This window comes from Nothoprocta perdicaria, unplaced genomic scaffold (assembly GCF_003342845.1).
Source record: "Nothoprocta perdicaria isolate Ctin4 unplaced genomic scaffold, notPer1 scaffold_388, whole genome shotgun sequence".
NCBI lineage: Eukaryota > Metazoa > Chordata > Aves > Tinamiformes > Tinamidae > Nothoprocta > Nothoprocta perdicaria.
In genome coordinates this window covers 387,339-455,595 of record NW_020455630.1, presented here as the reverse complement: position 1 = coordinate 455,595, position 68,257 = coordinate 387,339, and the positions used below count along the sequence as shown (strand labels likewise).

At 37.7% G+C, this 68,257-nt stretch overlaps 2 protein-coding genes across 2 annotated transcripts in view; one reads left to right on the top strand and one right to left on the bottom strand.

Annotated features, from left to right (window-relative positions):
• Window positions 1–11,729: 11,729 nt before the first annotated feature.
• On the top strand, window positions 11,730–40,162 carry CD226 (CD226 molecule; the record flags this gene model as incomplete). Its single annotated transcript, XM_026044839.1, has 5 exons — window positions 11,730–12,066; window positions 29,265–29,597; window positions 37,522–37,633; window positions 38,383–38,443; window positions 39,953–40,162. Coding segments are annotated over 5 exons (981 nt in total), but the record flags the coding sequence as incomplete, so codon positions are not given.
• A 10,861-nt stretch (window positions 40,163–51,023) lies between these two features.
• The window catches only part of DOK6 (docking protein 6), a 157,205-nt gene continuing 139,971 nt past the window's right edge, over window positions 51,024–68,257 (bottom strand). The window contains exons 8-9 of the mRNA XM_026044837.1: window positions 53,113–53,158; window positions 51,024–51,198 (exon numbers count right to left, since the gene is read on the bottom strand). Of these exons, the coding sequence (XP_025900622.1) occupies window positions 51,024–51,198; window positions 53,113–53,158 (221 nt within the window). The remainder of the gene's footprint in view (window positions 51,199–53,112; window positions 53,159–68,257) is intronic.

Genomic DNA, 68,257 nt, shown 5'->3' with positions numbered 1-68,257 from the left:
ATTCTATGATTCTATGATTCTATGATAAAAATGTGAAAAAGCATAACAAGTAAAATAGAATGGTGTTGTACGAAACACATTCAGAGGAAAAGAGCTGTTGTTCTGCAAACCACAACTATCTGGGCCACCACAGTCCGTTTGAATTTCATTTCTTTGATCTTTATTTTCTTAGTTTTTGTGTGCTTGGTAATGACCTACCTTTTTTTTTTTTTTTATAGCAACTTAAATATTGTAATACAACAATTGTATTTTACATGTATGTTTACTTTCTCATGTGTGAACGAAACCATAAATCATTAATAAACCTTTCTTATTGGTGAAACTGCATGTGTCCAAAGACGATGACATTTATCTGACTTTAGCAGCATAGGAGTGTAAGGTCAGTGCAGAGCAAAGCCCTCTTTTTCATGGACAACATTGTTCTTTTCCATGGACAATAAGGGGAATGTAAAAAGATCTTGTTTGGCATTTTCATACTCCTTATACTGAAAATGTCCTCATTCTGCCATTCCCCTTAGCTTTTTTTTAGTCTCAGTTTGAAATTTTGTATCTTGACTTCCCAGAAACTATTAGTCTCCTTTAGAATTAGAGGTACTCTGCAGATGCTCAGCACCAAGGGGAAAGGGGTGCAAAGCAGCCTTTCCAGAGCCTGGCCCTGGAAAGCTGCCACAAAGCACATTTTGAAGGTCCATTTATTTGTTTTTTTTTTTTTTTTTTTTTTTTTTTAAATTTTGAAGAAAATAAGAGATAGAGCTGTGCTTTATTTTTGTCATGCTGTCAATGCGTTTATTGCTGCTGTATTCAGAAGGAATTAGTCTTTTAGAAGTCTCTCTCAGAAGTCCCCTCACAGAGGAAAATGCATGTTTTGGTGAAGATGCTGGAGATTCCTTATTTAAGTAGCTAACAATATTAACTGTATTTTTTCCCAGGATTTTCATTGCAGTGCAACAAACCTGACAATCTTTTTCAAATGCAGTAGAAGAAATAGGAAGAAAATAATTCGGAGGGTCAGAAATTTCTCTTTTCAGATGTAATTAACATTGTAAAGARTAAAATCAGGTCATTTAAGACACTTTAGATTACCTTATATAAAGTATGGCTTATATGATATAATGACATGAAATTTGTATCTTTCTTCCCAGAAGACTCTATTCTCCTTTTGACGAATTAATTCAGCTGCCGCATTCTATATGTTATATATACATTTTCTGAAGCAATAGAACCTCTTCTCAAATAGAGGAGTGGCAAATACGTTTGTCTCAGATTTAGTTGACAGTGCAATTGATTCAGTTGAGAAAAAAGTGTCCATTGAGACGCAAACATGATATCAGGAAATACCATTTTTCATCATCTACAACAAAAAAAAMMCCAACAGCAAAAAACCAGAATACAAAGTTCTCAATCACACCAGGAATCCAGGAACAAAATATAGAGATAATAATAGAATATATATTTTATTTTTTGCTCTGAAAACAATCAATAAAATACTTCTGTTGTGTATTCACGTTTCTAGTTGAAAAATGAAKATAGCTTGACAGAGCCACTATATGGAATTTAAGAGATAAGTACAATTTTGACCTTGCCTATCTTGATCTAGGCTATTGGCTTGAATGACCTGAAAAGTAAAGCTACCTGTGTGAGAGTCTGGTGTGYGGGGGAAGAGTGCGCTCCTGCGAGGACTTTAACCTCTGAAGCCAACGTCTCTCTTATTTCTGGTCACTCTTTAAGTTCATTCAAACAACTGTTTGAAGATAACACAGCAAATGTAGCCTCCCACACTGCTTAAATTCTTGCTCATGCCAAGCTGCAGATTATGCTCACAAGCATTTCATACGCTTCCATGTAAGACTTCCATACATTCAAATCACTACTTCATCTCTTTTGCTTTTTTTTTTTCTGAAAAATATCTATTAAGAATAGAAAAACAGGATTGTAGTGAAAAGACCATCTACAACTTCTATTTTTTAATGGTTTAGAATGGAATATATTTGGTATATATTGGTATATACTGGTAGAGGCTTGGTATATGATTTCTACTAAATATCAAGCCAAGCCATAAAAATAAAAGCAAAATTTTTCATTGATAGCATATCAATAAAATATGTCAGCACAGTTGATAAGAGTTCCTCAGACAGGTGTGCTACTTCACAGAAATTTTGTGCTTCACATATACAAATTTTTAAAAGCCCGTCAGAGATCAACGCTCGTTTTATAAACACACTAATGAAACAAAATGCAATTAAAACAATTTAATTCAAAAGATAAATCCTCAAACTGCTCTGAAGCAGAGGGATGTAATATAATTAAACTTTCAGGTTTCTAGAAATCAGTGAGCAAGGTTGCAAGCTAAAGTTTTWAAAAAAAATCTATATTCCTTCTCAAACTGAAGACAGTAATTGAGACCGTGACTCACTGTTGCTTTATGTCAGGATAAATATTATTGATTTCTTTGGAACGCGTTAGCGTAAGACAGATGTAATATAATTGTAGTGAATCAGACAAGAGGTTATGGTGCAATTACACTATTTCTACTAAAGCAAATGATTGCAGCGAATACTCCTTCGTTCAGTTAATTTAGAGTTGGCTGTGACACCTTTGGCTAAGTGAACTTCTGTAAAACAGTGTCGTGCTCAGAAACATCTATTCTTAATTTTAATAGAGAGGGGATTTTCACTTCCAGAACTGCATATCTGTGCATAGAGGTGGAAAGGTGAAAGAAAAAAAGGAAAAAAAGAACAACTWCCTTTCCTGCTAATACACTCCTAGTTCTTCCAACTTCTTTTAGGAGGACTGTAAAAGACTGAAGGAATCAGGTAAAGTCTCAATACTGCTCAGACTCTCACTTTTTGGGTGCAGGATGAAACCCTGAGTACGACAGATTAGACTTTTGGATTTCCCATTAGGTTTGCCTTTGTTCATTCTTCAATTTCATTACCTATATAAAGCTTTGATGTAAGGTAGTTGATTCTGTATATTTTTTTATCGTTTTCTACCCAACCCTCCCTCCTCAGCTTATTTCTTCCCCTAAGGTGGGGAGTTTAGTCCCTTATCTCTTCAAGAATTTGCTAGGCTTTTTTTTCGCTTTCCATTTTGAATAAGCAATATTATAAGCAGTATATGTATATACAGTATACTTGTAAGGGAAGAGGTTGCTAGCTTATTATGAAGAATACTTCTTCTGAAGGACATGAATTGCTGGAATGATACCTTCTTGAATATTTTAAACCAGTCAAAACTTAAAAACTACTTGAGGATGTTTGGGCTATGTGTGTAGGAGGGGAGCTTTTTGATAGCATTGGCACCTGGACTTGCTCTTCTTGTATGGACAGAGATGCCTCTTGTCAGAAAAGAGTAAAGCGGTACTTTGCAGTTTACTAAACTCCTTTTTTTATTTCTTTTCTTTTTTTACTTCTTTTCTTTTTTCTTTTTTAAATAGTGGGGCACAAAAAGGAAACTTTATTTGAGGAAAGAATGTACAAAAGATCTTTGCTGTTAACTTTGCTGGGTCCTGGTGGTGTCAACACAAAAGGCTAGAGATGCCATATAAAAAAGATACATTCTTTTCTTTCTTGAGGGTTTTTCTGATTTTTGGATGCTGTTTTTAAGGCCACAAACTTATTTACCATGTAAAAGTTACAGATCTTTCTTGGAGACATGCTTGTGCTGACAATATCGTAATTCAGGTGGCCCCCACCTTAGCTGACTTGCCTCTGCAGGAAGGTTTCACAGGGACCCTGGCTCCATCTGCCATCATGGCTCAGGAAACAGCTCCCCAGTCTGCCAACAAGAGACAAACCCAGCAATACTCATCTCCTGAAAGGAGATGGAATCTTGGATGTCTTTCTACTTCATTTTTTCTTTTATTAGCATTAAACTTTTAGGAGTCTGCAAATCATATCACTTCTTGGAAACAATAAAACAAGAAACTTACAAAGAAAAATTTGGCAAATGCTGTCTTCTGCATTATTATTAGATGAAAATGCAAGGTCAAAAGAAATAATAAACAAAATGGAGATGGAAATCCAATAGCTACTTACTATTCTTCCAGTAGAGGAGGAGCTCTGAAAATATTTTTAAAGAATATTCTTCATACCTTGTTGTGCTAATCACTGGTATATATTTTACAGGCAAGCTCACTGAACAGAAGAGATTTAGACAAGTGGAAAATGCCTCGTTATAGCATCTACCACTAAGTAATCGCTTAGTTAAATAYAGAGAAAGTTCTTATCAAAAATAAATTATCTGCTTATTTGCTGGGGATTTATTGTTGAAATTTTTCTCTCTTTTTAAAGCAGACCAGCTTTTCTTTTTGTATATCCTAAGAATTGTCTTAAGGTCACTTTCTTGTCCTACTTTYCACTTTTGTTTTCTTTAAGTGAACAAAAGTATTTGACTGTTTTAGGAATTTCCCCTTCACACACACAGACATGCAGACTTCACTGAAGTTCAGTAAATTGTCACAGCAGACTCTCTTGCTACAAAAACATCAAAGGAACAGTAGTTACACAGTGAATTTAAGAAATACCACAGACCTTCTTATCTCTAAGCAACACCCTTTTCACTTGACAGTCTGCGAGACGAATGTTTTAGGATGTCTAGTTTAACATTTGTTCAGCAGTGCTGTTTCTCCCACTTCCTTAATCACAAACTTATGTAATTAGTATATCTCATCATTAGCTCACTATAGTTTAAATGTCATCAATTACTCATTATGAATCTCCTTGGAAAAAAAAGTGAAGTTACCCTATTTTCAATGCTTAGTGTTATCTAGCTTTCATATGATATGGTTGTTGTTTTAATACCAACAGTCTTCAGTTTCCTGATCCATTTAGGTGTTCTATGTTATGGCAGAAAGATACTCTAGTTTGTAGTCTAGTTCCAAAAATGTAAATTAATAAATTTCCAGTGCCACAAAAGTAAAAATATAGCCCTTTGTGTAGATGTTCTCTTGAAAAGGTAGACTGCTTGACCCTGAAGCATTTCATTACAAACACTATTTATAGTATCACCTTTCTGTGGTCTCTAGGTTTTAGTAATAATAAAAAAATGAATACTTAACTACATAGATTGTATTTTCTTTCCTTTTCTATATTTGGGAAAACCTTCTACATTCAAATCTCTGGACCGTTTTTACCAACATATCTCTAAAATATGTTTGTTTTCAATTCACAATTTTACGCTTTCTATTTCTCTTCGGAATAATATCTGGCATTAGCTAAACTTCTCTTCTGTGGTTAATGAATAGATACTAAAGATACCTATCTATTTTGCTACTGAATCAGGCATGCTTGTGCATTAATCCTGTGCTGGCCTTTATTAATTGAATTAGATTAGACGCAGARTAGGAAAAAGAAAATTGAATTATTATATCTTTATCCTTCTGTACTACTCAGTCATCCTGTTTAAGGAAATACAGAATGGTGAGCAGAAAAGGAGTAATTTCTTTAATGGTTGTACACTAGTGACAGGAGAATAGGGAACTATATGGTTTGTATTTGAACTGTCTTTCTAGTTTGGTTAACCTGCCTTCTGGGGGAAGACATAAGCTCAGGGGAGGCTCTGCTTAAAGACAGCAAGTAGTCAGCAAGGCTACAGAATCCTCCCTCTGCTCAACATATTTACTCCCTTATCTTCACTTAATCATGACTGAAACCAAACAAATTACCTGGATCCTTTGCAGAGCTGAAGGCATAGAAGTTGCACCTGAAGTGGTCTCCCTTTTTAGCTAGCACCTTCTTCATTACCCTGCCACAGTGTAGGGTTTTTTATGGCAGTAGCAGTCTGCCAGTATATCTGCCTCTTTCTCTAATATTGCTGCAGGCTTATTTATATACGTTAAACCTAAAATACTTAGAAATCATTAGAAAGGGTATTAACATATGGCACTGGCCCTATAGATACTCTTCACGCTTGTTTAGCAATTTCCATTAAAAAGCCTCATTACTGAGATCATTTTGGCATACGTTGAAACAGCTGCGCTCATTATATATTATCTATGTATTGGAGTTTGGGAAATTAATGCACTAGGAAGTGAAATGACTCATTCAGAAGAAATATGTTTAAGTCAAGATTAAAATCCAAGTTGTATATCTCTACTATGTTCATGGCACACTCCTCTTCCTCTTTCTTTCTATCTTTTACTTTAACATGCTGCAGTTCAGCTGGAGAATTCAATCATGATATTTTTATGTTCAAAATTCAACTGGCATATAGGTAAGAGTTAAACATAGTTTGAATGTCTTTCGGATCAACTCCTTCCTTTGCTTTGAGCCTCAAAGAATGGAGAGAAGGTGGGATTATTAGAATCATAGAATCATAGAATGGTTAAGGTTGGAAGGGACCTCCAGAAGATTTCTAATCCAATCCCACTGCACACACAGGGTTACCTAGAGTATGTGGCACAGGGTTGCATTCAAGTGGATTTTGAAGACCTCCAGAGAAGGAGACTCTACAACCTCTCTGGACAGCCTGTTCCGGGGCTCTGTCACCCTCACTGTTAAGAAATTTCTCCTTAAGTTCCTGTAGAACTTTTGGTACCACAGCTTGTGGCTGTTTCCTCTAGTCCTGTTGCTGTTCACCACTGAAAAGAGGCCAGCCCCCTCCTCCTCACTGCCTCCCTTGAGGTATTTATACACACTGATCAGGTCCCCCCTCAGCCTTCTCTTCTCCAGGCTGAACATGCCCAGCTCTCTCAGTCTTTGCTCATAGGGCAGATGTTCCAGGCCCCTGATCATCCTCATAGCCCTGCGYTGGACTCCCTCCAGCAGCTCCACATCCCTCTTGTACTGGGGAGCCCAGAACTCCAGTACTCCAGATGTGGCCTTACCAGGGCTGTGTATAGGGAGACGATCACCTCTCTTGACCTACTGGAGACGCTCTTCTTAATGCACCCCAGGATCCCATTGGCCTTCTTGGCCACCAGGGCACACTGCTGCCTCATGGTCAACTTGTCGTCCACCATGATGCCTCTCTGCGGGACTACTCTCCAGCAGGTCAACCCCAAATCTGTACTGGTGTCCGGGGTTATTCCTCCCCAAGTGCAGGACCCTGCACTTGCCCCTGTTGAACCTCATGAGATTTCTAACCGCCCACTTGTCCAGTCTGTCCAGGTCCCTCTGGATGGCAACACAGCCCTCAGGGCTATCAGCTGCTCCTCCCGGTTTGGTATCGTCGGCAAACTTGCTGAGGGAGCACTCCAGCCCTTCATCCAGGTCGTTAATGAATAAGTTGAACCGCTAACTACAGGCTTCCAGCTGGACTCAGTGCCACTGATTACCACTCTCTGCACCCTGCCAYYGAGCCAATTCCTAATCCATCTCATCGTCCACACATCTATCCCACACTTTCGGAGCTTGCCCAGGAGGATGCTGTGAGGGACGGTGTCAAAAGCCTTGCTCAAGTCCAGATAGATKACATCCACTTCTCTGCCCTCATCTATCCAGCTAGTCACTCCTTCTTAGCAGGCGATCAGGTTAGTCAAGCATGATTTCCCCTTGGTGAATCCATGCTGRCTACTCCTGAGCACTTTCTTCTCCTCCACATGTCCAGATACAGCAGCCAGGATGAGCTGTTCCATCACTTTTCCAGGGATGGAGGTGAGGCTCACCGGCCTGTCGTGTCCCGGGTCTTCCTTCTTGCCCTTTTGTGAAGACTGGAGTGATGTTGGCTTTCTTCCAGTCCTCCAGCACCTCCCCCATTCTCCGGGACCTTCCAAAGATGATGACAAGTGGCTTGGCTAGGACATCTGCCAGTTCCCGCAACACTCTGGGGTGCATCCCATCAGGGCACATGGATTTGTGGGTGTTGAGTTTCCTTAGGTGCTCTCTGACCCCCTCTTCTTCTAACCAGGGCAAGCCTTCCTCTCTCCAGCTCTCTTCTTGTGTCCCTAGGGCCTGGGATTCTAGAGAGCTGTCCCTGACAAACACAGAAGCAAAGGCAGCATTCAGCAGCTCTGCTTTGTCCGTGTTTTCCGTAACCAGGGTACCCACCCCATTCACCAGCAGACTCATGTTCTCCCTGACCTTCTTTTTGTTGTTAATATATTTGAAGAAGTTTTTCTTGTTATTTTTTATCAACCCTTGCCAGATTTAATTCCAAATCTGCCTTAGCTTCCCTTGTTGCATTCCTGCATTCCCTTACAAAGTTTCTGTATTTTTCCCAAGGGGTCTGTCCTTCCTTCCACATTCTGTATACTGCTTTCTTCTGCTTGAGCATTACCACAAGGTCCTTGCTCATCCACGCAGGTCGCCTGCCCCCTCTGCCTGACTTCTTACACACAGGAATGCCSTGTTGCTGGAAGTGGAGGAAGTGCCACCTGAGAACTAACCAGAAAGAAGGGCAGGCAGGGAACAGGAGAGTGAGTGTCTTAAAGCCAATGGGGTGAGCACAAAATGTGTACCTGCTATAGCAGTTTCTGCCACTGCAGATCAATGTCAATTTTTGGTCCTGAAGAGGATCAGAGGAAAGGGAGGCCATGGTGGGAGGCCTGAATGGAGCAGGCTGCCAGAGGGACCTGACTTTTTGCCACCTGCTCTGGTACTGCTATCCTGGAATAACAGGGTGGATACACTCTATGTTTCTACTTTTCTAGCTATACTGTTCTAAGCTGCATTTTCTACATGTGAAAACATGGTACTGAAAGTGTGTGCCTACTCCCAGGCCACCTCTGTAGAGTCAGATTTTACAGAGCCTGCAATTTGTGCTGGCCATGTTGCCCAAGCACCAGGAAGGAATTTTATTCCAGCCTTTTCAAGGTGACCCCATAACATTTCTGTCATAGGCTGCTTCTTTTAGCAGATGTGGCAAGGGACCATGTTTTGGGAATTAGATGACCAGGAAACCCTGGCATGACTTTTATAGRAGCTGTACCTGTTCCACTATAAATAAATGTGCTTAGACAACATATTATATCAATGGTACTTAGTCATCATGCAGGGCTGGAAGTTAATGTTCTTCTGTTTTTGTTTTAATGCCAAATGGAGAGAAATGAACATGAAATTCAGACTAATAAAATAGTAATTTATATATAAACAGATGAGTGAGGAATAGTTTTCATTCAAAGGAATTTGTCTTAATTTAGAAGACTTCCTGAATACTTCATGTCAGTTTCAATTAAGAAAAACACATGTGTAGGAAGTCTAATTTGTAATAATAATAATAATAATAATAATAAAGTTATTAACATACATTTATCTTTTACTTTCCACTTTATATTTTGTGAAATACCACCAATCTGTACACTGCAATATACATGTATGCATGAATTTATATAAAGAATATTCCAAGGTTTAGAGATACTTTTTCTCCTCACTTACAACCATAGTTTGAGAACAGCTAGCCACTGAAATCATTAAAGATTTAAATGTAGAACATATTGACCCTTTCCTGAAAAGCCACAGGGCATCTCACAAGGCTGTGCAGCATCTAGGGACCAGATCTATGCCTCCCAAAATCCTTTCTTTCCAATACAAAAACCGTAGTTTCATTTCTGGAGCTTCCCATTTCCTGTGTTTCTTATCAGTAATGCCTCTGTTTCCTGAGGCAAGCTAAATATATGTTAATCTTTTGATCTATTTGAAAAAGTTTGCTCTGTAAGACAAATAAAACAACACAGTCTTCAACTCAATTCTTTTCTATTTAAATCATTACACCTACCATCAGATATGCCACTGGATTTCTAGAAATATTTTGAAAACCCAGATTTCAGTCTGGCCTAGGAAAACTTCAATTGCTGAATTATTAGTAGGGCCTATTCTTAGAAAATATGAAGTTGATTAAATGAAGTAGGCTGAGTTGTAAGTTTTTGTTAGTCCCCAAAGTTTCCACTGCTGTGAAGTTCCAGAATTTAAGGAAATGCTCAGTATATTGAAGTAATTGAAATGGAAACAATATACAAGTGGTAAGACTGTGAAGACACAGTCATTGGAAAATTTTATGAGTCATTTTGGTTAAGCATGCATCATTTGGAAGATGGAGTTCAATTTTCTCAGAAAAGATTTCTAACCCTAACTAACTAACCCTATTTTTCTGTTTCTAAGGAGATCTCTAGCCTACCTATTGAATCAAAGACTAGAGCTTTGTCCCCTCAAAAAAAAAAAACCTTAAGTATTTCCTATTTTGAGGGAGAATAGTTTGCTCTAGAACAACTGCCTTTACTTAATGAGTCTACACCTTTCAGAGAGAGAGAGGGAGGAAAAAAAAAAAAGGAAATTACCCTTAAAAAAACATGACAAATAAAAAAACCCTCAAATTTKACTGCCTTCTCACACTGATTCCCAGGTCTCCTTCATTCTTAAGATAGACCATCCAGAAGAAGAAAAATAAATGACTTAAGATGAATCTCAAGTGAAGCTTTTTATAAATAAAAACAGTACAAAAATATGAGCTAAAAAGATCAAGCAAGTAACCTTTACAATTTTATTTTGACAAAATCGTAATAAATACATCTGTTCATTTATTTCATAATTTTACCATATTGATTCAAGCTTAATTTTGATTTCAAATCAATTTCAAATCACTACATTTTTTCAGCTCTTATAGCCACTGAAGTGCAAAAAACTATGCCCAGTTCTGAGAAAAAAAAATCACAGAATTGTGAGAATGTATTTTATGCTGACAAACTTCAACATGGGTCACAAATACTTGAGAACTCTTAAACAAGTTGCATAATTACGATCCTAAAATATTATTTCATACCCTATAAAAACTCTAAATTTAAGATTTTACTTTTTATAACTAGTCATAAAATTATAATTTCTAGCAGATATATAACAGACATCACATAATCACAGAATTACAGATGGTTAATGTTGGAAGGGACCTCTAGGGATCATCTAGACCAACTCCCCTGCTCCAGCAGGGACACCCAGAGCACATGGCACAGAGCGGCATCCAGGTGGGTTTGGAAGACCTCCAGAGAAGGAGAGTCCACAACCTCCCTGGACCGATAGATAACTATCTCATCTTCTTTTCCAAATCTTGTGCTCCATGAATAAGATATAAACACTGAATTGCAATTGCAGAAGTATGGAGAAATTCTATTCATTTTTGTATACATGATATGGAAGGATTTTATTTGCTTGTGCTGAGAAAACCAAAATCCCAAACCAAAGTTGTTATGATATTCATACATATTCCTAGAGTTACTTTGATAATGGAAATTTTTCTATCAAGTAGATTTTGATTGGCAGTTAGTGCCTTTGATGCAGCTGCACCAAGATCTCAAATTTCATGTTTACAGAATGTGAAAGTAAAAATACACGATGTCTTTCATGCTTCAAAAGCATGAAAACTTCCGGTGAGCACAGCTCATGCTGCACAGAGACTGAGTAAAATCATATCACACAACAATCGAGTCCAGCATTCATGGAGATGGAACATGTAACTTTCCTTATTGTTGCTCTTCAGCTTTATAGATGTAAGATTTATTCTTCCTACCTTATACTTGGCCTTACTCCAACTAACGTACTTTCTTTTCTTTTTTTTTTTTTTTTTTTTTTCTTACATCATGAAAGATACTATTGCAATTCACAAGGGTTTACTGTATGGTTTAAGTAGATTTTATGTGTTCGATCATATGGTCAGAATTTAAAAGTATGACAAAAATGACAACATGTTCTTTTAGTGCACCTTTTCCTCAGACTTTTCAGATTTCCAAAGTTATTTCTGAATTTTGCTATTATTTCAAAGTTTAATTACATGAATTCTGAGACTAATTTTATGTATATGTTTTAGCCAATGTGGAAGGAAAGCTTGTGGATTCAACTGTAAAGCTTACAGAGAAGATGAAACTGGACTGTGTATATCCAAAGAAAGCCACAATAATCCAGACATCCTGGATGAAAAATAATCTAACTCATAAAGAATATATAGCTGTCTTGCATCCAGTTTATGGCATATATATTACTGATAATTACAAAGGGAGAATTCATTTTCAAAATGATTCCAGTGAAGACAGCTCCTTATACTTCATCAAGAGCACTTTGAAAGATGTTGGTGTTTACTGTTGCTCCATCCAAACTTTCCCAGATGGAACCTGGGAAAAGGTAATAAAAATTGTTCAGCCAGGTAAGTCAAACTTTCATTCTTCTACAAGTTTATGGTAAAGGTAAAACAGAAATGTATGCTAGTTTAGGGAGAATTTGACAATGTAATTTTTCTTTTCAGTTATATAGCATATGGAAATGTAATAATTTGGAGGTAAGTATTAGCATGACAGAGAAGAATTATAGTACTCTGATAGAAGGTCATTTTAAGAGAATTAGCAAGTAAGGCAGTGAACTGGAGGAATCAGACATCCACCACAGCAGCAGGGTGATACAAGGAAATCTCCGTGTACGGATGGTCAGTGATATTTCTGTTGGAACAAGCTTCTTGTAGCATTTCAACCTGTTTCAGGATCTCCACAGAGAATGGATAAAGCTTGTATCTACCCTTGAGGGTATCATATTTTTTCATTACAGTCAATAGGGAGGATATTCCCAGCTCATTCTTAAGGTCCAAACTAGGCTTGCTTTTCCCATAAATTTTCTCGTTTTTTTCTGCAACAGCATGACCATTGAGGATTGATATAGCATCAAAAGGCAGTTAGGGAATTTTAAAGGAAGGAAAAGACCTTTTCTGTAAAGTGCACTATTAAACAATTGAAAGGAGAAGAAGCAAAAAAAAAAAAAGAAAAACAAAAAAAACCCCCACCAAACAACAACAACAAAAGATTCCATTATTGCCTTGTACTTTTGGTGCAGCTGCCATTGTTTTGTTTTCTTCCCAGTACCTCTGTAATTACCAGACTACTTCTAGTATTTTTTCTTGCCTTTGGCCAATTGACTTGTGCAAAAGACTAGGCTACCCTGGTGGGAGGTAGTTATAATCACTAAGTCCTTAAGAGATATTTACGTTATATGATTGAATAGTCTTCAAAAGTTAACTGGTTTTGATTAGCAATTGACTGGTTCAATATGCTGAATGCAGAAAAGCTCCAGACCTTTCTTCATCCTGCAGAGTGAAAATAGACTTTCTTTTTCTTTTTTTTTTTTTTTTTTTTGTAAGCATAAGAAATTTGAAAGCATAAGAAATTCAGTTTCTAAAATTTGAAAGAGGGAAGGTAAGAAGTAAGAAGAGTAAGTGGAGAAGGATATCCCACTGAAAAACTTTCTCCTTGCATCATTTCCAATTAAACCTAGACAATACATTCAGAAACAAACTGTTATGAACAGTGCTGCCATGACCAAGAAAATGAGTTTGCACATCACTACAGCATTTAACTTTTAAGGTCTTTTTTTTTTAATAGAAAATCAACCTAACATCAAGAAAGTTTCAACACTGCCAGAGCTCAGTAATATTTTGTCTATTCTTCTTGGCAAATAGCAATCTAGATTTCCAGGTCTTGCAACCAAAAATACATTTCTGATGCATACAGTTGTATTATCATTGTGAAATAAATGGACTGACAGGCAGTTGAGGAGCTCTGACATAGACTGCCAAGCTGCCGAAGGGTCCCTTCGGCAAGATAGCACAGTGTAAACCAAACACAAAGTGGATCTGTTATCAGAAGTATTTTTGAATGATACTGTGTGATTCAATATTTTCAGTATATAGGGCTTTTCTCTTTGTTGGAGCATTTAAAACACAAATCTAAAATAACAAATCTCCAGTATTTCAATATCTCTTTAACTATGCCATAGAAGGTATATAGAAATTAATCCTTTTCTTCTTCATTTAAATAATTGCAATTTTTGAGTGTAGGAACTATCTTGTTCATCATCTCTATATTGTATATAAGCATGATCATTATACCCACTGCTCTCAAGAGAATAAAGTTTATTACCAGCGAAGATAAAACATTACAACTTCATTCTGTAAYTCAAATTAAATATGTTATTAAAAACAGAGCTTAGCGAAGATATTTATTAATGCAATGGTTATACTAGCGCAACATCAGGCAGTCTTTATCTAATTTTACTGATGCATTCATCACTATCAAATATTTTAAACTCCCTGGATGTAATCTTGTCTTGATTAAATCAACAGTAAACTTAAATTCACTTCCATGCAAGCAGTATTTCAGCTTGCTGTCATCAATGGATATGTAATTTTTCTTCTTTATCTTTCCATCTGTACAATTAGGACACTGATGTTTAATTTTAAAGATTTTGTATTTGGCACCAAGAGCCAAGTACTGGTCAAATGCTGGGACATATAGTTCTGTATATATCCACTAATATCCACTATTTAGAACTTGAGCTCCTGGAAAATGAAGTGATTTTTAAGGATTTCATATTCTCTAGTGTACAGAAATCTGAACAACATAATTTTTGAATTCCATTTTTTTCAATTAAGATATTAAATGTGTATTGTTTCTTAATACACATTACTTTTCCAAAAGCATTAGCAGCTAGCCGCCAAAACCCAGACCCCAAAAGGATCTACACAGTCCCAGATAAACAAACAACTGACTGCAAAATCAGCTTCTTCTATTTGCAACCGCTGATCAAGAAACTTTTAAGAGATGCAAATCTATATTTTTAAGGAATTCCAAAATGCTTAATGCTTTACAGACTCACACTTATAAGCAAGCTTAGGTGATGAATCCACAGTCGTTACTGCTCTGTTGCAGTGGTGGTATGGTGAAAAATAGTCTTTGAACTGCAGATGTTCTACTTCAAAGAGATATTATTTACCATTTCCTTAGATTTGGTTTTTAAAGTTTCCATGTGTGCTCTGGGTGGCATAGAGTTTTAAAATTGTGTGTTTTCAGGCATCAAACTTTCCCGATTAACTCCCTACTTCTGTGACAAACGCACTTCTACCCTGTCTAAACTCTCCTTGTTTTTTTTGGATAAGGAAATAAATAGTCAGAAGAAGATAGAGCATTGGAGGTCCCTGAACAGCACTGCCTTTAAATTGATACAACTGTTTTTGTGGACACTTAAAACATTTAAGCTTGCTCCAGTAAACTAGTACAAATGATAGATTGCTAGCCTTACATGTTTTTTTGTTAATCAGAATTGATTAAATCAGTTCAAAGGCTGGTTTATAAATTATCTAGCGTGTCCTGTACATTGAGTTGTTTCAGGAGTTATCTGCAAAGCTGGGATCAGTAATTATGAGACTTACAGAAGTTTTTGCCCTAATGAAGGCAGGCAGGTACAAATCAAATTTGCAGCACAGACCTCAGTGAAATCCAGCAACAAAAAACAGACTGAGAATATCTGACTGACTTTCAGAATTTGCATGGATACCATGAGACTATCAGTCATAACAGTGATCATTACCTAAATTAAAGTGTAAGGTGATATGCATCTCATATGGCAGTCACATCTGCTGGCAATTACATAAATTTGGATGAAGTGTGTAGGGTTGGCTCTTGCTGGTTTGCAAATTAATGAATGCATCTGCACTCAAAAAGTTCAAAGAACATCACTACTGGTAATCAACAGAGGTCATGGGACTAATCCTCTTTGCCCACTTGCTTTGTGTAAATTTGAATACCTTCAGCTAAGTGTATATAAAGTGAGTAAAATTGATATGATTCTGATTCAGGAACTTTTTCATCTATGTAATAGAAAGCATCAAGTGTTAACGCTTAACRAGTAAATATGACAAGTAGTGTCTAATAAATTAATGCCAATGGACTTAGTAATTCAGAAGTGCTAATTCAGAGACCCTGATGCTGTACAATATTAAGCACTTCAAAAGGGTTTTAAAGAAACCATGGAAAAAGACAAAGTAGAATATTTAAAAGAAATAAGCATACCTTTTTATTATTATTTCAATTACACTCCAATATCTTTCTCTTAGGTGAAGGTGCTTTTATAACAGAGAGTCCTCTATTCTTACAGTCTTTTGTATGTGACTAAGCATGTTATTAAGTGAATAAAAGATCCCCAGAGACTGCCACTGTTGGAGAGCTGCAAAATAATACTGGAGAGCACTGCTCTTGGCCACAGAACGCTGGGTCACCCCACTGTGGTCTGTGTGGGAGAATTGCATTCATTTTTAATCAGGGATTTTTTTTTTTTAATTTGAAAACATTAATATTAATCTTGTCAATGACCAATTGTGTGGTCATAGAGTTCGAGGATCCCAGGAGAAAGAGGATATTGCAGCTGTCACCATCGAGATCTCTTTTTGGTGTGCTATTATTTTTGCATTTTTGGCAGATGAAGGACACTAGAAGTGGTGATAAAGCATCACTTACTTACATTAATTTTTTTGACATAGTTATTGTATTGACTGACTTTTTTTACTAGATGTGATCTCAGTTTAGTCCTAGGGCTGTGTCAAGAGCTACAATAAAAAGGTTTTGTTCTTATTGTTTTAAATTTTTATGTTTTCTTGAGAAATCTATGAAACATGAGAAAGAAATCTCCCAGACCGCACAATATTATCCATGCTTTCTTTATTGGCAGTTATTGAGACATAGGCAGAAAAGTAATAATTTTATTGAAAATTTCACACATTTAGCTACAGGATATTTTTACAAGTGGGTTCAGTACTGAAATTCTGAAACATAATTGCAAAGAAATTGAGTATGTTCTTCTATCATTTCCCAGGAATATACAGAATATTCTAGTTATCCCACAGGAAGGTGTTTGCCAGCTGTGTTTATCTACTGCTTTTTTCTATTGGAGTGTGCATTCATCCAACAGTTTCCAGAATTGCTCATGTTCTTTTTTCCCTTAATCTTCCTCCATTTCTGAGGCACAAATACTACATTCGCTAAATAAACAGAACCCTTACCTACAGAGAAAACTCCTTTTATATTTTTGGATAAGATATTTTAATGATTTTCTAGGAATGGTTAGTAGTTGTATTTTCCCACTTGTCTTAAGGAAGCATTTAGGGACAATCTGGAATTCATTATTTGCAGTGCTTCAGATGTATTTCTGAAGTAAAGTCACTACTAATGGAGTAAGCATTAGGGTAGGAAATGTCATTCAGGAACCTTTGAACATCAAAAAGATGTTCATTCCTACACTTGTTGCCCAGAAGGGAAAGCATTTGAAGGTGCAGGTTGTTGTAATTGTACTTTTAGATAAAAGAACGTTGAAGAAACGGCGTGCCTGGTTAGCTGGGGAGGTGAACTTTGCAGTGCATTTTTAACTGTAGTCTCAGGTGGCCACTCAAAGCAACACAGTACTTGGCTGTGAGAAAAAAAAAAAGTCTTGTCAGTTATGTCCCAAACTATAAAAAAAGGCAACATAATATTTTGAAGCACAAACCTAAAGAAAGAAATGTATAAGGGGAAAATTTTGATTTCTAGCACTTTAGAATGAACACTGTGATGTGGTTCTTCTTTCCAAAGGATCTAAGGACGTATTGGCAAAATGCTGTATTTCTTTCTCTTTCATCACCTATTAACAGAAAAGCAGATCTTGTCCTGCTGCCATCATGGATGTTTATTGTAGGTTCTTGCTATTTTCTGTTATTTTTCAGGTATAATKGACTTCACGGAACACTGTTATCTAGATATATAAATACAAAATGTTAAAATGACATAAATGAACTATTATTTGTTTCAAAACTGTGACTTTCGATAATTTTTCTATATTGGGACTTAAGATTTCGACAAATTTGGCAGGTCTTTATGGCCTGTGCCTTTCCYACCAAAATATGAGTGCTTGCTAGCTTTCATTTATAATATCCTTCAAGGGCAATACTTAATGAGTTTAATTCAGATTTCTTATATAGCGACTTCTTAAAGTTTTTTTCCTACTGCACTTTCATATCAAATGTATTTGTTGAAGAGAAATAAACAAACACTGCTACTTGGTTATAGCTCCATACTGTTGTTCCTCATAATAATAATCTTGCCGTTTTTGCTGCTCTTATTAAGTATGAGATATTTCTTAATCAGTTGGAGTTCAGCACAATACTTTTTGCACTATCAACTCTCCGGTTGAAGACCAATGCCTCCTACACCAACACAATCGTATGATTCATTCTGCCTTGAGGAATAATGATTGGTGCATCAGGCTCCAAACTGCTCCATGTGGTTTTCACATTCTCACCAGCCATTCTGCATAGGTTTGTCCTACAGATACCATTGACTTGAAATGTAAAACAATTCATGTGTATTTAGCATTCCACATATATAATTAGAATATTGACTATTTTTAGATTAATACAAGGAGAGATGATTGAACATTGACAAAAATTCCAAGAAACAAAGTATATTAACCTTTTAAGAGCTTTGTGATACAAAATTGATCTGCTAAGGTTAACTCAGCATTCTTAAAACATGTTATTCAAATTTACAGTGTAGATATAGCTTGAATATAATAAACATCACAAGACAGTTAAAAAACTAGTATTGCTTTATATACACTACGCTTTTAGATAGATTCAGAAGTCTTCAGCACGAAAAGCACTGTGTGGTATATAAAATTTTTAAACAAAAAATTGGCCTTCACATCACAGCAATGTCTTTTGCTTCTTTATAGGAAGAAAGGTAAAGGTAAGAAAATAGAGGGCAAAAATATTCCAGATAGTTTTAACTATTTCTCCTTTTTTTTTTCTCTCTATTTCTCTCTATTTTCTTACCTTTAAAATAGTTGAATTTTAACATGACTTTTTGATATATTTTACATCTTGCATTTATTTCCTCTGTAATTTTCTTTCAGTTAGATGGTAAAACAGTACCCTTAGTAAGACTTAAAATTTCCCACTCTATGCTCTTCACGATATGGGAGATATTATTTTGACATTTATAGTGATCTTTTATCTTGTAATATGAATTAAAAAATAATTGTTAGTATGATTATTCTTTGTTTTCATACCTTTTTTTTTTTAAGTTTATGACTAAAACTGATTTTCTGTTAGCCAGTGAGGATGAACCATTTGCTCAGGAAATATTTTTTTCTGAGCAGCTCTGAATAAAAATGGAACTTCATTAACTGCCAGATGTACCATGAGGTTTCATATTTTAAATAGAGTGATCAACTTATCCTGTGATAGCAGAGACAGAGCTTTTCTATCCTTAATTAGCATGATGATAACCATTCCACTCAGCACTTCCTTTTATATTACTGTTCTTCTGCCTGCCAAAAGCAGTACGTTGCATAGATTTTTTTCAAGTCCTCATTCACCTGAAATAGCTTACTTCCTATTTATCTCTGTCCCAGTTCAGAACATGATTCATAGGTCTATAGTGAAAAGCTATCAGCCCTTTTAAGCACATAGAAGCTAATCCTGAGGGATCTTCATTCTGCAGCTCTTGGGCAGATCTCCCCAGAGCAAGAACTGCTTTTGCATCTTTATACAGAGTCAACCACATTTTCAGCACATAATTAGAAAGGATGAGGATGTAACCAAGAAAAGCTTCCTTCTTCATACTTCTGCTGTAGTTAATGACCTGGTAGGTACTGCTTTTCTTTTTATCTTCTGTGATGAGCTAAGAATTGGATGCCCCTTCAGTATAAAGGACTAGGGAAAAAAATATTGGGAACTGTGTAGATATCTCCTCTATCCTTGTGAAAAAAAAAAAAACTTATAAAGGAAAGGAATTTTTTGTGTGCGTGTGTGAAAAATTCAGGTAGAAATAGACATTTCAAATTCATCTCATTTATCTCTGTAGTTTGCTGCAGAATAAGTATAGCTGAACCACCCACTTCCACTGTTGGAAAATATATACACAATATTCTTAGAGCTTAACTAGCCTGGCAATGGTTATCTTTTTCATTATATCTAACCCAAACTTCTCTTGTTTAAAACTAGGTTTATTCATTGTAGTCTTTTCCTTTTACTCTCAGGAAGACTCAGGATATCAGCCTTCAGCCATCTCTTTTGTGCTAACCAAACACAGTTCTTGGGGCATATTTATAAATTTTATCTTGTCCTCTTCAGAATCTCTCCAGTTTCTTATATCCTTAGCAAAACAGAATACTGAAAACAAAACAAAACAAAAATAGCTATGCTCCATTTAAGACATAGATGTTGATTTGTCTTGTATATGTTCTCTCTTCTTATACCAGAGAAAATCAGTCTTTTTGGAAATGGTCACTCTGCTGACACTGTTCAGCTAACAATCATTTATAATATACAGACCTCTTTATTCAGCATTGTTTTTTTGACTTTTTTTCTTTTTTTTTTTCCCCTCTTTATTTCTTGCCATTTTAGATGTTTGGATGTTTGGTTAGTTAGTAAGAATAATGATGCTATTATCTACTCTTGGTTTCAATGCTTGCCTGAGAATATACTATATTAAAGGGAAAAAAAAAGACCTGACTTGTTGCTTGATAGTTTGAGGACAAACCTCACTTCAAATCTGTTCATCTGCTGACACTACCTGATGTTCCGTGAGCTTTGCTGTTGCAGAGTGTCACAGAGAAGCTACTAGGGATTGACCAGCCATCCCTACTATCCCTTGCTTCCCTTTCACTCTATGGCCAAAGGTGACCTGGAGCACCTCAAGCATGACTACATGAGGCTAAGAATTAAAGTCAAAGATACAGAGCCCTGCGTGGCTTTTTGCTTGATTCTGACAATGAAGRGGAGAAGTTTGGTGAACAGGTAGCATATCCTGCAGGCCTATACCTTGTTGCACAACTGGTATTAACACGAGGGCCTTGGCTTTTATGACCAGGGGAGCCTCTTTGGGGATTGAGGACTACAAGGAAGAAATAGGATCCATCTGTTAAGGTGGGACAAAAGCATCTTTACCAATCAACTGGGCAATCTGTTAAGGACAGCTTTAAACTAGGAACAGCAGGGAAGGGAGGAGATGCCTTACAAACAAGTACAGAAGAAGTCAACAAGGATGGCAATCAGGATGATGAGGGCAAGACAGACCTTGCAATAAAATAGGATAGAAGGTAGCCCACTCCAGGATAAGGAATAAGGAAGTTCTGTGAAGACAGCRTTTTGGGCAAGTTCTCAAATTTATCTGGAAACTCAACATGACTGGATGTGGATGCACGTGAAATGCCTGTGAACCATCAAGGAGCAAACAGGAGGAATTAGAGCTGTGTATGCAACTGCAGGCCTGTGTGATCATCATGGCCATASAGGGATAGCTCACATAATTGTTATGATGAATGTGTACAAGCTCTTTAGGAAGGACGGACTGCAATGACAAGTAAGGTGACTAACCCTTTATCTGGAAGGATCAAGACTGCATGGAGCTCTGCCTGGGGACAAGTGAGGGGCTAGCTGAGAATGTATGGGTCAGGATTTGAGAGCAGTCACCCAATCACCCAATGTGGATGATGCTGGGAGCCTGGTACTGGCTATCTGATTAGGAAGAAATAGTGAAGCCTTCTCCACACAACTGTAAGGCAATTCATATTTTAAAGTCTTGATTCTCCTGGAGGACTTTAATGACCCTGATATCTGTGGAAGGAAAGCATGGCAAAGCACAAAGAATCCAGATTTCTGCAACTTTCTGACATTATGCAGTGGAGTAGAGGATCCTCAGAGGAGGGAACAAGTCAAATAGCAGGATCACAACCCTGGGCTTCAACAGAGAGTCTTTGGACTGTTCAGGGACATGTCTGGAAGAATCTTATGAGATACTGTCCTGTATGGGAGAGGTATAAGATAGAGTAGTTGATTTGGATCACATGGATCACATCCTCTGGTCTGTTCCAGTGACTGAGAAATCAAGTAAATGTGGCTGRTACCTTGCATGAATGGACAAAGAGRTCTTGACTAAACTCAAACATAAAAAGGAAGCATAAGAAAAAATGGGGTTGGTTGATCCAGTAGAAACATAGACACAATGTCAGAGGATGTGGAATGTAGTTAGGAAGGCCAAAGCCCATCTGGAGTTGATAAGCCCATATGGTGAAGAGTGTGAACGATATCAAAAAAGGCTTCTCCTTTGTTTGCAAAAAGAAGATAAGGGAAGATATCCCTTCCACTGATTTATGGGGCAGGAAACCTGGTGACATAAGGTATCTAAAAGGCCAAGATAGTCTATGACTCATTCTTCTTGGTCTTTATTGGTAAGGTTTGCTTTCAGGAATTACAGTTTCCTGAGACTGGTAGGGAAGTCTGGAGCAAGGAAGATGTCCTCTGGTAAAAGAAGATCAGATTAGGGAACATTTAAATAAATTGAACAGACATACCTGATGGGATGCACCCATAGGTGCTGAAAGAGCTGCCCATCGTTGTTGTGAGGCCACTCTTAAATATCTTTGAAAGATCATAGTTACTGGGGAGGGGAGAACTTGAGAACTTCTTGGGGAAGAAAACAAATGTCACTCCTGTCTGCAAGAAAGGTGAGAAAGAAGATCTGGGAGATGTGGAAGATCTACAGGTTGGTCAGTATCATATTGATCCTTAGATATGATGGAGCAAAACCTCCTGGAAGCCACTTCCAAGCACTTTAAATACGAGAAGGTGAGCAGGACTAGTCAGCATGGATTTATGAAAGGCAAATTGTGCTTAAGTACTTAGTAGACTTCTATGATAAGAGGACTGGTTTGGTGAGCAACGAGAGAGAACAGTTGATGTTAGAACTGCCATGGCATTGCCTCCCATAAAATCATGATAGACAAGCTGTTAACTGAACATAGTTTGGGCATCCTATTCTAGCTGACCTGCTATGCACAGGGGGCTTGAACAAGATGACATCCAGAGATGTATTCCAAATCAATCATTCTGTGATTCTGTAATAATTGTTCCACTTACCTAATGAATAATAGTACTCAACTGGAGAGTGGAGTAACTTCAGTAGTAACTGTCAGCAATACCAAATCTTTAATTTCAGTTGGATATTCTTTTCCCAGGTATTTCCCTGACYATATAAGCCAAAATACTTAATTTCTTCAGCCAACATTTTCTAATTTAGTGTCATTACAGCATCCATGGTGAAATATAGCTTAACTAAAACATGATATTATCTCTAGTATCAACCAATACCTCTGAGGCATATAATGGTTAGATCCAAGAATTTTATAACCTTGTTAGTTGTTTCTGCAAGCATAATRTAATGGATGAAATTCTGAGATAATGGAATTTGGAAGTCCATACTACAGTATGCAATTTCTAGAGACAATGAAAAGCACAAAGTAATAGCTTTAAAATATTTTAAATTAAGAAAATGTCATTAATTTATCTTGCACAAATTGAACAATATGTATACATGGGTTATGGAATAAGTACTAGCAGATTCATTCCATACTCATTCCAGACTCATTCCAGAGGTAAGCAGAGGGTAAAAGGACAACGGATTCAGATAGTTAAATTTCCAAATATTCTGAACAAAATCACTACAAGTTGTTTATATTTTAAGTTCCAAAATTCTTCCCTCTGCAGATCCTACTTCTACTATTGATATTTCTAATGATGAACCTCACTTTCAGCTTGCCTGTCAGGTGATATAATTGMGAATTTAATAAGGACATAAAAATGGGAAGGAAACATTCAGTAAAAGATAGTGAGAATATACTGATTTATTTTATTAGCTGTTCATAGAATCATAGAATCATAGAATGCTGAAGGTTGGAAGGGACCTCAGAGGTCATCGAGTCCAACCCCCCTGCTCACGCAGGGTCACCTAGAGCACGTGGCACAGGGCTGCATCCAAGCGGSTTTTAAAGATCTCCAAAGAAGGAGACTCCACAACCTCTCTGGGCAGCCTGTTCCAGTGCTTTGTCACCCTCACAGTGAAGAAATGCTTCCTTAAGTTCCTGTGGAACTTCCRATGCTTCAGTTTGAAGCCATTTCCTCTAGTCCTATCCCTGCCCACCACTGAAAAGAGGCCGCCCCCCTCCTCCTCACTGCCTCCCTTGCGGTATTTATACAYGCTGATCAGGTCCCCCCTYAGCCTCCTCTTCTCCAGGCTGAACAGACCCAGCTCTCTCAGCCTTTGYTCATATGGTAGATGTTCCAGGYCCCTGATCATCCTGGTAGCCCTGCGCTGGACTCTCTCCAGCAGCTCCACATCCCTCTTGTACTGGGGAGCCCAGAACTGGACGCAGTACTCCAGATGTGGCCTCACCAGGGCTGTAGAGGGGGATGATCACTTCCCTCGACCTGCTGGAGACGCTTTTCTTAATGCACCCCAGGATCCCGTTGGCCTTCTTGGCCACCAGGGCACACTGCTGCCTCATGGTCAACTTGTCGTCCACCATGATAACCAGGTCCCTCTCTGCAGGGCTGCTCTCCAGCAGGTCCACGCCTAATCTGTACTGGTGTCCAGGGTTATTCCTCCCCAAGTGCAGGACCCTGCACTTGCCCCTGTTGAACCTCATGAGGTTTCTCACCGCCCRGTCCTCCAGTCTGTCCAGGTCCCTCTGGATGACAGCACAGCCCTCAGGGGCTGTTACTAAAGTACATTATGAAACAAATGGTATCTTTCTGTATTTTCCAATACATTTTCAGTCCTTAAAAGAAAAAAATTAGAATAAATAGATTCTGAGATGTGGGGCAGAAATTCCCCACAGAGCATGCTGTCTTACCATTCTTGTGTTGCCTGATGGCACCGAGACCGGATGGAATGGGAAAGCCTGCTGTCCACTGCTTTGGGATGCTTGGCATTCCCTCCTGAGAAACATTTGTTCATATATTTGTGTTTAGAGATCAGTTTGACTTTTCTCACCCTTTCCTATCCCTTCTCTCCTGCCTCTTCTGTCCTGTGTGGCTTAACATTTCCCCTGTCCTATCTGAATCTGATCCCTGAGGAGGCTGGTGGATGGTGTGAGCAGGCAGGCACAATCACACACAAACATGCACACAAGTGCTGTGACATATAGTTTCACAGTAATAACACTTTTCTTCATCCTCTGGGAAAAATGTGGATCATTAACAATAAAGTGAAGGCTGGGCACAACAGTCTGTGTCACATCTGTCTCTTTATTGGATTTCTACTGCTGGTAAATTCCTTTCATCCTGAGATGATGACTCCTGTGGAGGATGAAAATTTGGGATCCTGACCTCTCACACTTTCTAGACTCCTGGGGTTGAATTCCAGAATGCCACTTTATATGCTCTTGTTGAATGGTTTCATCCACAAACAAGCAAACAAAACAAAGAAAAAAAACTGCATTTTTTTTTCTTGCTAGAAATTCATGAATGTTTGTGTCACAATAGAGGATGACATTTTTTTTTCTGTTTTTAAAACTGTATTCTCTTTCTTCCTTGCACCCCGAGTAATTAGCATTCAGCTTTAAAGACAGGATAAGATAGCAATAGTGATAGAATGTTCATAAACAAACTAGAATTGGAGGATGGGTTGAAAATACATACGAAGTGAACCTCATGAAGAATTAATAATAGATTCACAATAGATTAACAATAGATTCACAAGATTCACAATTTTGTTATAATATAGCCTATTGTTAAAGGAATATTTTGAGAACCATAGAAGTATGAATGCTTTATTTTTTTTTCCTTTACAATCCAAATACTCATTGTTAGAAAAATACATTCTTTTCAAGCATTGTACTACTATTGTGCTACTATGTCTGATTGTCAAAATGATGTTAAAATCTTTTTGGAAATAAAAATCTTTATTAGCCATTAATTATCCAACATATTTAATAACTGTGCATCCTTATGTCTTTGTTTTATCCCTAAAATAACAAAAATATTATATATTAATACAGTGGGAAAACATATTGGGGCTTAAATATCACCCCATACGTCACTTATTCAGGAAGAATGAAGTGGTTCATCCCTTGGAAGTATTTTCTCAACTGAAAGTTGATTTTCATGGTGTTAAAAAGACCTGCAGAAAGTTCATCATCATTAAATTTCGAGCCTACTTTTCATCTTCATTTCTCACTTCTTATAAGATTATAAGATTTTTTCCCCTCTTTATGTTTCTAATGGTTCTAAACCAAAAGGAAACATGAGTAATTGCAAGGTATGACGAGACTGCACTATGCCAGAAGAGACTTGGTAGGAGTGTCCATCACAGAACACCTTTTTGGTACGCGGAGACAAATGCACCTACTTCACCTGCTACTACTTTTTACCCAGGTGGATGATTACATTGGCAGTGCAGGCACTGCTACAGTTGTTGGAATGAGCAAAGGGAAGGGGATGTCTATTTTTATCAGATGCAGTGTTACAGTTTTTTTACCATTTTTTAAATAGTCACATGAGCTTGGTACAGTGTGCTTTTTGCGTGTGGTTGTGGGGGTGTAGATGTGTGGGTGTACCTTTTTTCTACAGAAGCACTTCTCAGAGTGGGAGGTATTCATCCCATGCATAACATGCTAAAAGCAAAGAAATTGTGTTCAGAAAGGTGCTAAAGAAAGAAAGTGGTTAACAAAGGAGAAGGAGGATGAAAGAATTAAGCCGATACTGGTGCCAAAATAAAAAGGACAAATACTTAAAACAAAAGTCTGAAACATTTAAGTGCACATGGAAAATTTAATTACAACTATGTAGGCCTGATTCTCCACTACCTGTGCCTTATATAATCATATATTTTATGTACAGCACCATATTTTAAGAATGAGATTGATTAAACTCTTATATTAAGAGCGTAAATGGCTGAAAGTTACTTACTACTGTCACATACAAAATATATGCAAAACAAAAAAAAGTGAGACCTATTACTGAGAAGCTGGACAAATTTGCTTGACAAACTTGTTAGACAAATCTATCACAAGGGCTTAACTAATAAATTGTCAGATAGAAGGGATTTTCATAGTTATGGTAGAATGACTTTTATCTCTTTGGTCACAGTTCACTATCTGCCTAACATATATTTTCCTAGCAAATGTACAGCAGGACAGCAAGGGAGAAGGCTGCTTTTTCCTCTGGGCTTGTTTGAGGCTCTTTGGCCTGGGGAGCATGCTCTGTAAGGAGGGTGGTAACATTGCCATACACAGAAATTTCTATAATGAGCAAGTTTAAATAGGAGAAATGCCTAGTGTCCTGTCAAGGCCACCCACTCAGGGTGGCTTTGGTAGGAAATGAAGAACCCAGGAGCAGAGGGGACACATGGAGAGTCCAAAGTGCAGGCAGCAGCAGAGCTTGCTCATAGCAGAAGGGGACAGTGAAGGCAAAGTGAAGAAGAAGAGATTTTACTGAAGAGTCAGGAAAGGATGTGTGGTTCATTGTAAAATAGGCAGTTACTGAAAGTTGATGGTCTGGAAAGTAGAGCTGGAGGAAAGGATCTAAAATGTAGGAATATGATGCGTGAGAGAGATTTGTCTTCCAAACCCCTTTTTAATTAGCCCTGGCCATTTGAATGCTCTCTGCATGAAAAAAATATGACTTTATTCTACTCTAGTGACTTTTGAAGGATTGGACTTTGGGATCTGTGCTTCAAGGAGCATTTCTTGCAAAYGTAGAGTCCCATGATAGTAGTCATTTAATCTGATTTGAGTAATAGTTAGACTTCACTGAGTAAATTTTTGCTGGAACCAGCATGATCTCTGACATGATTAGCCAGCCTTGACTGTCTTCAGCCATAGAAAATTAACCATCTTTGGCAAGTTGTCCAAAGAGCTAATTACCTTAACTATATTGTACCTTCTGTTTAGTCTGAATTTACAGTCTCTTCTGTCCTTGTCTATCATTAACTTTCTTTCTCCTTGATTGTAATCTACATGCAATCAAGTTACTCATTAGTTTTTTTAGGTAAACTAATTAGACATGGTTCCTTTTGTCTTTCATCATTTAAAATTTTAATCATACTTCTGGTCTCTAGAGGCAGTGGGAATRCATTTTTCCATGCTGTGTTCCATTGATAAACTATTCAAGAATTACAGTTGGCCTTTTTCATTCTTACTTTTCATTTTTTTACTGAGAGCATGCATTGTTTTTTCAGGTTCTCTGGTTTCCATAGTAAAGTTGCTGTTCTATCCAACATGAATGGAGTTACTTATTCTGAGATTTAGGGTAATGTACTTGTCCACAGAAAATACCATTACTCTTTTATAGGGTATAGTATAGTAGGTATATAATAGCATACATATAGCATAATAGTAATATATTATAAATAAACAGTATAGTACAGATAGGTATAGTTTAAATCTATCTTAAGAGCGGATTGGGTCACCCTGTATTGGACATTTCTCCAATACTTCTGATTTGGTCACCCTACTATTACCAGCATTCAAAGCAATAAAGTTTACCAGCTTTATCTCCCCTAGGTCTTTGATAAAAATATTATACCAAGCAGTATTTAAATTTAAYGTAGTCTTACAGCATAATCTGTTTCAGACAGAGTGCTACTGGGTCCAGGCCATTCCATGAATTGCTCTTTACATCTTCATTTTAAAACCTACTAGACAAATTTTGATGCATTTAACAACTGCCATTTTTCTCTGCCCATTTTATTTTTCTGTCTGTGCTTCCAGTTGCTGCTGTATATAAAGGAAAACATATAAGAAATATTCACTGGTGACATCTTTTGACATAAAGGCTTCTAATGAGAAAAACTCCTTGAACAGCTTGGAAAATCAGTCATTTTATATTGCAGTCAAAGCAGTTTGATCATTTTTTTTTTTCAACACTGAAGTTGACAGTATTAGTCCTTACTTAGGATATATATGCATTACAAAGTTGCCTTTAAAAACATAATGTCTGATGAGTGCCCTGAATATCAGAAACACTAATAAGTTTCTGTAATTTTTAATCAGTAAAAAATGAATTCTATTACTAAAAACAATATCTCTGAGCAGAGAATATTCAATCAAAATGATTTAAAATATAATATGCCTAAGATTTCCTGAGCAACTGAATTTATCTGAAAGTCTCCTTGCATACCAGAACCAGAATATTGCCAGGTAGAGCATATAAGTGGTTAAGATTTTTTTTATATCTTTCAATGATGATGTCTGTGAATGGGATAATTGTTGTTCATAAACTGGAATGTCCAGAGGTCTTGTCAAGTTCTTTTTTTTTTTTTTTTTTAATTAGCATGAAATCGTAATTTTGAAAAGACAAGACTACCACAAGTTTAATTAGAATGGTCCTATAATTTTTGTGGTTGAATATTTACTGAAACTTTTAATAACGTATTGATGTATTTGAAATCTGCAAAAATATCCTTATTGCAATGCTACAGCACCTGATATCTCCATAGATTACTGATTTGTTTAGATGTGCATGGAAATTTAGTCTATATATGTATAAATGCTATTTTTCAGTATTTCAAATTGGATAGCTTTCTGCTATTAGCTAAGTTAATTAATTTTTACTATTCAGGAAATGTTCATATTGAACTTCACTTGACTACTTCAATTGACTATAAGTATTTTTCCTTTGTCTTTTATTTTATTTTATTTTATTTTATTTTATTTTATTTTATTTTATTTTATTTTATTTTATTTTATTGTTATGTGTGTGTTTTTCAACAGATGTTTTTGAAGTACCTGAGAGACAAAACAATCATGTACTTACCAAACCAGAAGAAAATGTCACTTTTACTTGCCCTTATAATATTGGAGGTCCAGTGCAGCAAGTAATGTGGGAAAGGATTAAAGTAGATCAGATGGATTTCATTGTCCTTTGCAACTCATTAGGGCAGAAGAGCTTTGGTTCAGATTTTGAAGAGCGTGCACTGGTGGACTGCACTTCCAAGACAAGCACCATGATGGTCCTTCAAAATGTTACAGCTTCTGACTTTGCAATGTACCGCTGCGTAGTTACTGGAAGAAATAAAACCTTTGCAATGAGTTTTATAGTGACTGGTAAGTAAAGAAGCAAAGTGATAAATGGTTTCACAGATAGGACTCTTTGAGGTATCACACTTTTACTATACAGAGTAGCATTCAAGTGGCAAATGGCATATTCAAATTTGCAGCATGTGAAGGATAGCAAAATTAACATTTTTGTTTATTTGTTAACCAGTTAAGCTCTTCACAGGAGATGAACTTACGTTTCATAAAAGCAAAGAGCACACTTTTACTTGAAAATGTTAAATGTTAAATTTTGTAAAATCCACCTAAGGAATTTAGGATGAGCTCTAGGGTCCCTCCAGCTCTTGCTGTGACCATTGTCTAATCTTGATTATAATGGGAGCAGAGGTATCCAGGCATATATAAACATACACAGACTTTGGGCTGACTCTCACATATTTTTCTGTTTTCCATTATGAATGAAGAAAATAAGACTAATTTGGGGTTATACTTTATAAAATACCTTTGGAAGATAAGGTTGTTCTACTTCCCCAGACATTACTTTTCTATTGTAGGGGTACATAAAACTTGAGAATATGTTTAATCTGTGATAGGGTTATTCAGAAGTGGACAGAAGAGAGTTTCCATGCTGCTATAGGTCTTGAAGTATGTGAGTGTGAGTCACTGATATTCCAGTAATGCCAATATACAGTTATGGGTGTTTATTGGAGGAAAAAATAATGTATGAAAGAACTGAAAAAGCTTAAGTACAGTGTGATTCAGAAAATATCTGCTGTTTCCCCCTTAAACACTCACACTGCAGTATGACAAACTACTGTAAGTTGACTTTTGCAATTCCAAGAGTTTGCATAGACAAGTATTTCCAATCATTTGTGTTTAATCTTTGGAACTATTTCATAACACATGACTAATAATTCCAGAGAAATAAGTAGCAACACTAAAAGGAAAAGAACGACAGGTCATGTGTCAGCTTGTGCATCACTCTGAGGGACAGCCAGTGAAGTCTCTTACAAGCTCAGAGGGCCTTATTCTGTCTTATTTGACATCTGTGCCTAGAGTGAACCACGTAGTGACAGAAACTTGATATGCTTTTTTTTTTTTCTCAGTCGGTTCAGTCACTTTATTTTGTCTAGCTTAACTTAGAATGAAGACACACTACCAAACTCTTCCAATATCTTTCTTCTGCTGGTGCAAGGCAACCTTTCTTCTACATGGATATTGCAAGTCATCCCTTCCTTTCCCAATTTCAAAAATGTTTTGTGGAAAATCAGTGTAGAAACTGGGAGACCAGCTGTAGTTTAAATAAAAATAGGAAAACAGTCTGTTTTGTGGAGAAAGATGAAAGGAAAGAGTAATTTTTGAGATGCTCCTGCTTAGAAGATGCCAAGAATTTTTGAAGAGGAGAAATCTTGCGGCAAGGAGGTAGAAATCAGGAAATAGGATTTAGGGATTATTTGCACAATTCTAAATAGTTTCAAAAGCACTGATTCTGAGAGATATGACAATAGAATGAAGAGATGTCCATCTTGTCTTGGGAACATATTTCTGCAAGCAGAAACATCATGGAATTTCTATTAAAAAAAAAAAAAAAAAGGACATGTAGGAAAATAGATATTCAAGTATTTGGACAGCATTTGTTATTCTTGCATTTGTGCCAGTAAAAGTTATCAAGCTATATTCAGTGTTTTCCATGATTTGTGAAAGCAAAACCATGATACTTGTTCAATGCCATTAAGCTTGTCCATTCTATCCTACTAAATACTGTGACTTTCGCCATTCAGTAAGAGAAATTTCCTGCTAAAATGGGTGTTTTGCACATCTTTCTTTGACCCCAAATCTTAGAAAGCATACAGTGATGTATACGTAAGGTAGTGTATCTTTTGTGGAACAACATCTACAGAAGAATATTATATATTCATATAGCACATTCAGGAGACTTCAGATTAAGTTTTGATGTGCTTGTCACTATATTTCTGCTTTTGAAAGCTCTGTTCATATGGAGATTGATTGTGTCACCAGATCCCACATCTGAACTTGTAATTCTTTTCACTTTGATTAGACTTAGGCTTTTACCATATTTTTAAAGGAAAGAAGGAAGCTTTAAATAATCCATCTACTGTTTTGGTGGATATAGGTAAAAGAAGGACAGAAGTCATATGAAACAATCAAAAAATTAAAAAGATGGAATATTAAGTTTTCATTTCATTCTGAAAAAAACCAGCCACCTTTAGAAAGATTAGTAAAGTTTCTTCTTCATTTTTCTTTAGCAGACAGTGAGATTGGAAGCTATTTCAGATAAAGGAAAATAGAGAATTTTCATAGAATCATAGAATGCTTAAGGTTGGAAGGGACCTCAGAGGTCATTTAGTCCAATCCCCCTGCTCACGCAGGGTCACCTACAGCACGTGGCACAGGGCTGCATCCAAACCGGTTTTAAAGGTCGCCAGAGAAGGAGACTCCACAACCTCTCTGGGCAACCTGTTCCAGTGCTTTGTCACCCTCACAGTGAAGAAATGCTTCCTTAAGTTCCTGTGGAACTTCCGATGCTTCAGTTTGAAGCCATTTCCTCTAGTCCTATCACTGTCCACCACTGAAAAGAGGCCGCCCCCCTCCCTCCCTTGCGGTATTTATACACGCTGATCAGGTCCCCCCTCAGCCTCCTCTTCTCCAGGCTGAACAGAACCAGCTCCCTCAGCCTTTGTTCATATGGCAGATGTTCCAGGCCCCTGATCATCCTCGTTGCCCTGCACTGGACTCTCTCCAGCAGTTCCACATCCCTCTTGTACTGGGGAGCCCAGAACTGGACRCAGTACTCCAGATGTGGCCTCACCAGGGCTGAGTAGAGGGGGATGATCACTTCCCTCCACCTGCTGGAGACGCTCTTCTTAATGCATCCCAGGATCCCGTTGGCCTTCTTGGCCACCAGGGCACACTGCTGCCTCATGGTCAACTTGTCATCCACCATGACACCCAGGTCCCTCTCTGCGGGACTGCTCTCCAGCAGGTCCACCCCTAATCTGTACTGGTGTCCAGGGTTATTCCTCCCCAGGTGCAGGACCCAGCACTTGCCCTTGTTGAACCTCATGAGGTTTCTCACCGCCCAGTCCTCCAGTCTGTCCAGGTCCCTCTGGATGGCAGCACAGCCCTCAGGGCTATCAGCTACTCCTCCCAGTTTGGTATCGTCGGCAAACTTGCTGAGGGAGCACTCCAGCCCTTCATCCAGGTCGTTAATGAATAAGTTGAACAGAACYGGACCRAGAACTGACCCCTGGGGGACACCACTAAGTACAGGCCTCCAGCTGGACTCCGCACCATTGACAACCACTCTCTGCTCCCTGCCATCGAGGAAATTCCTAATCCACCTCCCCGTCCACTCATCTGTCCAACGATAGAAAGTTGTGCACTGCTGTGTGTTCGCAGTAGATCTGAAAAACTGAAGCAATGATTGTGTTTAAACAGTTTTAGGGGCCAGAATTACATTACTGATTTGTTCTAATTGAACAGCTGATCTTCTGACTTACTTACACATCCGAGTTTGAAAATGTCAACCTCTACCTGTATTATGTGTTCTTAGTAGTCATAAAATTAAATCCTTTAGATTTTATCAACAAATTTTCAACAAATTTATCAACAAATAATGTTTTTGAAGAAGGGAGCATATATGAGTTTTGTGATTCCTGAACAAAAAAGTGAGCCTTGAATATTATTAGAGTTGTATCCAGTTGGATCATGGTGAGATGTAGTTTTAACAGTTTCCCTTCAAAATATTAAATGGTACTTCTTTTCTGTATTTTCTAGGATGCACTCATATTACCAAGAATAAAATTTTATGCTTGTGGCAACCTTAGGTATGCGTATAAATTCAAGAGGCTCTGTACGCTGTTTTATACCAGCCCTAGTTCCCTGATTTTTCAGGGTACATAAATGTTACTTTTAGATTCTGGACTACATCATTGCCTGGTCGGGAAACACAGGCTTGATGATTGTTTGTACCAGAGAAAAATCAGCACATGCAGTCACATTACATTAATTACAGATTTGGTTCTCTCAGCCTTTTTCAGTCCTTCCAAGTCAGAGACCAAAGCCAAGACCAAGGGTTTCTTCCATGCTTACACTCCTTGAGAAGAAAAGGCTAAGGGGAGATCTTGTTGCTCTCTTCAGCTACCTCACCAGAGGTTACAGAGGTGACTACTTTTGGAAGTGCATAGTGATGTGATAAGAGGCAATGGACAGAAACTGCAATATAGGAAATTCTAACTACATGTAACAGAACAAAACAAAAGGAAATGAAATACATGAGAGGGTCAAATACTGCCATTGGTTGTCTGAAGAAACCTCAGAGATATTCCAAACTCAGCTGGATGCAGCCATGAGTACCTTGCTGTTCTGCTTTGAGCAGGAATTGGACTAGATGACCTCCATGGTCCTGAAGTCTAAAGCACTTTCTGACCCTGACTTGCACGTTCATGCTGAGGGTCCCACAGTGACACTACAAAGCATACTTCATAGCTGTGAAGGCTGTGTGTTASTACTGTGTCCACAGATACTTCATTATCTGAAGGGTGCAAATGGGTGCCACACAGACCAAGTCTCTGCTTTCCAGCCATCAGAACCAGGCAAAGATGCATTTTCCCAGCACATTCTCAGTAGCCAGCCGAGGACATCTTCAAGTGAAGCAGTGAGCAAAGCTACTTCAGTGTTAAAAGATCAGAGGCTTCAGCCGTCACTCTGATTGTGACAGGCTTTCACAGCCGTGACAGCTATCAGTGAATCGGGCTATCGCAGGAGCTCAGTGTGTCTTGTTCCGCAGCTTGAAGTGCAAGCATACCTGTGCACTGACAGGGGAAGAAAGAAAATTATCCTAGCCTAAGGAAATCTCTTTTCCTGTCCTGATCCTGTCTTATAGATGTATGTTTAAAGTGCCACTTCAACTATTTCAATGGCCCTGTGGTGGCTCCAGGGTCTTAGGCTTGTGAGAGCCAGCCTCAGCAGCGGGTCTGTGCTATTTGGCCAGGGCTACACTGAGTGGGATCCTCCTTATGGAGAGCATTAGCAATTTATACATGAGGCTGGTAAACTGAATTTGGGTGAGTGCTAAACTGAATTTAGATGGGTGCTAGTGGGACTTGATGCACAGAAATTTCTTGTCTGTACCTTTTTTTCTTTTTCATTCATGCTTCTTTTGCATACCTAGCTTATTGAGTTACYATGGATCTCTTAAATGAATAATATGCTTTGAATTATTACATTTAAACATCTTTTTGGATCTGTTCTGCATGAAAACAACTTTAAAACATAAAAGTTTTATTTGAGCTTTCTGTGGACATTGGCTACCTGCTGTTAGAGGAAGTCATTTCTAAAGCACAGGAACATGGACACTATCTTTTTTTTTTTTTTTTTTTTTCATTTTGGTTCCAAAATGATTTGAATCACAGGTAACAGCAACTTCTCATCTAAAATAGGTGATGAGGGGCCGGTTAGGTTTCACAGCACCGTTGCATTGCCTCCAATACTATTTTTAGTTACAGCGGAACCTTTCTGCTCCAAGACTTTTTACTCAGTTTTAGAGAACAGGAATCAAACTATAGCTGAGATAACAGAACAGAATAGGACAAATCCAGCAATAGAAAACACATGGCAGGTGAGAAGAAATGTTGGGGTTTTCTTCAGGGTTATCATACAGTTCTTCTAAACTGGAAGAAGTTTTCTATGCTATAGAAAATAGAAAATATGAGAGAGAGATAGTATTTATAGATTAGCTTATTGGTAGAGATTTACAGATACAGATTTCCCAAAACAGTAGTGGATGAGGAGAATCAGAGTAGGAATGAAGTGAAGTTCCTTTTTCCCTCACATAAATGTAAGTTTATGTGTAAGTGTCTTTTGGGTTTCTTAACCAATAAAGCATCTTTCTCCGAGCGAGAAGGTATTCATGATGGATATCTGCCATTCCCTTGCAGGTGAAACTGTTTCAGCAACATGTATTTAGGATGTGCCAGTGCCCTATGTGCCATGTGCCCTATGTGCCAGTCCAGCTAGGCATGTGACAAGCTTCATCAAGACCCTTAGAGCGTAGCTCAAACAGTATTTTTTACTATAATCAGGATTTCTGTTATCCTTTCCAATGAGCACATTAATACTAGAGAAGTGAGAGTTAGCAAGTCTCAAATGTATTTACGATAGGCAGATATAGAGCTGTGAACCCTTTTTATCCTCTTTCAAATCCTTTTTTTTTCTTGGTCATGATATTCAGCATAGAAAAGCCATCTGATGATGGCTCAGCAGCTGGCCAACTGGGATTACTGTTACCACTGTGACAGTTTTCATTTTACTATGTATTAGACGTGTAACTTTCTTGTCTTTGCAGAACATAAACTCTTGGAAACATCCACTACTTCATCTGCACTGAAGGACTAACCTACATACAGCTCTTGTAATAATACAAGAGGCATATCCATGACTTCTTTATAGTGAGGTCACCATTTTCATTACTGCTTTTTCCATATCTGAGCAACTCCATTTCTTTGTATTTTTTTTTTTGTTTTGTTTTGTCCTACTGCTACATGTAAAGGAACTGAAGAATGTGCAAGAAATACTTCTTCGGCATGTAGCTGGACATGAGCTTAGGCTCACACCTAATGTTTGTCTCATTTATACACTGGTTACATGTTATATCCAGCTAAAATGTGCAGGCATGTTGCTAGCCATATATGGCCTATATAAGACATTTTTTATTGTCCTACTACTTATGTTAAGCCTGCTTGCCTTTTGTCCTCTCAGTCTTAAGTCTGCAGAGAGCTAACATGGAGGTGCAACAGAGAAACAGGAAGCAGGGTACTGTGGTGGGTTGCAGAAGGTTAGCATGAAGTTTTGTGGTTTAACACATGTATTCTCTTTAATGCCACTAACAAAGTTCAAAGTTGTGAGTAGAAGTAGAAAAAAATATTCATAGTGAGTGATCTAAATTCTTAATAACTGTGCTGAGGACTTGTGTTGTGGACTTGCTGGGTGATTTGGGGCAGATGTTTTTCTCCTGAGAAATCAGAATAATATGACATAGACACTTCACAATCTTGAGTCCTATGATAATATATYGACTGATGGTAGCAGTGATCACAGGATTTGCCTTGAAGTCACCTTGCCTGTTTCTACCTCTCTACTTTGCCTGACTCATACAGCTATTCAGGACACGTTGCCCTTAGCCTAAGCTTTTTAAGCACATCTCAGACCTTCAGAGATAATTTATTCTTCCCTGCCTCTGTTGTGATTCCCAAAGAAAACACTTTTGTTGGACTAGAACAAACCAGGTGGGTCTCCTCACATATCATCAAACCATATGTCATACAGTTTTTTTTTTTTTTTATCATACTAGGAGAAGTTTTTGTGAAAATATTTTTGTTAAAAAATGAAMAGATTTCTCTTTTAATTTGAGCAGAAAAAAAATGACAGAACTGTGTAGCATTGACTGGAAAAAAACCTCTTGGACTGAGATGCTCTTCTTGATACTCTGAAAAATGTCTTGTTGCTTATAGAGGTAGTGCACGATTGGTTTCTCTTATGGGAGAATTTTTACAGTACCAATAACTTGCACATAGCTTGTCTGAGTACTTTTACTATCCATGTATCAAGTCACTTGTGTATGTTGTTCTACTTTCCTCACAGAGGAGGAAGGAAGATGGGAAAGGAACATACAACACATTATTGTCTCACACAGCTTTGCTGTGCTCACTCACATTCAGTTATCCCAATGACAACTCCCAAAAGAGCTAGTTCAGCAAAACAAAGACAATTTGTTGTTCAGCATAACAAAGACATTTTAGAAATGAGGAAATGGTTGAGAAGTCTAAATATTGAACAGATGATGGCATGGCAGTTGTGTGCTTGCATAACTGTTGATTTTTGACTTGATATGTCATAGAAAGTTTCATRCTGTTTTTCCAGAATGCTGATAATATTTATTACAATCATATTTTAGCAACCTTGGATCATCAGTGGTTTACTATATACACAGCAGGAGGAATTTCTGCTGCTTTTTTACTGCTAGTTTTCCTACTGATCTTCCGCATCATCACAGCTTATCGCAAAAAGTGAGTAACAAATCAATTTGCTTTGTGTATTGAGTAAACATAAAAGTACGAGGGTATTATAATCTAATATTCTTTTTAGATACAATTAAAAAGAGGTGGATGTGAAAATCTAGATTTTCTTGACAAAATTTTAAATATGAAAAAAACTTCTTGACCTATTAAACAATTTTGACTTTCACTTTTTTTTTTCATGTTTAAAAAAATCATCTTACTCTAATCTCTTTAGTCTGCTAAATACTTACAGTGCTATTAGCTGAGACTTGGTGCCAAGGATGATTTGTTAGGAATAACACAGGCATAGATGTTCCAGCACTTTTTGTCCTTCTGATTCTGTRTTCCAAATTTGGTCCTGGACAGACCTGAGCTAATCATTTAAACCATTACCTAAGTATGCTGTATTCTTTGCTGAATATTCAACAGTTGACTGATCCATAAGCCWATGAAAAGAAATAGTATAAAAAAAAATATTTTTCATATCAAAATCCAAAAAGCTGATGGACTTTGTTAGATATATATTATTTGATCTGCTGGAATAGGAAGGTCTTTTTATCTGGTCCAGGGCTTTATGAAACAGTACTAATCTCACACATGTTACAGTTTGCAAGTCAGAGGAAAAGCTACTTAGATTTTTATTGTACATACGTGTTTCTGTAGCAAAATAAGCTTCACCAGCACTATCTCTTATTTGGRCTATGTTATCATGCATCTTTGCTGTTCTTTCCATGATGTTTCTGATTGTGTGTCCCCAGAAGGAAGAGGAAAAGGATCATGCAGGCCTTGGCGAAAGCTTTGTACTCTTCTCAGACTCGAGTAAGATCAGCWGACATTTACTTGCACTTGGCATTATATATATTTCCTAACAACTTTCTCTTCTGTGTCTGATATGTCTTGAGTCTTCTTGYTTAATCTTAACTCTATTGACATGAACAATCAAATATTTTAAAGTGTGGATATTCGTGATTTTTTTCTGGTTAACAGTCTTTAATATTTTACGAGTATATTTAGAGGCCCAACTGCATTGCCTAATATTGAGAAGATAGCTCTTTTAGCTTGCCAACTCTTTAAATAGTTGTGTATTGGTAATATCTTTTATTTTCCCAAGTAGCATTTTTTTTTGTTGTTAATAGCCCTTACAGAGGCTTTGAGTTTAAAAGTGGAAAGACAGAAAACAACTTTGCTACTGCTTCTGCCTCCTCTCTTCATATGCTGAATCAGATTTTCATGCCCAGGGAAATGGCCTCACTCTCACAACCCGATGTGAGACTCTTTAGCTTTTCACTTATCTTCTCTCTACTGGCATTTTGGTGTGACCCTGGATAGATCTGCAGGGTTTTGCCCTTACATCAGCCTCCTGATTTACAAAACAATATACATACATGCATGTGTGTACTGTGAATGGGTATATATTCTGCTGAAATCTACAGAAGAAACCACACAAAAATAGAACAAACAAACAAAAAAATCCTCAAACAAACAGAACTAGAAAGCAGACTTGAGAATTAGGATCTACACATCTTTTGGCCATTTTACTTTTTCTCTCATGCTGCCCATTCAGTCACTATTTGCATATGAACAGAGCAGTCTGTGGGGCAACCAGGGGCAGTCCTGTGGGGACAGGGACTAGCCACTTGCTGCAGAAACCATCGTTCTTCCTGTGCCAGTTAACCAAGTTACCATCACATTAAATTGTCCTAAAGATATTACTACTTCTTAGGGTGGTCAATGCCTTTGGAATAATTAATGTTTTAATATCAGCATAGTTGACCATTTTAATATTTGAAGTTGTGGGCAGAAGGCAGGCCACTTCTGCCCTGATGTGGGGTAGCCTTGAATATGTTTCTTTCATGGCTTGAAAATGGTACAACACACCTAGGTAGAAAAAGACTTTGATTGATACTTGAATATTTCCTAGTAATAAATTAGTGTATAAGGAGAATTTGTCATGCTTCTCTTCTTCCAAAGTTGCAGCTTTTGGGCAAACATTCTAGATCCATAGCAGAATCCTATTTCCTCTCTTTCAAGCCTCAAAGCTTATTTCATTTCCTCCTGAAATACAAGAGAGATCTGTGCATTGTACTATCTACATACAAAACTCAGTCTCCAGCTTCCCTTACTTAAGGGAATCTAGAGTGCTGTTACACTGMGGGCAACAGAAATATAGAGCCCTGCAAAGATCCTTGTGCTTTATTTAGTTCCACACCTAGGATGGCTCATGATTGATACAAGCCTTTCTTCTGCTGAACTTTGACTGAACTCTGCCTTTCTCAGTTAACTTTCTGCTGAGGTCCCTTAACATTCTTTTTTTTAATGTTCTTCTAGCCTCATAACAGTTATGGAAGATCCAATTTTCATGGTACAGAGCACACTGAAAGAAGGAGAGAAGAGTCATCGCTCAGAGATACAGATATTTACATCAACTGCAGAAGTTTCTCACACAAACCTAAGACAAGACTGTAATATTAACTTCCTTCTTGGAATGAAGTAATTGAAGTTCAAGTGCTGTATTTGCATTTCACTATGGATTCTGTTTGCACTGGCTTCACATAGAAAGTTAGAAGTGGCTGTTCCCAGTGGTGCTTCTGCCCATGTCTGTCGCCTTCAAGTTGTAGGTAGTATATCCTCGCTACATGGCAGCCTACAGCACTGACCTATCTGATATCTGATTCATATGCACAAGCTGTTGCACAAAAACTGTTGGTATGGCTACAATTTTAAGCATTCTTTTTTTTTTTACCCAGTTGGTACATTTTTAAGCAGTAATTTTAGAACAGTTCTGATATGCTAAATGGCGTATGCTTGCATTATGAAGTCCATGTGASAGGGTGAGAAGGAAAATGTGCTTGGTGTTGTCTATATCTGTGACTTCTGCATCTCAAATTCAGAAAATTTGAGAAGTGTTATAAAATAATAAAAAGAATCCAAAATTTTCCACAATGTAGGTGTTATTATGCTGCTGGGCAAATAGTATCGTTGAGCTGACAAAAGCAAAACCTTCAGGGATCCTTGAACCTCGATTTAAAACTAGGAACAGCAGCTTGCAGTCTGACAGCTCTATGGTTATAAAAGGCTTCTTGAGACTCAATGGGTTACTTCAGCATTTGCCATTTGGGGATGGAAGTTTAGCCTCTGCCCGGTACATACACACACACACACACACACACACACACACACRTGAACACACATTTTAATGCCCAGGAGAAAACAAAACACTCAGACTCTGTCATTGTCAAGTTATATTTAATAATAATTTATTATAAGGTTTAGTTGCACAAAAAATAAATGAGAACATGGAAGATACATGGATAAATGACGCAAAGCAGAAAAAAGCGTGACTGAGAACATTTACAAAACAATATACATACATACGTGTGTGTATTGTGAATGGGTATATATTCTGCTGAAATCTACAGAAGAAACTACACAAAAATAGAACAAACAAACAAACAAAAAGTCCTCAAACAAACAGAACTAGAAAGCAGACCTGAGAATTAGGATCTACACATCTTTTGGCCTTTTACAAATCTGCGTTATTACTGAGGACCGGGTCCCAGTAGATGAAGGTGTTATTGTGATGGCTAATATGCATGTATGTCTGCATACCACAAACTCTATATGCCTGGACCACCTCTGCTTGATTCCCCTTTTCTTCTTGAAATATTAGTAAAAAGGTTTTTAAATATGAGTTTTATTACTTTTTTTTTTTTTTTTTTTTTTTTTTTTTTTTAGAGAGGGGTGGTTGAGGGAAGGCATCCTTATTGCCTACACATCAGTCACCAGTTCCACTTGGTTGGCTAGGAAAGATGATCAACAGCCTGACTGTGAAAAGCACATTTTGCTTAGCCTTCATGGGCACAGGAGAATGAGAGTCTGGGCACTTGGGAGATTAAGGTGGACCTAAGGTTTCTCTGAACTACTTGAGGGATAACAGAACTGGGAAGTTATCCCACACCCCAGCTAAAAAATTTGAAACCTAAATGAAAGGCCCTTCAAGCTAGCACTGAAGTTGTAAATTGTTTATGATGTTAAATGCCATTAGAAAACATCTCATTTTGTTTTTTTGTACTCCTGAACAAAGACACGCACACATTATAAGGGAGATATATATATATATATATATTTTTCATTTGCTTGCTGAAGAATTTTGGAAGTGTAAATGCTTGCATGTGGAGTTGATGATGTTACACAGAACTGTACTATTAATAAGTTGCTTTTTTTCCTGAGTTATCAGATGTCATAGCAGATAATTCTAAACTGTGCACAGCATTACAAGTAAAACCCTGTAGCATTGGGCTGCTTGTTTTGATGATCTCACTTATAAATATCAAAATGCTAAAATGATAATGTAATGAACGGGATTACATTTAAGTTCTCTGTCAGAACTGCCAATACAGAAATCTCTATTAACTGAGAAGTTGGTATTGTTTCATTTTTTTTAGAGACAACATACAACCCTAAAGGGAAGAGATTGAGGTTAAGTGCCTGCAAAATCACATTGGTTTCCTCATTTCTGGTGATACCCTTTTTCTTACCTCCCCTGGCACCTGTAGCTTTTCTGCACTTCTTTTTTCCCCAAAATAATTGCTYATTTTTGAGATTTAAGGAAGAAAAAAGAATCTGTAGAGCACATCTTTGCAGTTATTTAATCTTTTTTAATTCAAATTCCATAGACATAGTACTTCTACCAGGATAGTTCACAGGGGAAATTATCACATCACACATAGCATAATAAGAACAATATATTATTTTTTCAATAAACAAACCCACAGCAACAGCTTCATTTTTGTACCGTCATAATATCAGTGAACAGCAGCTGAACATGAGACTGAAACAAATAAAAACAAAACGGAAAACAATCCAAGCCTCAGTGTAATCAATATTCACACTAGCTTAAAAGCTAGTAAATCAGGCACCAGAGAAACTGCCAGAAAAGTCATTTGAAATGTAACATATAAATGCTTTAAGTGTTTGCAGTGAGCAGCGTGGTGGGATGGGACTGAGTAAGAGCCTAAGTGCTTTGCCAGGTTTGGATTATGTAAATTGGTCTGTCAGGGTAAAACGGTTTCAATATATATATATTCCTTTTCAGTATTTTCTGTAGAGCTATTTTTTTTTCTTTCAGACACTTCTAGATACTCTAGAGTAAACTGTAATTTAGAAATTTCATCCAGAACAACTACTGTGAAGAATTACTGAACAGTTACTGCACCGCTTTTGCAGATAGTTAAAAGGAAAGAAAAAAAAAGCAAATAATATGACACAATCATAGTTAGCAACCCGTTCAGAATACTACCTGAACTATTCGGTAATGTTGTCTTTTTGCTGTTTCGAAGCCTTAGAAACTTCACTGAAAGGAGGCAAATATAATAAAAGACATTTATTAAACAACTAACTCTTGAATCATTGGATAACTTCTGTTAGCAGGAAAATGGAAGATTTTAAGAAAGAGAAAAGTAGACCTCTTCTTTTTCCCATGACATGGTGAGTGAAAAAGGTAAATGTTTAAGGCCCATGTTCAAAGGAAAATTCTGTGATTCATAGTATTGCCAAGTCCTTAAACAGTTTAAGCTCATATTTGCTTAGAAAAAGAAATCAGAGACCAAAGAATATTTGAAATCAGYCTTTGCTGGCACTTCTGACTGTAGGAAAGACCATCATCAGAATCTGGATAAACAGAGAAAATATTTAACTCACAGTTTAAGATAGGAAGTTAGAATGAAACATTACCTCATCTCCAGTTATTCTCCTTAAATATGTCCAAGTACAAAAAAGAATTTATGTGACCCTATAATACCTTCAGGATACTGCCTGTTTTGCTTGCCTTCATATACCCTTTGGCAGCGAGTCTTTGGATAAAACAGAGTTGCTCTCAGAACAAGGCTACACGAATGTGGGTTGCTCCAGGCTCCTGCTTTCAGCAGGGTAGCACCTTCCTCAGCACCTATTCTAATAGGCACTAAAAGTTTCTCAAACACACTCAGAAACCACTAGTTTTAATTGCTTGCAGTAAACAATTTAATCATCTAACTCCTAMCCATGTCTCGTTCCAGGTATAGGGGAAGATCAATGCAGCAGGCCTGTCAGAATACTTAAAGGTTAGAGGCTATCAATAGTTGTTAATTTGGTCATAGGTGGATGCTGGCTTATTTCTGAAAKATTTTTCTTAAAATTAATTTTTCTTAAAACCCCTGTATGCTATTGGGCTATGTGAAGTTCCGCTCAAATGAATGGCTGTTCTTTACACTAGCAGAACTGCTGTCTCAGTGAATACTCTCCAGTGTAAGCCTAAGACTTATTTGCTATAACACCCCAATGCTCAATAGGAGTCAATCCTCTTAACAGCTTTCTAAGTCTGATGCTAAGGGTTAGTTCCAAGACCAGCCTTGCATGCCTGCAAGACAGGCCCTATAATAACCTTATAGGCTCGGGAGTCCAAGAGCAGAAACTCCATGTCAGGGTATCTGTTACACACAGTGGGAGCTGGGCAGCTCACAAGATATTCTGAGGTACTGACACCTTGCTGGGGAGCTGCCCTGGGCTAGAGCACAGGACCTGCTGAGGATGAGATGGGCCCCAGTTGCTGCGCCTCTCTGGGATGTGCTGGCAGGTGCCTGTGGAGCCCAGGTGGTCAGGATCCTTCCCTGAGGCTAGCAAGCTTTTCAGAAAACTTAGCTGGACTCTTTAACTGGGACATGAAAGCCCAGCTGCTTCTGCCATGAATCTTTTTCATGCAGTGTCTTACTGGCCGTGTCGGCCAGGACATGGAAGACTTCAGTGCAGATCTTCCCCCAGCTTGCACAAAGCTCACTCATCCTGTCCCATGGCCTGTCCCATGCCCTTTCTGTCCTTCCAGCTGTTATCAGACATAACTGATGTTTTTAGAGCTAAGAGGAAGAGCCAGAAGAAGGTCTTTAGGCCTGCAGGCAAGTGGCTAGGCCCTCCTGTAAGAAGGATGTCTGTTTTCTGCTTTCTCCCGTAACCCTTTGTTTTGTTCTTTTCTAATCACAGTATTAAATAAAAGGCATACACAGCACTGATGGCACAACGAGCATTTGGATAACGCAGGTGCTCACTGGGCAAACAAGTTTGCCACCACTTCCCTTAGCTGCGTCTTAAAATAAAAGAGCGCCTCAGGAAGGTAACTCATTAATAATACTAACCAGACAGTTTTGTTACATGGCTTAAGTGATCAACAGATAAATATCATCCTAAGATAGATCAATTTCGCTAATATTTTGCRATAATAATGCCACAAAATCATGGGATGGCAGTAGTGATGCATTGTACAAAGTAGTATCTGTACTGCCTAATGCATTTTAACTGGATTGTTCCATGGTTCTTATTGCCATGCTAGGGAAAGGGGGTCCAACACTACTGTGCCCACTGTTATGGAAAAGTTTGAACCTATGAGATGAATTAAGCACAAAATATTGATCTTGATAGCTCCAAAATAAGTTAAATGATCCAGAAGGATGTTTTGTGCTCAACATGACCCAATGCTATGTGCCTATAATGACTCCTATATTTTCCTAATCTTTTAGAAGTTAAAATCTGTTTTAGTTAAAGAGTAGAATGGAACTGAGAACAGTGATGAAAGGTGATCATATGCCATACTTTGGTTAGAGGTGACCATTCTGTTTTTCCTATATTGGCAGTTTTCCTTACAACCATCTTAAATTATTAGAACTCACAAAAAAAGCAGTTCTACAACATAAAAAACCCTTGTCACAGTCTGTCATCTAAGGAAAATCAGGAAAATTGTCATCAATAAGGGCAATTTTATTTTCTATCATTTATTTTGTTTTAGCAGCAGGAGCAATGATGAGAATAAATGCTTAACTGCAATCTTTAGCTTTGTAATTGGTATCAAATTGCCAAGACAGTTGATTAATTTTATGCTATTTTATAYGTCTATTGCAATCTTGCTATCATCCCATGAAAAAAAATGGTGGAGGAAAATATGTAGTCTATATTAAAAAGAGTGTTAACTTCAATCATGTCAAATATTGTTAAACAGAACAACAACAAGAAAAATATGCTAAAATGTATTTATGGAAACCCAGAACTGTAAGAATGGAATGAGGTCAAAGTATTTTTTATTTCATGAGAGTTTCTGTACTCCAGGAGAAAAACAGAACAATGAAATCTTAACCCTTCTTTAGGACTGCCAGTGTGATATTTTAATAGATTAATTGCTGCTTCTTAAAGGTTCAGAGCTTGCATTCATTAAAAAAAATAAATCTTTTCTCTGTTATAATTTGCTGTACTCACAGCCATTTTAAAATGCTTTAATTTTAATTAATTATACTTAAAACTCAATCATACTTGTATTTGTTTTAGCCATATCCATAAAAGTCTACCATGCTGCATATGAATGCAAAGATGCAAGAAGCTTCTTTGTATAATGACACTTCCATTTTCTTGGATATATCCAGTTTTTCTGTGGATTCTAATCTTCAGAATCCACAGGTGAACTGGGGTCTAAGCATAACACCATGCAAACAATGTCTGAAAACACATCATCTTCCTGTATTGCCTTTTACTGTCTTATACACAGATGATGTTGCATCTACAAATTAATATATCAAACCTTAAACCCTTCAATTTTAGAGCTATATTGATGCAGTGATATCGCAACGGGGTATTCTTCTACCAACAAAACATAGGGAGGCACCCCAGCAGTCATGTATGATAAAAAAGGTATTAATATATACTTGCAGTGTAATAAGTTATTCTGGAAAGAGTCACAAATAATTGGGATGATGTATGAAACAGGAAACTTCTCAGTGCTGACAGATCTATTCCCGTAACCAGACAGCAGCTTTCTGTATTTCCTCTGCTTTATTCCGTACATGGATAAAAGCCACATTTATACCTTTGCAGCAGGTATAAAAAGTGGCTAAATACATTGACATTAAAAATTGAAAAAGAGATGAATGGGATTATCTTCCTCCTTTCTTTATAGGAAGAAACTGCTGCATATAGGCAATGCTAGATTTCATGTTAAAAAAGACAGCAAGTCAAAAGACCTACATTTTGACATGGAAAAACACCCTGTAGTTTCTAGGTTACCAGCTGAAAACTAGAAATTGTGTCTGGTGAGCTAAATCTGACTAGAGGTTTATATGCGAGGAGGTCTTTGTCAGTTCCTAGTACTCTAATATATGAAAAATCACTGTCCTTTGTGGTAGAATCTTTTACACTGGCGAGCAAGAACTGAGCAAGCATGAAGTCTATACCATTTCAGACAAATGCCATTCAGAGGTCTGATTAATACTGTTTTTTTATTTTTACTGTGAAYCAGTAAGGGTCTTCACAGGCTGCCTCCTTGTAACAATTTCTAAATACATGGTGCTTGTAGTCATTTAAATTATTTAAATTATTGCTATAGAGAACATTTAAAAAGATTTTTGACCTYGTTTTATCTCTTCCCCCTGCAAAAGTCTCATCAGCTTATAACAAGACTTGCTTAGACATGTGTAGATTCCCAGTATTATTTCTATCCTTATGTTGTTAAATAAAAAATCTTCCAAAATGCAATTGCAGACTTTTGACAGAGCAAAAGAGGACAGCTAGTCTAACAAATTTACTTGGTTTGCCAGTGCAATTCCATGCTTTCCATGGTGGATTTGGGAAAAAAATACCCACAACAGAGTTTTGTTTAGAACAGAACCACAACAGAGTTTTGTTCAGAATAGATACTCATGGGATGCTGGAGTCAGAGCCCACCAGAAAGAGTACAGCCTAAATAGACAGTCAGTAAGACTGCAATCACAATGAGACAAGACCTTCTCTTTGCTTTAACATAGGTGGTAAATTTGTTCCACAGGAATATATACTCACAGATGATTTAAACTATTACACTGTACATACATTGTAGCTGGTTTAAGAGGTGGGCTACTCAATTATCTTAGCATTGTAGTTATGATTTATTACTTGTCTCCTTCAATTTCCCCTTTTCTGTGCCAAATGACTTCAAAATCAAAAGTACCAGCCTGCATCAATCGATAATACTCACAAATAAGAGGTATTAGTAACATAATTTAGTAATGCAGCCCATTATTTTTTATAAGAATTTATATGTTTTGAAAATTTATATGTTTTGAAAATTAAAATCATGGTTACAGATTTAAAACGTGGTTATAGATATATTCATTGCACTATTTCTTAGAACTTGAGTGAAGGCAATGGTTCAATGTTAATTTTACCATCTTTTAATGCATTAATGCAAACTTTTGTTTCCACTGGTTGCACCTGGTCATCACTGAAGACATTTGGTTGCCCTCCTGCTCTTCACAGCACATTCGCTGAAAACAGAGAGCTCTTCTTGGGTCAGGAGTGGGTGTACTATCTGTCTTGCACAAGAAGAAAGCCGAGACTTGAACAGGGACGCATGGGGTCCTCAGACCGCTTTAAAGCCCCTGGTAGTCTCTAGGCAGGCAGCTCTACCACGGATGCCAAAAGAGAGTTTCCTTCTGGCAGAACCACTAGGAGCTGGACAAAGTTGTCTCAGTGGGGAGTCACTTACATTATTGACAGGCATATGTCAGTTATTAAAGTAATCCCATGAAAACAGAAATTTCTGGCAAACTATTGGCCTGGTGCCTGCCAGCCTCTCAAGGAACTTTCCTGAGGAACATTTCTGGAAGTGATACAAATGCACAAATTTTGCAGTGGTATCGTCTGCTGTTCTGGAGTGGCTCAAGCAGCAAACTCCACCTGCCACTGAGTGTCTTGGTGCTTCAGGTGCCCAGTTTTATGTGACTGTGTTATGGGACACGGGGAAGTTGCATACAGTGAAGTGAACTTTCAGCACAGCTATGTTTACTGTCTGAAAGAAAACATGTTCCTGAAAAGTCAATTTTGCTTTTTATTGGCTCAGTTCTCTGGCTTTGTCCTGAAATTCAGTTTTCTAACTGTAGCTCCAAGATGGCACTTCACAAATCTTTACAAATACACAATTGCATAATGTGGCAAACCCACAATATTTAGTAAAGTTCCTCCAGAAAGCCAGTTCCTTTTCTTTTTCTGGACACATTACCTACATGTTCATTAACTAAACATTAGTCATACACTATATAGGAAGACAAGGTTTTAGAATTTAGATATTTTTAAAGTTTATGGGCACTGAATCCAGAAAGCAGTTCTGATAATCTTCAAATTTTCTTTTTCCTGCTTTGGGGCCATTGAGAATATATAAACATTAAATGAACAGTATTTGAATCACTCAAAAAAAGTACCAATAGAACACTGAAACCTGCAGAACACGTTGGAAACTTATTCCAAGGCATTTTAAACAAAATGCATGTCTTTAGGGCAAGGAAAATGATCACAGTTGCATAGAAATAGAAATAACTGGCCAGTTCCTCAAAAGGCATATATTTGGCAAAGCTCCACTGAATAATAAAACTATAGCAGCTGAGTATCTATCCTTTTGTATCACTCTTTGCATGCAACATTTGCAAACTGGAAAATTTCCCAAAGCAAAATGTCAACCACATTATTTTTTTTCATAAATGAAAGTGTGAATGAAGCTTCCTTGATGGGTACAGCTCAGAGAGCACCATAGGGACAGCTCCCTGAGAGCGTGGGAGAAGTTTTTCATTATTGTGTTAGCTCATCAAAATTTTCTCTGTAGGGAGCCGTTCTATTCCTGAGTGTGGCAGCAGTGTGAGAAGAAGAGGAGAATGAGACAGGAAAGGAGAGCAAAAATAAAGTTGGTTGTGGTGGGGAGCAATTGTTTCATTCAAATGGATTGCAAAGCTTTTTTATTCAGCAGCTGTTCACTGAGTGTGGAAATCTTTACATTGGAAAGCTCTGTTTGCCTGTAAAATGTTTGGAGAAAAGTTGGACATACTGTATCAGTAAATGTTTAATCAAAAGCAGAAGTTTCTTCTGTACTTTTATATATATGTATATGTGCTTGTACATATAAAACATCCCAACAACATTTTTTCAGTTAAATTAGAATAGGTAAAAGTGATTGTTTACTTGGAAAACAGTCCAGRTATCTCCTCCTTGACATGTTTCCTCAACCTGTCCTGAGGAACAGCTAATGAGAAGAATTCCTCTGGTGATCATGGCAGAGTTTTGTACTGGGAACAGAATGCAAGAGCTGCACATATCGCAGCCAGACAGCAGATTTTTTCTTTTCCATTTCAAATGTTCTAGGACATTGCAAGAAGTACATAAATATTTAATGCCACTTACAAAAATCTAAATATTTAGGATGGCTAAACTTGTTCCCTGACTACAGGTACACCTTCCAACTTATTCCCTCCTTACTGATTACAAACACACCTTCTACAATTCATTTTATAAAGACGTCTTCTGAAGAAAGAAAATTTCCATTGAGAGGTATTCATCCTTCTCAGCGCAAACTGATACCTGATTCATGATCATACAATACACACTGTGCATCTAAAACAGAAATCTGAGAAAGAAATAGAGAAAATCAAAGTAACACTTACCAGAAAGACAAGACCAGAGCTCTGCTTCTGCACCATGTCTGGCCCACAACATACAATACGAGATTGCCAGTCAGGAATGCAGCCCACAGTAATTTGTTTGGAAAACAGCGTTCCTGCTCTTTAAAGTTATGCTTGCAGGTGTGATTATTTAAATAATTTGCAAATGTGAAGACATCTTGGCAGTTCTAAGGGCTCTACTTTGCTGCTTACATGTGCATTCACTGCTCTTAGAGGTATTCATGGGAGTTATGTGCATACTGGTAAGGGCAGGAATTCCTGCCTTGGGAATTTAAGGTTAGACACATAGTAGGGAGCAACTTTCTCTTAATGCACCAAATTCTATTCTCAACAAATAACTAAGTATTCGCCTGCTACTGCAGGATTTATTGGAGTCAGAGTCAAGTAATACTTGACCCTCCAATAATCAACTTTACTTGATTCTAAGGGTAGCATCTACATTATCTATGCGGTTTATTTAACTGGCAGCATTTTCAGCAAGTCCAGCTGGAAACAGTGGGCTGCAACAATGACCTAAAAATATTATCAGTGAAGATGAACTGACCTGACAATGGAGATGGGTAGGAAGACCCTRATGTCAAAATGTGTCACCATGATAGAGCCCAGAGCGGGCCTTCTCCTGTCATGCAGAAACCTTCACACCACTACAGTTTCATTTGTTTCAACCACTTTCTTACAACACAAATGCTTCCCCCCTCCCACCCTCCCCTCCTTTCTTAAACATATTAACAAAAGGAAAGATAAAATAAATAAATAACGACTTAGCCTCTGCTTCAGGGAAGCTGCCTCTTCAGGGTTCAACCTTTGCTGGGACCAGGCTGCAGCTGGCAGGACTCAGTTTTCGCTGCAAATTGCGGGAGCGGAGGGCACACGTTGCTTCCTGACCCTGGTGGCAGGCTCCAGGCTCAACTGTCTCTCTCGGCCGGTGGCTCTCCGGGTGTCATTGGATGAGGCCTGAGCTGTAGCTGAATCCGTAGCTGCCGGCCAGTGCCAGGGACTGCTGGTGCTCCTCGCCCTGCTCCGAGGGGTAGCTGGGAAATGTCTGTGCCCGAGACACCTTCCCTGGACCGAGACTGTGACCTGGAGGGGCAGGAAGAATAATGAATCCATTATAATATTTTACCATAACTCGGCTTCCTTAATTTAGTTGGTCAGCAGCACTGGGCTCTGGCTGAGTGATTAGGATTTTGCTGCCTCTGTTCCCATGGATGGGGATGACCAACCTCTAAGGCTGTGAGGAAGGCATCTCCTGCTGTACCAGCACCACCACCCATCCACCTACGGGGTGGCTGGCTGCTGTGCACAGAGCACCACCAGCACGAGCAGTCACTCCGCTCTCCATTTCACAGAATCACAGAATATTCAGGTTGGAAGGGACCTCTAGAGGTCATCTAGTCCAACCTTCCCGCTCAAGCAGGCAAACCTAGAGCATGTGGCACAGGGTAGCATCCAGGCGGATTTTGAAGACCTCCAGAGAAGGAGACTCCACAGCCTTCCTGGGCAGCCTCTTCCAGGGCTCTGTCACCCTMACAGKAAAGAAGTTCCTCCTCACCTGGAGATGGAACTTCCTGTGCTCCAGCTTATGGCCATTACCCCTCGTCCTATCGCTGGCCACCAATGAAAACAGCTTGTCCCCTTCCTCCCTGCATTCTCCCTTCCTGAACTTATACATGTTAATCATATCCCCTCTCAGCCTTCTCTTCTCCAGAGAAAACAGGCCCAGCTCACTCAGTCTCTCCTCGTACGAGAGATGTTCCATTCCCTTAATCATCCTAGTTGCTCTTCTCTGGACCCTCTYGAGAAGCTGCACGGCCCTCTTCTACTGGGGAGCCCAGAACTGCACACAGTACTCCAGGTGCGGCCTCACCAGAGCTGAGKAGAGGGGCAGAATCACCTCCCTTGACCTGCTGGCAACACTCCTCCTGATGCAGGCCAGGATCCCATYGGCCTTCTTGGCCACGAGGGCACACTGCTGACTCATGGTTAACATGGTGTCAACCAGGACTCCCAGGTCCCTCTCTGCAGAGCTGCTCTCCAGCAGGTCGACCCCTGATCTGTACTGGTGCCTGGGGTTATTCCTCCCCAGGTGCAGGACCCTGCACTTGTCCTCATTGAATCTCATGAGGTTCCTCTCTGCCCAACTCATCAGCCTGTCCAGATCCCTCTGAATGGCAGCAGAGCCCTCCTGAATGGCCAGCACAGCCACAGTGTCGGCCACTCCACCCAGCTTGGTGTCATCTGCAAACTTACTCAGGGGGCACTCAGTGCCCTCGTCCAGATCATTGATGAACAAACTGATGAACTGGGCACCGGGCCCAGTATTGACCCCTGGGGGACACCACTGGCCACAGGCCTCCAACTGGACTTGGCCCCATTTATCACCACCCTCTGAGCTCTGCCATCCAGCCAGCCCTCGAYCYACCKCRCCGTGCACTCATCTAGTCCACTCTCCCAGAGCTTCCATATGAGGACATTATGGGAGACGATGTCAAAAGCCTTGCTGAAGTCAAGGTAGACAACATCCACGGCTCTCACCTCGTCCAGCCAGCCTGTCATCCCATCATAGAAGGCTATGAGGTTCGTCAGAAATGACTTYCCCTTGGTGAATCCATGCTGACTGCTCCTCAACACCTTCTTCTCCTTCATATGCCTGGAGATTCTCTCTAGGATGAACCGCTCCATCACCTTTCCAGGGACAGAGGTGAGGCTGACCGGCCTGTAATTGCCCGGCTCCTCCCTCTTGCCCTTTTTGAAGACTGGAGTGACTTTGGCTCTCTTCCAGTCCTCGGGCACCTCCCCTGCTCTCCAGGACCTCTCAAGGATGATGGAGAGAGGCTGAGCAATAACCTCGGCCARTTCSCTCRGCACTCTYGGGTGCATCCCATCTGGGCCCATAGATTTTTGAGTGGCCAGTTTGCCTAAGTGATCCCTATTTCCCTAAGTGATCCCTATATTCAATTTTCATTGAATCTGATGCACAAAGAGCAGACCTACCATCCTGGGCTCCTCTCGGACTGAAAATGAGGCTTTTTGCCAGCACCTGAAGCACAACCGGAACACAGATGCCTCAGACAGAAACTATCCGAACCCAACATAAAAATAATTCAGACTCAGATTTTTTTAAAAAAATTCAGAATATCACATTTATATTTGATATCTTTTAAATCTCAATGATGAGAAATTGTGCATCTCTTTTACCTAAAGCCCTAATTAACTTACAGAAGTAATGCCTGTCGTTTCAGAGGGTTTAGTAACACAAATATAATTTCACGTGTCACCAGAAAGTAGGATGTTAGCTTTTGTCAGGTAAACACAGCACAGTCATTTCAAAATCAACTCTGTGTGTAAGAATATTGATTGCAAAGATGTACATCTGTGATCTTTCCTCAGAAGTCCTAGTGAGTTTCACATAATTGTAGCTTGTTTGTTCACAGTTGGGGAGATGAGAAATGATTGTGAAAAATCAAAATAAGCTGGTGAGCAAGCTTAGAACATGGCTCATATCATGATTCCCCATTATGATTGCTCCCCCTTCTCAAAATACCTTTTAAAGTTAGAGATTTCATTAGTAGCTAAGACTGATGAAGACTGATGAAGACTGCCTGCTCTAATTTCCAAACTATGTATCTTCATCCAGAACATATTTTCCAATTTTGGAAATTTTGGTATACTGAAGCCTGGAATTAAAATAGTTTTGGATAATGTTTTTTGAAATGTCTTCAATATGCATATTGAATGTAGGCATAGAAAATAATAGCTTTCCTTCAGCCACAGACTGTAAATTAAAGAATGGCTTTGACAAAGCATATACTCTTATGCTGAATAATTCACTTCACATTGAAACATTTCAAAATAACTAGCCCTTTGCTAAACTGACCTAACAGTACTGGAACTAAGTATACTGCTGACTGAGTTTAGCAAACTTTTATCATTACTGTTGGACTCAGAAAAGTCTGCCTCTAACAACTTACTGTCTGCTTAACGAAAAAAATTCAGTTTACCCAAAGAAGGTAATCTTGGGGCCTGCAACAAAAACAGGACTAGAAGCACTTGCTAAACACATGTGCACTGTCTCTGAAGTGAGCAATTTTGAATTCCTTACCCAGTTTTGGTAAAGTAATGAAAAGTGCCCCTCCTAAATTAATTTCTAGCCAGGGTATTAAGGGCATCTCTTAAAATATTTAAACTGAATTGAATGCAATAATGTTACATAGGAAATTAAATTCAAGGCTCCCACTTCCTGCATGTGTGCTTTACAGAATCACAGAATGGTTGAGGGGACCTCTGTAGACCACCTAGTCCAACCTTCTGGCTCCAGCAGGGACACCCCGAGCATGTTGGGACAGGGCGGCATCCAGGTGGGTTTGGAAGACCTCCGGAGAAGGAGACTCCACAACCTCCCTGTGCAGCCTGTTCCAGGGCTCTGTCACCCTCACAGGAAAGTTCTTCTTCATATGGAGATGGAACTTCCTGTGTTTCAACTTACACCCATTTCCCCTTGGCCTCTCACCGGCTGCCACTGAGAAGAGCTGGGCCCCTTCCTCCCTACATTCACCCTTTATGTACTTATTAATCAGATCCCCTCTCAACCTTCTCTTCTCCAGAGAAAATAGGCCAAACTCACTCACTCTCTCCTTGTAGAGAGATGTTCCCTTCCCTTAACCATCTTTGTTGCTCTCTGCTGGACCCTCTCTAGAAGTTCCACATCCCTCTTGTCCTGGTGAGCACAGAACTGCTAGCGCTTCTCTTACACATCTTTAAAAGAAAATTTGCAGCCAAACAGTGACACTGAGTTAAGCCATTCAGTAACCAAAGTAGTTAATGAGGACAAGTGACTTCCTCCCTGGCTGTGAATGTCCTCATAATGGGAGACTGTCTTAGATCCAAAAGATTAATAAAATATATGTTCAAAAGAGCAAACAGGTCTAAGACCAGGGTTTGATCCAGGCCAAACTTTCATTGAACATATTTGCAGAATGTACAACATTATGATACGAAAATAATAATAAAAAGAATAGAGGGCAGATTAAATGAAATGAACAAGCTATGGGTAAAAATATCATACAGTGGTAATACAGTACAGGTATGCAGTAATATCTTAAATTATCTGATAATAATCAAATAGGCCTATGGTTTTCAGGATTTCCACTGGGAAAATTTCCAAAATTTGGGGTTTTGTTCACCACAGAACTCTTGTCAAAAAGTTCTTGTTAAGTTAAAAAAGTTTGAAGTGAAGGAAAAAAAAGTTTTCTAAGCTTCTGCTGGAATATTTGCTGTTATATTTGGGTCTTTGAAAGGTAAGACAGAAGCAGGAGAATTCTGTTTGTGGACTTTGCAGCTCTTCAGTACCACAGCTGTTTTCAAAAATACTAGATAATCGCTTCTGCACAGCTCTTCTGAAGTCAGTTCAAGAGGAATTTGAATACTACACAATTCATGACCTGAATACATCAGAAGAGTTGGTGGTGCTTTCTTCCTGTGGCTTGAAAAAAAAGATGAAAAAAAAGATATATTTTTTCTTTCTTAGACGGGACCCTGAAAAAGAAATATTATTCAATCTACTTTGACCTTTATTCAGATTTACTCTCAGGATGAGAGAACGCAACAAAGCCGTAGTCCAAGCCAATTAAGTATGAATGGTTCATAAGGATAATTTAATGTAACATGGCAAATTAGACCAAAATTAGATTTTTCCTGATCTTAATTATGTTGGAAACAGAGGCAGTATATGTAAAGATCTTATTTCAAGACAGGGTACTTATTTATAACAATTCTCTAGAGGAAAGACCTAATGGTTACCTAGTAACAGATTGATGGATATTTATATAAGTAGATCGATCACAGTTTCTAAGAGAAAACTTGCAGGACTGAGCAAATTGAAAAAGAAAAGCAAGATCCAGAAGTACTTTTTAAAGCTACCTTGTTTCTGCAAAGGAACTGGGAAACGTTTCTCTCTAGGATTTAGAATTCAGAATCTGACTCAGAAGGCAGGGGCCTGGTTCACTTGTTTTAGAAAAGAAGACAGGGTCACACTTTTCTTTCTAAAACAAGAATTCAACGGATTCTTTTATCTGATGTTCTCTGGTTAGAGTGCTTATCTGTGATGTTCAAATCCCGACCTCAAATGCCCCGCTCATTCTGGACACGGTTTGATGTGGCATTTTCTGTAGCAGAAAATCAGCTTTAAAATGTCCCCTTCCTCTTCTGCACCCATTGGGCTGTCTCTAAGCTGTGACCCTGCAGCTGTCTCAGAGGCTCCTTTGCAAACTGCAGCCCTTTGGTTTGCAAAGAACCCTATGAATCTGTTGATTCTGATCTGTTGATCTGGCATAGCTGGGAATCATGCACAGTAAAGGGCAAGAGATGGCAAGGTATTTTTTCAGACTGGCTTCGTTGCCAGTCTGAGAATTAGTTTAGGAAATGATGACCTGAGTAAGACATACTCCAGTTCAGGCCAGTGATATTGCCACCAGACTACTGACTCTTTTGATGCAGGATCACTTTTGAAACCGAGTGGCTCATAGTATCTAAAATATATGCATATTTTTATAGTACAATAATTAAAAATTTAAAGGACCAGAAGTTCCTGTGTTTCAGCTGCTGCTGTAGAGCCTGTTAAGTATCTCATTCTAGAAAGTCAAATACAGAAACAATTTTTTTGCAGCTGCACAGCAAGTTTTCATCTGGGACTTCCTAACTCCCTGAACAGACGACTTTACAAACAAAATAATGTTCTTCTAATGCAATTTCACATTTCTAGATTATGATAATAATTGCTATATTTGAAAATAAAACTTCCATTCCCAAGATTCTGACCACAAAACTGAAGTCATTAAATTAAAGCCAATTGGATATCTTTATTAATATTAAGCTTTCTATATATGTATGCAGGAGTGCTCTGAGAATTTATGAGGACAAAAGTTATGTTATTGAGAAAACATGCTAGTCAAAAAGAATTTTATTAGGAATCAATGAGTTCAGCTAAGAGTAAGAAAAGAAAATCAGGGGTTGCACAGAAAAGCAATCTTTATTGAGAATGAAATGTAGGTTCAAAAAGGCTGGTTGCATTTTGTTTTCTGACATGATTCCCATTGGGCAATAAATGTGGCCGCTTCACCAGAGAAGTCCACAAAACTAGAACCAGCCATTAATTTAGATTTAATTCTTCTAAGGACTTTTCCAACAGCAGTCAAAATATGTAAGAGAAGGCCCAAGGATAGTATTGAGGATATGATTTTGATGAGGATTGGAGCCTTGAGGTGCTTCAACACCCAACATTCTTGATAGCATTATGATAAAGATGCAGGACAAAATGGAGAAAACAACTGCAGCTATGCACTGAGAGTCCACTAGGGAAAATAAAAAATGCAAGAAAATAAATTATTATGACTACTTTTTTTTTTTCTGATGGAAGCTTTTATGTTCTTAAAAGCTTCTGTTGCAAAGAAAAACAAAATTCAGATTTTATTCTAGGTAGAGAAAATGGTTCTTAAAAAACCCTGCTACAATCTCAAATCATGTTAAATGGCTATTATTGCATCAAATAGGATAATTTCATTTAAGGCAGAAAATAAATGATTGCTGTTACCCTATTTATAAAATGATACTGGTTAAAATTCTGCCAACATTTCTGTACTGAATATACAGTATCTCCTATTGAGCTGTTGATGAAAAAGCTTCTTTTCCTTTCCTGCAGTTAGTTGATTGGGATAACTAAAGTGAAGTTTCATGCTAGGGCAAACTGCTACAAAGCAAAACATTTATTCTGCAGTAATGATGCAGTTGGATTGCAATGCCATTAATTGGTACAGCAATTATTATGCTGTCAGTCACAAAAAGAGGCAATGGAAGGGAGCAGATGGAAACTGAAAAATAGCGTAAGCTACATTAGAGCATATTGATTTTCATATACACTTATTGAAAGTGAAACTGTGGGCCTGATTCAGTTCCAAATAAAGAAATCCAAACTTTCACTTGAATTTTATAGATATTGGAATTAGCATTCCAGGGACCACAGCTGGGTCCAAATGGTTACATTTTATACAATAATTCAAACATCTATCTCTTTGAGGGTATTTTGAGTATTAGGAAACAGAATTCTTGAGACACATTATGAATAAAAGAGTTTAGTTTTGTATTTGAAATAATTTTGAACTAATATATATTAGTTATATATATTTTAAATTTGCCCTGATTTTTTCCCTGAAATACATTATTCAAAATAAAAAAAGTAAAAATCCTGCTAACATTTCTGAATATGTAATTTTCATTTGAAATTAAATATAATTTTAATTTTCTTTTAAATTGTCAATGAAATGAATAATCCATTTTGCCAGTGTCAAGCTCACTAAATATCTGACTAGAACATATTCATTAAGAAATTCTGTCACTTTGCAGAACAGGAAGACTACAGTGTGCCTTGAAAGGTTTTGGCATTGTTATCAGGTCTTCCTCTAGGGAAGATGATATTTCACCTGTACAGGCAGAAAGCAGGATTTTTTCTTAGCAGCTTAAAAAAAAAAAAAAAAAGAAAAAGAAAAAGAAAATCTACATCATTTTCTTTTCCTATCTTAAGGAAAACGATTTCATCATTCCAGTTTTGGTGGGAGAAAATCAATAAAATGCATGCCCTTATGCTCTATTGCCATTTTTTTTAGTATCTAGAAAAGAGCACTATTCCACCTATTTCACTATTCGGAAGAGCAAATGTTTAAAAGCGCTATCTCCAAAATATGACTACAACTAAACTATTTACTAAAGGGCAGACTGGTTTATCAAAAGGTCAATCATAGTTTTGCTTCAAGGTATTGCTTTTGATACTTATTCTCCTGTTCTTATGTAGAAATATAACTACATTAACCACATCTTTTAAGTTTACTTTGACCAGATGATTATTGTTAGTCCGTTAGGATTTTTTTTCTAATAATACATCTTTTTATTTATTGTAACAGCCTTCTATGCCTCTATGTGTCTATCAAATGATATATATATAAACATCTGCTTCCTACCATCTCTATCTAGAAGATAAAATAGAAAAGTTATTCTGTACGTGTCCCAAAAGCTACCCAATAGTTTTCCCCCAGCTTTTTGCCTGCAAAATATTCCTGCAGCCAAAATATGACACATATTTGGAAAGACCAATCTGTTTCATACATWACATGCCTTTAACTCTTGTGCTCTCCTACTTGTAATACATATTTATATGCACGTATCCTGGAAGTAGAGAAAGATTAAATAAAAGAAAGAATTTGCCTGGGGTGGTAATAATTTTACTCCTAACTTTTGAGCCCACATATAGATAACAGCAACAAGCTGCTCTGTGTTACATCATCTTCCATGTACAGACTGCAGCCACCTTTATAGAGATTAATTGATTTTCTTTACAGCTCTTTATTTACACTTGCCATGCTTGTGCTAATGTTACAATACCAAAATAGTTGTTCTGCATCCAATTCCTGAACTACGCCAACACAGCAGAAGCAGGCATAGTTTTCTTCACATTTCACAGAAAATAAGGCTCCAGCTTTGCTTCAAAAAAACCCAGAATTTTCCAGATGAAATTTTTCAGGTAGAAAAGCTCAGTTTCACAGAGTCTGCAAAAGTGAATTTTTCTGCACTATTTTTTTAAACCAACTAACAATTTTCAGCTATTTATTGGGGAAACCTAAGTCAGCCCAGCACTTAGCAAACAGCTGACCTCCAGAGCCATCTCAGTTCGAACTGTTCTATGATCATCTTCAATACTTTATTTTCAGTCATTTGATTTTCTGAGGAAAGCAAAAGAGCTTGTGACTACCCTAGTAGGAGCATGGTAGTTTTCTCTAAGTCATGACATACATGTATAATTTTTATGCATTAGATAAGTGATTCTGACCAGAGATTTTGTTTAATAATGAAGGATAATGTTATCAGGATATTGGGAGGACATGTCCCAAAACAATCAGCAAGTTTCTTAGGGCTCTGAATACGATCTTCAATTACAGTCCTAATTCAGCTGAAATGGCTGAGTACTTCAGACCTGGTAGGGAGCATCCCACGACCAATTTCTCCTTTCAGTCACAGATTGAGGCAAAAAGTAGCTAAAAAAAAAAGGTAGCTATTTTTTATGTTAATAAAAAATCTTCACAGTTGAAAGTATAAGAAATTTGAAAGTATAGCTTATRAAAATAATAATGCTAATCCGGTATTTTTTATGCCTGTTCAAAGTATATAAAAAATTCATTTACAGCAAATGAGAGAATAAGAGAGAGAATAAGTTTGTGGACTTTTTTTGTGAGGAATGTAGGCAATCTTGTTTTCCAATTCAAGCTCAAAAGCTCTATGTAATGAAAGACTTTTTAAACAAAAGCTTCACAAAGGTGGGACAGGCCTCATCAGCAATACTAAGGGAAGAAAAGAAAGATGGTAGAGGAGGAATTCTTGTAGATTATGTGATTTCTTCAGGAAACATTTGAATTAGATAATAACAAGATGAAAAAGTTACAGAAATTACATTCTGATAATTAATGGTTGTGAGAAAGGCTAACATAGGTTTGGGGGAAGATCACAAAACTAATGAAAACTCCAGCAAGATAAGGATTCTGGTGTTTCAAGTACTTTGTTTTATGGTTATATAACTCAACAACTAGGAAAAAAATACAATGAAATTGGAATAACCTCAATCATAGAATCATAGAATCCTTAAGGTTGGAAGGGACCTTTAGAGATCATCTAGTCTAACCTCCTTGCACACATAGGATCACCTACAGCACGTGGCACAGGGCTGCATCCAAGTGGGTTTTGAGAAGGAGATTCCACAACCTCTCTGGGTAGCCTGTTCCAGGGCTCTGTCACCTTAACTGTCAAGAAATTTTACCATAAGCTCCTGTGGAACTTTTGGTGCGTCAGTTTGTGGCTGTTTCCTCTAGTTTTGTCAGTAGCCACCACTGAAAAGAGGCCGGCCCCCTCCTCCTCCCTCTCTCCCTTAAGGGATTTAGATCTCCAAAGAAGGAGACTCCACAACCTCTCTGGGCAGCCTGTTCCAGTGCTTTGTCACTCTCACAGTGAAGAAATGCTTCCTTAAGTTCCTGTGGAACTTCCGATGCTTCAGTTTGAAGCCATTTCCTCTAGTCCTATCCCTGCCCACCACTGAAAAGAGGCCGCCCCCCTCCTCCTCACTGCCTCCCTTGAGGTATTTATACAGGCTGACCAGGTCCCCCCTCAGCCTTCTCTTCTCCAGGCTGAACATGCCCAGCTCTCTCAGCCTTTGCTCATAGGGCAGATGTTCCAGGCCTCTGATCATCCTGGTAGCCCTGCGCTGGACTCTCTCCAGCAGCTCCACATCCCTCTTGTACTGGGGAGCCCAGAACTGGACACAGTCTCCAGATGTGGTCTAACCAGGGCTGTGTAGAGGGGGACAATCACCTCTCTCAACCTGCTGAAGATGCTGTTCTTACTGCACCCCAGAATGCCAGAAGAGTGGGAAGAATATAAAGGCAATAAAATAAGAAACAAATGCAAAAGAAAATTGTGTGACCTCAGTTTATTTGACTCAACAGTGACTTTCAACTGTATTTAATGAAGTAAAGCTATACACTTAGCTATCTTTTCCCTTTTCATTTCTGTCAGAAGAAGAAAGTCATTATATGAGTCAACTGATTGTTGATCTCCACATATAAATAATTTAGAATATAATTTTCCTTTGCATCCTTGGAAATTACATCTCCAAGAGTAACTTGAAATAGGTAGCTGTGTAAGCAGTGTTATTATCTTGATTTTGTCAGTTTTGTCATTTGTCAGTTTACTGTACATTTTTCCCTTACTCAAATTGTATTCATCCCATTTATTCCACATCTAACAAAATGTTCAAAGAAGAGTGTTACCAGTTGTCATCTTAAAAAAACAAAAAAAAACCCAAAAAATCCTCCCCCTAAATCTGCTACAGATTTAACATGAAGTATCTTACTAAAACATGAAATGTAAAAATGTAAATTTATACTTCCTGTCAGCCTGATGGTATAGAATATCTCACTGTTAAATATTTACTGCATTTTAAATCATGTTGACATCTCTCCTTGGATGCACTATTCCAGAAAACACTATAAAAGCCTCATGCAATCTACTGATACCACAGAGGCAAAAGGGAATAATGAATTTCTACTTCTGCATTAGAGAAATAAAACAAAATTAAGGGGGGGAAGAAACATGCAGTGTGGAGATAGAATACTGCCATTGAAAACAGAATGTTCCTAAAGGCTGTTTGTTCGGAAGTGTTGAGTAGTTTTGCTTGTATATCTCTTCTGATCTTTTGTATACTCAATAGACACTGCTTTCTGGGCTAGCAGCATTTTCATTATAAACACTCTGTTCACAAAGATTCACAAACTAGCCTATGCAAAATATGCCATAAATGAAATTCAGTATATGAGTTAAAAGCAGTGTAGTTTATATTTCTTGGCATAGAAAAAAAAAATAGGGCTAAAGGATATATGCCCCCTCAAATTCCACAAATATTACTTCTAAAAGACAATTTTACAATATGATATTGTAGGAGAATTAAACATATATAAAATGGAAAATCTCAGGCTTTCAGGACAGCATTTGTTCGTACTCTATCCTCTGGGTCTTCTAGGCAGTTTATTCCAACACTTGATGAAAAAGGAAGAAAGATGGGGAAACRAACAGTTGAGAAAAACATCACAAAAACAAATCTTATCAAAAAGGGAGTTTTATAACTATCTGGCTTTCATCATAGAGCCATATGTGCTCCAGTGTTAGGCTATGTAAAGAAAAGACAACAGTGCACAGCTGAGGAAATTGGTTATGAGGTGAAATAGGATCGGGTGTTTCAGCATCAGTTAAGTCTTAAATTAACTTAGTTAATTGTGGCATTGCAGCCTCAGTGTCGGCTGAGCTCTGCTAGTGCTCCTTGCTGCTCAAAAGCAGCAAGATTTGTCATCTGTTCTAATAATATACTTCTACCTTTGCTATGGGAATCAGAGACATCCCATTACCGTACTTCCTCATAGTTACATGAGCATCTAATTCTGTATAAATAGTGTGCAATGTCCTCTGAAACCAGGAAAAATTCTTGGACTCCAACAAATCTCCTTCCATTCAAGGAAAACTGTATTTATGTTGAGTAAATCCTTACAGTGAGAGATTGCCTTGCTTATGTGATTTTTGATAGGATGGGCTGGTTTGTGGGAGCCAGTGGCTTAATGAAATGAATTTTTTTTATGAAACAGAAAAAAATTTTTGGATGTTAATTTAAATCTCTGGTCAGAATCACTTATCTAATGCATAAAATATTTTAAATATGTCACTTATAAGCAAACTTAAAAAAACTCACAACTGTCATATTAATATCTCAATAGGTGATATGCAGTTTTAGGTTTTATGCATTGAAAACATTTAGGCCAATAATTATGCCATTTTTTCATAATATTTAATCATTTGATGAAATATCCTGTTGAAATATTCTTCAGAAAAATTTAAGGTTATTTCATGCTACAACCAGTTAGTAATAGTAGATGCCATATAAAAATGAAAATACTGCAGTAGCTGATAATTAGCCCTCTGCCAAAGATTGTGTAAAGACAGGAAGAAACACCTTTCCAGTTGCTGTAAAGAAGAAAGGACATCTGCCTTTTTTAAAACTTTGAAACTAGAGGCTTGTCTGCTTAAGCTTCTTTAAGATAAGACTTCGTCTGCACTAGGGCTGCAAAGAGTAAGTTAAAAGGATAGACCAAATAACTGAAAAACTGTACTGAGTTTAGGAATGCTTTGATAATTTCCCACTAAAATAACAATCTGCTGAACGCCACACATTCATTAAATATGTTTCTAAAATAAAGATTTTTATTAAGTCAAATAAACTGGAGGTGGTAACCCAGTAAAAGCCAGATGATAGCTAATTGCAAATTTAGGAAAGCATCACAGAGATATGCTTTTCTATCACAATGGAATTATAGAAAAAGCATGTCTAAAAGCTGTCAATTTTTGCTACCATCTTCACAGCAAAATCCCATCTTCCTCACTTCTGGAAGCAGAAAACCAGCAGATAGTTTTGAAGATTGGCAGTTAACAAAATAAGCCTACAAATTTATCCACAGATAATCTTTCAGTTTAAGTTAAGGATCATTATGTGTTCAATGCCTACTTGCTACAGGAAGCTGCCAAGCTCTTCTTGAAAATGTAATTAACATTTTTTTAGCAAGGAATTTTACAGGCTAGCAAAATGCTATGCTAATTTAGGATTTTGAGTTTATTTTATACTCTAGAGAGAAAAGATGAGATTATATTCAGGGAAAAAATAATACTTTTCTATTTTTGAATCAGTATTTTAYCTGCCTCAAGCAGAACTCTTGAACTACCTCTGAAGACTAACAATGCTTCCTGTAGGTCGCAGGATCTAGTTCAGATGTATCACCTTAATCATTTTATCCAGGGGAATATCTGCCAAATCCGAAATAAAAATCTTTGCCTATGTAATATATCTCAGGGAACATATACTCAGACAGGTGTGGGGTCTATAAAGGGGTAAAAAGGCATTCCACAAAGGCTGATTTGAGATCCATGTGGTAAAACTAAATTTTTTGAACAAGCTTGAGCTAAGTAACTTTTTAGGTGTAATCCTGAGCTACCTCAGCAGACTTTAGGCTAATTGTTAACATGGTAACAGTGACCCATTCTGGTCACTTATGTAACTCGAGGTCTTCCCATCTTCACACTACATTCTTCAGTATCCAAACTGAGAATTTCCTTGCATAGAGTTGGTATTGTATTTCTTAAATTAATTCAGTTATAGCCTGTAAGCACTCTGATATGGACTTCATTGAATCCCTTTAGCTTTTATTTATCTTTAGTTAGCCAAGTATTCTTTTGAGATAAAACAATAAAGATTGATCTGAAATCAAATTTGCAGTTGAGAAACATGCATATTGCCCAAGGCAAAAATAGGGATGCATTCTGAGTCTGAGAAATTCTCAAACTGTTCAGAGCAAACAGACACCTAATTCTGGAGACATATTTCATATCTCCTGCTTCCTACAGAGCATCTGGTAGCAGCCTCTATAGAAAATTTTATTAAAGAGACATAGGTCTAACCCATGTCTAATCTAATTTTCAGGCTTCTTTCTAGATCCAGGCTTCTGTGTTGAAGGAACTGAGGAAAAGTTTCTGTCTGTAGTTGGCTTAATAGCACTTTGAATTATCTTTTTCTTTCCAGAGATTACATACATAAAGTATGTGGAAATAAGGCAGTTCACACAGGCCAAATAAATTATTTTTCTGCAGGATTTATTCTCTAAAATAAAGAAGTTCATTGATTTTGGATCTTATAAGTTTAATTGGAATAAAGTAGATGCCTAAAACATCAATGAAGCATTCAGGAAAGTTAATCCATTTTTCATGACTCTATAAATAATTTCTTCTAGCTGTAATAGCCTTCAATTACTCACTAGGAAATCAAAAACAATGGCTGTAATTCACTGAGAGTTGCAGTTGAGATTCTTTTGCTTTTCTTTTTTTCTTGAAAGGGAATTCACTGTGATTCAGTGTGAACAAGCTGTGTCATTTTAATCAGACTCCTGTAAAGCTAGAGGAAATGAGCTGAGGTAAATCTGAAAAAGCTGTATCAAACTGGTGGATCTGCTTATGTCTTGAGATGGGAAAAGTCCCTTTTTCTTTATTCTTATGAATGACTGGAGAAAAAAGCTTAGCAAACAGCACTTTGTTCCTCCTCCCACACAAGCAAATAAATAAATAGCTAGSCTTTCAGTAACAACAACAACGATAATCACACCTGAATTACTGCCCCTGTCTTCTCTCTGAAAATTTATTATTAAACCTGTAAATATTGTTTCTTGTTTCCTGCCTTTTCTTGCTTCTTCATTCAGTGAGGCCAGTTTTGCACTCACAAAGTCAGTCCTAACATAAAAGGGTTCATTATGGCAAATCAGTTGGTCAGTATGCTGAAAGTATAGGCAAGAAAATGTATAGAAAAATATATCTTGGGTATACTTAAGAGTATACATACTCTTAAGTGACATCCATTCAGTCCTCTCATGGTGCTTATTAGTTAAGCACTATTAAAGCAAGATACAAAGTTAAAACAGTGCCCACAGCACAAGGTAATAGCCCACACTGAAACATGGTTGTGCAATATCGGAGGAGAAGGTGGCCAAAGATAGAGTGGCCAGCACGGCTGAAGATAAGAGATAACAGAGCTCAGTAGAAAGTCAGAAGCAGCAAAAGAGAACAAAAAGTAACACAAACCCTAGCAAACACATTCCCTCCACCCTTTAGCTCGCTTTGTACACCATGCACCAACTTCGGAATGAAATCTGGGGCTTTTCTCATGCAGCAGAGCACACAGTGAGCATTTGAAGCAYTGAGGGAAGTGAAACTCAGAGCAGCTCCTATATATTAGGGCACAAAAGAGGCTATAACCATCTTTGCCTTCCCTCCTTCCCTTGCCATGGTTTGTTGCCTTTTGAGCTATTTCTGCTTGGAGTTCATACCAAACCAGAAGAGTACACAATGCAGAGCTTACAATATGTGATGATATTCTTCAGTTATGGCACCACTTCTTCACAACCACTGAAGAAATTATTAACTCCATGTTTATTTCTAGGTTTATTAGAACAGCTTTAAAAGGAGGGAAATATATAACAATATTTAAATAGCTTCCTAGCTTTAAAAAAAAAAAGGAGAATTTAGAGAGCTGGAAATCAGCTGTGATTTAAAAGGAAATTAAAGCATAACTTTATTCTGRAAGTACTTTATCTGTTACAACATGATAATATACTTTTACATTAAGACAAAATGGCAGCTTGCAAAAATATGCTATGCAAGGAATTGGCTCCAGGTTGTAAGCATAAAAATAGACAAAAATTAAATGTATAATTATTATTTGTATAGGTATAATTGCAGGTATAATACGTATACTATTTAAATGTATATTTACTATTATTTGTATAGGTATAATTGCAGGTATAATACGTATACTATTTAAATGTATATTTACTATTTAATCTACTTTAAGAGCAAATTGAGGACAATTTTAGGAGAAAAATAAATAAATAAAAAATCCTGATGAGGCAAATTCATAAAATAAAGAAGAAAGGAAATGTTTTTTCCCAATTATTTTCAATGTATTTCTTTATAGTCTCCAGACTATAAAGACAGACAATTAAAATTACCCTAATTAAAAATTAGCCATAGTAGTGACTTTTACTTATCAGTTGTTTAAAACTAAACATAGTAAAGCAGTACTGTGGGGGTTCTTAGCTGAGTGCACCCCAGGCTGGAACTTTTCAAGTGTTAGATAACTCCGAGAGAAGAAACTATGCTATTAATGACAAAATATAAGTGATGTATGCCACTAGAAGAACRAAGGATAAAATTTATTATGCTATAGCTCACAGCAGTGCGGACTACACCATCCTGATTACTCAGGACATTGATTTTGCATCATAAAGTTACCAAATTTACATTTTACAGCTAGAACCTACAGTTAAAATAATTTTCTTTATATAGTCTTGCAGCTGCAGACATGAGAACTAGCAAGGCACAGAGGGAGGTGTGCTACATCTTTCCTGAGAGACCTATATCTCYCACAAGATGAGATAATTCTTATTTTTCTTCATGAATTCAGAATGGGATCCAGGTAACAGCTATATCTTCTTCCATTCCTTTTGGATGGATATTTAATGAAATGCAAGCATGGGTATTTTAGAGGCATAAGCCTCTTTTTTTAGAGGCATAAGCCTCTAAAATAGCTAAAACACTAGCTCAAAAAGTCAGGCAGTGAATATTCAGTACAAAAATCCCTGGTTTCAGAAATTCTGTTTGAAAGGCAAAACAAAATTAAACATTCTTGCCTATTCAGAGAACTTCGTGAGAAGAAACATACTAAAAAAAGGAACTTAGCTGGGTCATTAGACTCTGCCTGTCCATTTGCTTCAGAGGATAGACAGGAACTGAATTTAAAACACAGCTGGGAAGTTATCTGAATTTAGGAGCCATTCAGACCTGCTACTGAAGGCTTTGGGCCAGGAGCTTTACTCCTGTAAACATGATTTTCAGAAGCCACCCAGGGATTTCAGCAGGAGCAATGAGCAAGGGGGTGCACTTTTTAAGCTTTTGATAGAATGGC